Source organism: Papaver somniferum, unplaced genomic scaffold (genome assembly GCF_003573695.1).
Source record: "Papaver somniferum cultivar HN1 unplaced genomic scaffold, ASM357369v1 unplaced-scaffold_99, whole genome shotgun sequence".
NCBI lineage: Eukaryota > Viridiplantae > Streptophyta > Magnoliopsida > Ranunculales > Papaveraceae > Papaver > Papaver somniferum.
This window is the reverse complement of record NW_020653081.1, coordinates 8761467-8833555: the sequence shown is the minus strand read 5'-3', so window position 1 is coordinate 8833555 and position 72089 is coordinate 8761467. Positions and strand designations below refer to the sequence as shown.

General features: G+C 35.6%; 3 protein-coding genes across 10 annotated transcripts; all 3 read left to right on the top strand.

Annotated features, from left to right (window-relative positions):
• The first annotated feature begins 37910 nt into the window (after positions 1–37910).
• LOC113346410 lies at positions 37911–41794 on the top strand. Of its 6 annotated transcripts, none has more exons than XM_026589942.1 (4): positions 37911–38070; positions 38447–38549; positions 39312–39379; positions 40339–41794. In XM_026589942.1, exon 4 carries the CDS (start codon positions 40353–40355, stop codon positions 41445–41447), a length of 1095 nt encoding a protein of 364 aa, XP_026445727.1. In that variant the 5' UTR covers positions 37911–38070; positions 38447–38549; positions 39312–39379; positions 40339–40352; the 3' UTR covers positions 41448–41794. The 6 variants fall into 6 exon arrangements, with proteins under 6 accessions (XP_026445727.1, XP_026445728.1, XP_026445724.1 ...); XM_026589943.1 differs by having other exon boundaries at positions 37912–38070; positions 39312–39356; positions 40330–41794; XM_026589939.1 differs by having other exon boundaries at positions 37912–38070; positions 40333–41794.
• A 653-nt stretch (positions 41795–42447) lies between these two features.
• On the top strand, positions 42448–55567 carry LOC113346473 (separase-like). 3 transcript variants are annotated; one of them, XM_026590024.1, is made up of 27 exons: positions 42448–43277; positions 43410–43587; positions 43674–43781; positions 44636–44770; positions 44865–44941; positions 45689–45794; positions 45914–46039; positions 46496–46789; positions 46879–46998; positions 47261–47482; positions 47593–47700; positions 47843–47977; positions 48056–48418; positions 48523–48603; positions 48852–49115; positions 49211–49334; positions 49446–50159; positions 50376–50613; positions 50726–50828; positions 51496–51696; positions 52416–52471; positions 52557–52783; positions 52876–53119; positions 53323–53719; positions 53853–54092; positions 54266–54353; positions 54775–55567. In XM_026590024.1, exons 1-27 carry the CDS (start codon positions 42562–42564, stop codon positions 55290–55292), a joined length of 6183 nt encoding a protein of 2060 aa, XP_026445809.1. In that variant the 5' UTR covers positions 42448–42561; the 3' UTR covers positions 55293–55567. The 3 variants fall into 3 exon arrangements, 2 of the variants coding, with proteins under 2 accessions (XP_026445809.1, XP_026445808.1); XM_026590023.1 differs by having other exon boundaries at positions 44865–45367; XR_003358521.1 differs by lacking the exons at positions 53853–54092; positions 54266–54353; positions 54775–55567 and having other exon boundaries at positions 44865–45367; positions 52876–53189; positions 53323–53464.
• A 7221-nt stretch (positions 55568–62788) lies between these two features.
• LOC113346398 lies at positions 62789–63676 on the top strand. Its single transcript, XM_026589931.1, has 2 exons — positions 62789–63356; positions 63456–63676. The coding sequence occupies exons 1-2, from the start codon at positions 62789–62791 to the stop codon at positions 63674–63676; spliced, it is 789 nt and encodes a 262-aa protein (XP_026445716.1).
• The last annotated feature ends 8413 nt before the right edge of the window (positions 63677–72089 follow it).

Here is a 72089-nt window from a genome sequence, read left to right as displayed (position 1 = left end):
TTGGGATTGTGAATCCAGACGATACTACTTTTCTTATAGTTTGCGATCTGATCTTGCCATTTTCTATGGTACGAGTTCAATTGTAAGATTGGCTTGAGATTTATCTCCGATTGGGAAAGATAACAAGAAATCACAAACATATTTGTCTCATCGTTTGTGATTCCGCAACATCTCTAGTTTCACTACCATACGATTTAGATTGTTGTGACGTGATTGATAACTCTAGGATGTTCTTCGGGAATATAAGACCGGATTATCAATTGGTTCCTGCTCACCTTGATTTTATCAAAAGACGGAACAAACTTTATTAGGTTTATCTGTGGGAGACAGATTTATCTATCTGGTAGACTTGTTTGTGTGATACAAATTTATCTATTCAAGTCTTAGACTTTGGGTCGTAGCAACTCTTAGTTGTGGGTGAGATCAGCTAAGAGAATCAAGTACGTAGTATCCTGCTGGGATCAGAGATGTAAGGAGCGCAACTGTACCTTGGATCAGTGTAATATTAATTAGGGTTCAACTATAATCCAGACCAAAGTTAGTTTTTAGTAGGCTAGTGTCTGTAGCGGCTTAATACAATGTGTGTTCAATCTGGACTAGGTCCCGGGGTTTTTCTGCATTTGCGGTTTCCTCGTTAACAAAATTCTAGTGTCTGTGTTATTTCAATTTACACATTATATCATTTATCTTTATAATTGAAATAATACAGGTTCAGCGTTGAAGATCAATCAATTAGAATATCCAACCTTTGGTTGTTGATTTACATTGATTGACACTTGGATATTGGTCTTTGGTACCATCCAAGTTATTCCTTATATTTGATTGAGACTCGCTGATTTCTATTAGCTTGAGTAATATCAAATTAAGAGAAGATATATTAACTCCTTGATATACTTTTATCTAGATTGAGTCTGACTGTCTAGTTTATTCTCTAGAAAGCATATCGGAGTTAGTCCATACAGATTGCTAAGCGAAATATTGGGTGGTGTTGTTAGACCCCCGCTTTTTCACAAGCAACAATCAAGAAATAATACAAATTCTCCAGGTGATGAAACATTTTTATTTTGCTTCATGTAACTACCCTTTAAAGGAAAAAGAGAAATAACATAAACTGCATTCTAGATAGTAATGATCAGATTGTCACCAATATGGATGAAATTGAAAATTGTCAGAGCCTAGCTCGGTTGAACCACTAAGCGTTGGTATGTCAAGTTTGGTTTTCATATTTTAGTATCAAAATTCATCTAAAGTCGCTTGATTAATTACTAGAGTCAACTTCGTTTAGGTTAAACTAAAAGGTTTAGGAATGTTGATACTTACAAGCATTACTCTGAAGACCTGAAGAATGTGAAAAAGTAACGACTACAACGAAGACATCATCCTTCCACTTGATGTTAGTAATACTGACTTGACTTGTTTCCGTTCCTAATGTATCTTTCAAGTCGCTTTATATTGAAAACATAACATGTGAAGATATATATATATAATACTCTGGTGATTAAACTTGTTCATTTTATATATATATATATATATATATATATATATATATATATATATATAATACTCTGGTGATTAAACTTGTTCATTTTATTATGATCAAAGTGTAAAGGAATTATATTTGTTAGAGCACTAGTCGGTCGAACTCGCATGCGTTGCTATCTCAAGCATGTTTGTCAATGTTAGTGATCAAAACTATAAGTCTTGATTTCTAGTCTAATTATAGCTAAGTCTCGGACTAGGATAGAAAGTGTAGTTGATCTCAAGACTCCATGGGGATCATGATACAAATACGAAAAACTACTCAAGGAACTGGTGGAACTTCATCGACCAAATGGTATATGGAGACTTGAACTTATCTATCACTCAAAATTCTATCTACTCTATCTCCTATCCTGAGACAAAAGTCATTTTGCTATATAGACTTTGATTATACACATTTGCTATTCCGAGACGAGTTTATCTCACTGATCTATTTCTCAAAATATGTGTTGGTAAGCTTTCGCTTTGGCCAAGTTCATCTTTACTAGTGACGAAAGTCATATTATGTTTCAATTACTTGAAAATTGCTTTGACGAAAAATAGTATGTGAATAACAACTATATAACGTCCTCTAAGAATGTTTCAATGATTGAAATGAGAGTTTAGATTATATAACCATGGTTGGATATAAGCATTGTGTGGTAACTCATACATGTATAAGTCCTTATTCCCTGAACCAAAGTATGCGTACTTTGCTGCTCAGGAAAACCGGAACCAGAGTCCGCGTGCCAAGTCTGCGTACTGTTGGAGGTTCTCATCCCGAGAATTTCTACTGGAGTTTCTGAACTGAAAACAAACTTATTTAGGGTACTTAAGTCCGCGTACTTAAGTTGGTTATTTTCTAAAAGCGATTATTCGTGAACTTAAACTTATATAAACTAAGGAATGCAAGTTTGCAAACCGTAGCTATAAAGTTTATGAATCGATTCGAGTGAATCAGATCGTTTTTGCTTCGATTGTGTCTTGTATACTTCTATAAGATTTAAGCAATTGAACAACTCTCTAACTAGTTAATTTGAGTCATTGAACTAGTTATGGTAAAGAAGAATATGTTTGATATGAAAGTGCTCATATGGCTAACCATTTGGTTAACTACTGTTGAACCAACTAGATGTACATGTTTGGGTACGGTTACACAAACCTAGATAAACGTGCATTTCATTTGTGTGTAACAAGCTAAGTTTCGATCTAACGGTTGAAATCTAATCAGGTTTTCGTCTAACGGTGAATATTGAATGCTTTGTTACTAAGTTAACACTGATTGCAAACCCTGATTTTAAAGACTTTATAAGGGAGACCTCTAGAAACTGGGAAACTTAATCCCCACACCTCCTGTGTGATACTAGTTGTATTATCTAGAGTTGATTCTCCTGTAACCTTAGGTTTCTACCGAGACCATGTAGGTTAACGACTTGAAGACTTCATTGGGATTGTGAAGCCAGACATATACTACTTTTCTTGTAGTTGTGTGATCTGATCTTGCTGTTTCTATCTTACTAAGTAAAATCATAATATTGGCTTGAGATTGATTTCTCCGATAGGCAATATATAAAAGAAGTCACAAACATATTCATCTCATCGTTTGTGATTCTACAATATCTTCTTTCGCTAGTCGATTTAGATTATTGTGAAGTGATTGATAATACTGAGCTGTTCTTCGGGAATATAAGTATGGTTTATCAATTGGTTCATGTTCACCTTGATTTATCAAAAGACGGAACAATAACTCTTAGGTATTTCTGTGGGAGACAGATTTATCTATTACCGTAGTCTTTTGTGTGTGATTCAGATTTGTTTATTAAAGTCTTCGAGTTTGGTCGTAGCAACTCTTACTTGTGGGTGAGATCAGCTAAGGGAATCAAGTGCGTAGTATCCTACTGGGATCAGAGACGTAAGGAGCGCAACTGTACCTTGGATCAGTGTGAGATCGATTGGGGTTCAACTACAGTCCAGACCGAAGTTAGTTTTTAGTAGGATAGTGTATGTAGCGGCTTAATACAGTGTGTGTTCAATCTGGACTAGGTCCCGTGGTTTTTCTGCATTTGCGGTTTCCTCGTTAACAAAACTTCTGGTATATGTGTTGTTTCTTTTCCGCATTATATTTTGTTATATAATTGAAATATCAGGTTATGCGTTCAATCAATCAATTTGGAAATCCAACCTTTGGTTGTTGATTGAAATTGATTGATACTTGAACACTGGTCTTTGGTACCGTTCAAGTCTTGTATTCAATTAGACTCACAGATTTCTATTTTCTTGAGTAAGTATTGAATCGAGAAAGAGAGATATAACTATTTGATATACTTTTATTAAGATTGAGTCTGACTATCTAGTTGATTCTCTTAAGAGTATATTGGAGTTAGTCCATACAGATTGATAATCGAAATATTGGGTGTGGTTGTTAGACCCTCGCTTTTTCAATGGTATCAGAGCAGGCAAACACGTTTAAAGACCTTACAAGTCTGTGTTTGTAGTGATTTGACTCTATGGACAAGAGTACTATCTCTTATAAATGCATCACCAGAAATAAATTTTTTGTCTCAGTTGTATCTATTAAAGAGAAAGATTCGTCAATCTCAAATATAGATGAACCTTGTGTTCTGACGAGACAGACAAACATTGACATGTGTTGTTCCGATTACCCTTCAAAAGAGTCAATCTCTATTAATGAAAAGGAAACAACTGAAGAGAGTGAATTGATTCTAAATCTTGTTAGAAACCAAGCTGATAGATTTAATCGGTTTAAAAAACACGTAAATGTTCTTCTTGGTGTGGTAAGAGACTGCAATTCCAAAAACGATGAAGTTCAGTCTTCACGTATCCTACTTGAGGCACGCGCTGAAAAGGATGTTTTGGAAATTAAACATTGATTGAATAAACTCTCAATTCAAGGATGTTTCATAAAGTCCTTTATACCATCTACTTTGATTGAAACTAAAAGAGTTCCAGTTTCAGAGGTAAAACCGGAATCCCTTTCTATTAAAATGATGTGCCTGCAAACTACATTGATCAAGGATGTTGCACATCACATGGGAGGAAGAAATCTTCAAACGATGATGTTAAGGCAAAACTTTATAATCACCCATTTGATCAGAAAGTATGTCTCTTTTGTGATTCAAAAGAGCCTGTTATGCAAAAGAGAAACTCTAAGTTGAATAACAATTCCTTAGTCTGATTTCAACACACATTAGACTTAATTCTGAAAATTGTAACTGACATTCGTATATCAAAACCAAGTGGTTTCGGTACTCACTCTGTGTATTATACCAAGAAAGTCAGTTCAATGAGTTCCTCAAATACCCAGAAGCATAACAGACAGCTTAACAAAAAACGTCTAAGAAAATATCAGAAATTTTCCTTCTTCAAAAAGGGAGATAATGATACAGTCGATGTGAACAAGGTTGTTAGAGCATAGCTCGGTTGAACCCACCAAGCATTGGTATGTCAAGTTTGGTTATCATATTTTAGTGAATCAAAACTCATATTAAGTGTCGCTTGATTATGTACTAGAGTCAACTTCGTATAGGTTAGCTTGAAAGTATTAGGATATGAGACATTACAAGTATTGCGAAGACTTGAAGATTTGAAGAAGCAAGGATCTACAACGAAAATATCATCCTTCCACTTGGGGTTAGCGATATTTGACTTGAACTGTTTCATTCCCTAACATATCTTTCAAGTCGTGCATATCGAAAACAAAACTGCGAAGCATGATTAAACTCTAGATAGACATAGTATTAAGGAATATAATACGAGGTTTATTGCTTAAACATTAAAGTTTTTAGATAAGACATCGACATAATCGTTTAAATGCTATTGTGATTATGTATGGGTATGTAAGGATTTCATCCTACGGAACAATGTTTTACATCTGTTCTAAGGAAGTAAATCCATGAACTTGGTTTGTGAATCGAAAAGGAAATCGCCGGGTGTTATTGGTATTGTTATTCATTGCATATCTTTTGAACAACCAATACGTGTGATTCGTATAACCGTTCATGACTGGTTTATGTTCTTGGTAAAACTATTCACAAAGGCCTGACTTATGCATTCGTATGAATTAGTGAAACCGATCTTAAGTAATCATCTGAGATGGTATGATCGAGTTTGTGATTTCATGTCTGATCAAATCTGGGAAAAGGGGAACCGATCCTAGTAAGAGGTGCAATACATCACAAAGGGGAATCTATCCTTGTATGAGGTGCAGCAAGTTTATGGCAGAAACGGGAACCGATCCTATGGACATGTACAACAAGTACAAGTTAGATACCATATATATGTGGGGAACCGATCCTAGTACCTAGTCAACCGAATTTCGGAAAGCTAGTGTGACTATACACAACACTTACATGGAGGTAGAACTTAAACTTCTTTTGGTAGAACCGTTACACCCATGATTTGTGATTGAGTGTTCTTAATCAATCACATTGTTCTTGAAAGTCGGATGAACCAATTATAAACTTGTTTAGAAGTGTGGCAAATCGGTTTCAAGGTTGTAAGTATGAAAGAGGACTTACAAAGTAAGGATGTCGACATACTTTGAACACGTGTTGTGAATGTTAATCTTTAATTGTTCAAAGTTATTTCCTTAATAGATAAGGGAAGAGAATCCCAGGATCGAAACATAAATAAGTTAAGAATTTTTTAATTAAGGTTATTAATTTTATTTTTAGGAAAATAAGAATTAGTAATATGCATTTACTAATTAGAGATTTTCCAAGAGATTTTGATCATTATTTTTGGGCAGAGCATTTCCATGAATTATGGAAACCGAATTTGTGCTTTAATGAATATCTTGAGAATATTTTCGGTTTTGGAAATTCCTTGGTGTCCAAACTTCCTATTCTATAGATATTGAAGTTTGCATTTCTAGCAAACTAATCCTTCGTAACAACAAAATACCTCTTGTTGTGCTGCTACTGGTGAAGCCGCCTATTCGGAGAGGAGACTAACCTAATTAGGTGAAAGTTTCGACAGGGATCTTTAGACTGTTTGTAGTTCTAAAGACGATCTTGTGATAATCCATTGTTAACAGACTCCGTTCTGTGCGTGATTGATCACAAGAGATTCAAGTTGTTGTGTGTGGGTATTTATTAAAGATCTAAGAATATTTGAAGACAAAGAAGAGTTTGAAGATTTCTGATTTGGGGTTCATAATCTTTGGTGTGCACAATACTTGTTTCGGTAAAAAGAGGATCCAACTATAATCGGTTTTATTTTTGTGATAGAATTAGATTGATTAGTTGAGTAGATCGGCATCAACACAATTCTTTGGATTAAGAGTATTGACTGCAAAATCTTAACGATTAATTCGGTAATTGAACATAAGATAAATCCAAGGACCTGATGAAGGAGTTTATGTTAAGATAAACAGAAGAGCCTTTGTCCGACTCATATCACTTGGTTGAAGAGAGTTGATACCAAGCATATTTGTTGTTCCTTTACTGTTTGGAATACTAACCAAAGAAATTATTCCAAGTAGGTGACTTATTCATAAGTTGGAGGCATGGGAATACAGACGGAACTAGGTGAACTATAGGTTTAGTTGCTTTATCTCAACTATACGAAGTTAGGTTTAGTTTTGTTTAGCGGCTTAATCCCGAGAGTATTCAATTCTGGACAAGGTCTCGGGGTTTTTCTGCATTTGCGGTTTCCTCGTTAATAAAATCTTGTTGTGTCATTTACTTTTATTTTCCGCATTGTAATTGTTTTATTATAATTACAGTAAATCACGCAAACGTTAATTCCTATTTACTTGATGAATAATCCTATTGTGTTTGGTTAAGTACGAACCTTTTTATCAAGTAAGCATACTTCGTTGTTGTATTGTCTCGATCTCGTATCCATAGACAATCACAAGAAGTGTGAACCGATTAGTTGCATTGTCTCGACTCAGTCCATAGACAATCACTTTCGGAGAAAGAACTTATAGGTAGGAAAAGTTTTAGATTGAGGTATATTTGGGTACCCTCGTCTTTCAATTGGTATCAGAGCAGGCGAACACGAAAAGATCTAACAATCTCTGTTTGGTGCGATCCAACCTATAAGAAATTGAATCTATGTCCGATTCAGTTAACGTTATGCAAGAGTTTGAATACTCAAAAGTTGAATATGTTACTACTTCGTTGACTCATGATCCAGGAGTTACGAAAATATCTATGTCTATCTCTGATGAAAGAGAAGATGTTGATAAAGAGTTGGTAAAACTCATAAAGCCTGTACAATCTCTGTCTTCTAAAGTACTAATATTAAAGATATAGTCAAATCTTCTTAAACAGGAGATCAGAGAAAAAGACATTTAACTGAATTGTCTAGCCAAAGAGAAAATGAATCTCACTGTCAAACTAGAAGCTCTTGGTAAATCTCTCATAGATAGAGAGACACGTCCTATGATTCTGACTAATGATGTTGTTGTGATTTCTTCTGATAACGAGGAAACTAAAAGTCCTTGCTCGACTTTTACAGACTGTGATAAAACCGGTTTAATCACATCTGAAACAGATCAAGATGATGGTAGTTTTCCTAACTACATCAAGTTATAAGAGGATGAGAAACCAGCTTCTAGATCTACTGATGATGAAACGAAATCTTGTCCAAAGGAAACTTTGAACCGATTCCGTGATGGTGATCTTAAGGAATACAATTTTCAGTCACTTGACAAGAAACTTATACTTCTTCAACATACGGTGGTAAAATTTTTGAAGGAAGTTTCTTGTCTTAAAAAACTGAAAGATCATTCCTCGGTAGAAAGACAGATTATACCACATCCCGATAAGATCAAATAAAAAGAGTCAGAGGAAAGAGTTGATAATCGCTTCTGGAAAAAGGTTCCTCCTCACTCGTATCGAAACAATTCTAGTTTTGATGAAGAACGACTCCAGAATAAAGGGAAAGAGAGAATCTCTGCCAAAAGAAACAATCAGGAATTTCCGATAATTGTTTCAAACAATCACACTAATATGGATAATAAGGAAGTCCTTAGAATGAGAAAATCTTATGAAAATATCATTGAAAGAATTAAGAGAGATTTATCTATCTCCGAAAATTCTCACATTAGTACAGTTTCTCCACATGATCATGTCTCTAGAGTTAGAAAAGATCATCGTCTTGGGAGAAATTATTTTGGGCAGAAATTCCCAAAGATAAACATGAACCATGTTTCTGATATTCACTGTAAGCTGGAAAAGCTTACTCCGATTCAACTTAGTTGTATCAAAGTTGTGCACTCTCATCCTCTTTCGTGCTCATAATCTTGGATGAGAAAGGCATAATAAAACAGGAGCACATTTGTTTGTGTAGTTATTTATCAGAAAATTCTGTGACACTTTATGGATAGCTGCGAATCCATGGATGTCAGAAAAATATTCATGTTTAACATGATCTTCCAAAAAGAGGTTTTATTTAGAATTTTCGAATTTTAATAAACCTTCCAGCTTGAGAAGTTCGGACTAAGGAAACGAAATATATTCTTTAATATTTTCGGATTCCCTAAGATCTTTTGGTCCGAAAGTTATCTCTTTTAAAAGAGAAACTATCTCTTGCCTGTATTCTGAAACCCTGATCAATCCTTTATATTTATACATAACCGAGCATGTATCCAATAACTCGCAGTGTCGCAAAGGCTAATAAGGAGGAAGCTCAAAAGGTTAAGGATTGTCAAGGAATCAATACAGAAAGGAAGAAGAAAAGCATATCAAATATCATATCTGATTATGATTCTGATAGTTCAGATGGATCACAAGATGAGTCATGTCTGTTGGCTTACAAACTACAAGATCCAACCAAAACCAAGTGGATTCATTCTGATAGTATGATTGACTATATCTAAGGTTTTGAGAAACTAAGAACCAACCTTATTATAACGGTTCGAAATCAAGATTGGCTCAAAGATAAGATTGAGGAAACAAAAGATGATATTGCTGATATGAAGATTCAAGTTGAAAAACTTGAGAAACAAGAAGTGGTTGCAGACAAGTCTCTTGATACATGCTTTAAGAGTTTGAGCACTGAAGAGACCTCAGTGAACAACAAGAGCACCACTAGAGATTAAGTTATATGCTGTAATACTTAATCTAGTAAAATAGACATCAATTTTTGATTTCTTTCAATGATTGTACTAGTCTATTATGAATAAAATTATTTGATTTATAATTTTCTTGTGATAGTTTTCGGTTTACATATCCTGTGCTTGAATGCTTTTATCTTATTGCTATGTATGTTTATGGGATGTTTGATTTCAGTTTTCTAACCTTGATATTCGATCTCATAATGTTGTGAACCCTTGTGGTTTGGGTGACTTTTTGATTTAGCAGGATTAAGTTCTATCCCATGTTGGTAGGCTTTATCAAAGAATCATGAGGGGTTCTGGTAGAAACAATATGTGAAAAAGTCACAATATGTTGAATCGGTTTTGGTTTAGCATAAAAGCATATGTGTTTCAGCGGTTTTCAACCTTTGCTTGCAATTGTTAAAGCCGATTTTCAACCTTTATCTGGTAAAGGTTGGTTTTTGTTATTCTTTTGTTTTTTCATAAGGATGACAACATAATGATATTTCGATATCCATTCTCTCTGGACGAAGATGCAAACATATTGGAGAAGTGGATGCGAAATTTGAGGTAACAATGTTGTTAGTTAATTGTTTTCCTGTTTAAGAAAAACCTGATTTTTATTTCATATATATTTATTGCTTTTGCTTAACAAAATTTCGGTACAGCTGATGTTTATTCCATTATGTGTGTATGGATGTTTGTGTGATTCAATTAGTTCCGGTTAAGAAAAACTATTGTTATCTTGCTTTATTTTGTGGTATCAATTGTTTAGGCTTACAAAATTTCGGTGCAAGTGCGGTGCTTTAATGTCTATATTGTTTCAATTGCTTCCGGTTGAGGTGGATAATTATGCAAGTTGATTTATTTAGTTTGTATGAATTATTTATGGCTTAACGAAAGAAAGGTTTACGGGATGAGTTGTTTAGTCCAATTCGATTCCGGATAAGACAAACTAAGTTAATTCTGATCTTAGTTAGACTTATCGAAGTGAGGTTTCGGTTATTCAAGTCTAATCGAATACCTTAATAAGAAATGCTAGTTAACTAACCTAGTACTTGTCTTGTTTGAAATTCAAAGGACTAAGTTTATGGATAATTAGAACCTGATGAGAAAAATAGAGTTATCTTTATTTTGGTCTTATCGGATAAGCGATTGTTTTTGTACAATCGGCTTAGCAAAGAAACTAAGGTGCTTATTTGATTTTTGGTTTGCTAAACTAAAGTGGGAAAATTGTTTCGGACAATTGTTTCCTTGGTGACATATCAAAATAAAACTACTTGTAGTTTCGGTTTTGATATTGGTTATCAGAAAATGGTGTGTGGAACCCTCATGCTTAACTCTACAGGTTGCAAGTCTATTTTGAGATTTGTAAGATTCTTTTCGGTTTGTCCTTTTTTTTTTCTCGTTTCTTTGACATTTTGTTACAAAAAGGGAGAGAATTATATGGAGTAAACAAGTGATACTTGCATTGATTTATATTGATTGATATCACTATGGAAAAGAACATTGGTGCTTAAACATTTATCTAAACGAAAGAGTGAAAGCATAGACTAAGGGGGAGTAACATATCATATTAATTGGTATAACAAAGACGTGCGGATTTAAAATCAACCTATCTTCCTTTAGGGGGAGTATTGGCTTTGTTATTATAATGTCAACAGTGACATTTTTAAGGATTGAATGTATGCAGATAACTGTGCTGTTGAATTCGGGAATCAAGCGTGTGTGTAATGAATTCTTGTAATTTGTTTATCCATATGATGTAAGAGTTTCGTCACTAAAATTGACAAAGGGGGAGATTGTTTGAGCATAGCTCGGTTGAACCCACCAAGCGTTGGTATGTCAAGTTTGGTTGTCATATTTTAGTGAATCAAACTCATGTTAAGAGTCGCTTGATTATGTACTAGAGTCAACTTCGCATAGGTTAGCTTGACAGTATTTGGATATGAGACATTACAAGTATTGCGAAGACTTGAAGATGTGAAGAAGCAAGGAGATACAACGACAACATCATCCTTCCACTTGAGGTTAGTGATATTTGACTTGAACTGTTTCATTCCCTAACGTATCTTTCAAGTCGTGCATATTGAAAACAAAAATGCGAAGCATGATTGAACTCTAGATAGACATAGTATTAAGTAATACAATACGAGGTTTATTGCTTAACCATTAAACTTTATAGATAAGACATAAACATAATCGTTTAAATGCTATTGTGATTGTGTATGGGTATGTGAGGATTTCATCCCAGGGAACAATGTTTTACATCTGTTCTAAGTAAGTAAATTCATGAACTTGGTTTGTAAATCGAAAAGGAAATCGCCGGGTGTTATTGGTATTGTTATTCATTGCATATCTTTTGAACAACCAATATGTGTGATTAGTATAACCGTTCATGCCTTGTTTGTGTTCTTGGTAAAACTATTCACAAAGGCCTGACTTATGTATTGGTATGACTTTTATTAGTGAAACCGATCTTAAGTAATCACCTGAGATGGTATGATCGAGTTTGTGATTTTATGTCTGACCAAATCTGGGAAAAGGGGAACCGATCCTAGTAAGAGGTGCAGTAAATTACAAAGGGGAATCGATCCTTGTATGAGGTGCAATAAGTTTATATCAGAAAAGGGAACCGATCCTATGGACATGTGCAATACGTTTTTAGGCAAAGGGGAACCAATCCTATGGACATGTGCAACAAGTACAAGTTAGATATCATATATATGTGGGGAACCCATCCTAGTACCTAGTCAACCGAATTTTGGAAAGCCAGTGTGACTATGCACAATACTCACATGGAGGTAGAACCGAAACTTGTTTTCGTAGAACCATTACACCCATGATTTGTGATTGAGTGTTCTTAATCAATCGCATAACTCTTGAAAGTCAGATGAACCAAGTCTAAACTTGTTTAAAAGTGTGGCAAATAGGTTTCAAGGTTGTAAGTATGAAAGAGGACTTACAAAGTAAGGACGTCGACATACTTTGATCATGTGCTGTGAATGTTAATCGTTAATGGTTCAAAGTTATTTCCTTAATAGCTAAGGGAAGAGAATCTCAGGATTGAAACATAAATAAGTTAATAATCTTTTAATTAAGGTTATTAATTTCATTTTTAGGAAAATAATAATTAGTAATGTGCATTTACTAATTAGATATTTTCCAAGAGATTTCGATCATTATTTTTGGACAGAGCATTTCCAGGAATTATGGAAGCCGAATTTGTGCTTTAATGAATATCTTGAGAATATTTTTGGTTTTGGAAATTCCTTGGTGTCCAAACTTCCTAGTATATAAATATTGAAGTTTGAATTTCTAGCAAACTAATCCTTCGTAACAGCAAACTACCTCTTGCTTTGCTTCTATTGGTGAAGTCGCCTATTCGGAGAGGAGAGTAACCTAATTAGGCGAAATATCTTACGACCGCTTGTTTTAAATTCTTCTTTGGGATTGAGAAGCTCTATTAGTACCGTTGTTGGGGAAGTAGATAATTGCGGTTTATCTTTTGTTTTCGATTGATTTGATTGTCTAACGGTAGTTGAACTTTGATTGCACCTAGTTTGCTTATGCTTGAGGATCTTCTCTTATGATATAAGATTCACTCAAACTAGTTCAGAGTTTTGACATGGATCTTTAGACTTTTTGTAGTTCTAAAGACAATCTTGTGATAATCCGTTGTTTACAGACTCCGTTCTGTGCGTGATTGATCACAAGAGATTCAAGTTGTTGTGTGCAGATATTTATTGAAGATCTAAGAAGATTTGAAGACAAAGAAGAGTTTGAAGATTTCTGATCTGGGGTTCATAATATTTGGTGCGCACAATACTTGTTTCGGTAAAAAGAGGATCCAACTACAATCAGTTTTATCCTTGTGATAGAATTAGATTGATTAGTTGAATAGATCGACATCAACATAATTCTTTGGATTAAGAGTGTTGATTGCAAAATATTAACGATTACTTCGGTAATTGAACATAAGATAGATCTAAGGACCTGACGAAGGAGTTTATGTTAAGATAAACAGAAGAGCCTTTGTACGACTCATATCACTTGGTTGAAGAGAGTTGATACCAAACAGATTTGTTGTTCCTTTACTGTTTTGAATATGAACCAAAGGAATTGTTCCAAGTACGTGACTTATTCATAAGTTGGAGGTGTGGGAATACAGACAGAACTAGGTGAACTATAGGTGTAGTTGCTTGGTCGCAACTATACGAAATTAGGTTTAATTTTGTGTAGCGGCTTAATCCTGAAAGTATTCAATTCTGGACAAGGTCCCGGGGTTTTTCTGCATTTGCGGTTTCCTCGTTAACAAAATCTTGTTGTGTCATTTACTTTTATTTTTGGGTATATTTATTAAATACCCTTATTTTTGACACCCAACAAATATATCCTTATACAACAATAAATATACCCCTATCATTTAAAAAGTCTATCCATTAAAATATAGATGACCTTAATACCCTCACTTATATAATATTTTTCTTTATTTCAAAATACAAAAAATTTATTTTTCTATGAACTTCACCGCCACCATTCCAACGCCTCCATTCCACTACCACCATTCCACCACCAACAACACCGCCGCCACCACCACCTACTAACCACCGCCACAACTAATATTCCATTACTACCACCACCTCCGCCGCCGCCACAACCGCCATCGATGGTGTTTCCACCGCCGCCACTCTACCACCGCCTCTGCCCCCACCGCCACCACTTCGTTGCCACCACTCCACCACCGTCACCACTCCGCCGCCACCACCACTCCGCTACCACTACTCCACCACTCTGCCGCCTCTACCACCATCCACTACCGTCGTCGCCACCACCGCCGCCGCCAAATTTTGGTGTCAACAACTAAAGTTGATCCAAAATTAAAAGTTCAAAAAATAACTTTACTAGTACATATTCAAGTTTTTGGGTATCAACAAAGAAAGTTGATCCCAATGAATGGCGTCAACAACCAAAGTTGATCCCAAAAACTGGTGTCAATAACCAAAATTGATCAACTTTCTTTGTTTAAGAAATAACTGAAAAATACTCTCACTTTTTTTGGGTCAACAATGGAAGTTGATCTAAGTGAATTGAGTCAACAACCAAAGTTTATCAATTTCCTTTGTTGACACAATAACTGAAAAAAATACTCCAACTTTTATGGGTTAACAATGGAAGTTGATCCCAGTGAATAGGATCAACAACCAAAGTTGATCCCAAAATCTGGTGTCAACAACCAAAGTTGATCAATTTCCTTTGTTGACACAACAACTGAAAAAATACTCCAACTTTTTTGTTTCAACAATGGAAGTTGATCCCGATGAATGGGGTCAATAACTAAAGTTGATCCCAAAATATGGTGTCAACAACTATAGTTGATCCCAAAAATTGATGTACTAAAATTATGAACCTGACGTGAATCGAACACGCATCTTCTGACGTGGACTCAGGTGTGTTACCATTATACCACAAGTTTGTCAAAAAATAACTACATCAATATCTCTGCAATTCAACTCACACTATTCAAGCAAACGAAATTGTTAAATCAAACATGTAGTTGTGGTTTGAAAACTAAAACTTGGAATCAACAAATCATAGAGATATGGAGTCACGCACATTTAGGATATCTTATACATCTTTCCTCCAACCCATTTATGCATCCCCTGCACAACTGCAAACCACCAACAACATCAATCCCTAATCAAGACTCCTGCTGCTAACTCAATTTCATTATCTCAACACCACCAATTTACAGCTTCAACTCCATTTCCTGCAATACCAGACCACCAACACCACTTCATTCTCTTTCAGACATCAATAATGATACCCCATTCTTCCAAAACCAACAACTCCTTCATTCAAACTCAGAAAAGCTTCAGAACCATGGTAACGTCACATCCATCACCCATCATCACTTCATAGCTCAACCTCTAACACCATAACCTCAAATTCATCTCACCTGCAATACCAACAGTAGCACCAATTTCTTTGTTCTGTTACTGCAATCATAAAATTAGAGTATAACCCTAATAATCAACTCCAGTAGCGAGCAAAATCATTATCAAAACCAAATCAAAGATGAATTTTCATAATATAATAAAATCAAAATCAAATCAAACAAAAAATTAAAAGGAAACCAACTGAAACCATTACCGGTGAAGATTTGAAAAAAAATCTGGTAGATACTATCGAAGATTATATTGAGACTGGTTGAATCGATATCAAAATCATAAGAAACATAAACTAGTTTCCAGATCTGAAACAAAAATTGATTGTTCAAGTAGATTGTTCTTATCGATTTCATACAGAAACGATGGTGGCGATGACTAAAAGATATTTTCTAGATCTGAAATCAAATTTTTTGTTGATTTTTCACTGAATTCCTCTTCCGCAGTGGTGGTAGTTTGTAATGATGGTGGTGGCGGAGGCACTGTTGTTGGTGTTGGTTGTGATGACGACGGAGATGGTGGTGGTAGCGGTGGAGATGGTGGTGGAGGGATTCGATTTTTATTTTATTTTCTCTGAATGGAGATGGTGATGGAGATGGTGAGGAGATGTAATCGAAGATTAAAGAAGAAAGGAAGATTGAAGGAGGAAGGCTAAATGTGGAAAGAAAAAAAATGTTGATGGACCCCTGATGGGCCTGTAATTGGAGAGGGGTATTTTTATTGTCTCGGGAGGGTATTTGTATAGCCCGTCAGAATGGAGGGCATTTATATAATTCCCCCTTTATTTTCGCATTATAATTGTTTTATTATAATTAAAGTAAATTACACAAAACGTTAATTCCTATTTACTTGATAAGTAATCCTACTGTGTTTGGTTAAGTCCGAGCCTTTTTATCAAGTAAACATACTTCGTTGTTGTAGTGTCTCGATCTCGTATCCATAGACGATCACACTAAGTGTGAACCGATTAGTTGCATTGTCTCGACTCAGTCCATATATAATCACTTTCGGAGAAATGACTTATAGGTAGGAGAAGCTTTAGATTGAGGTATATTTGGGTACCCTCGTATTTTCAAAGGTATCAGGAGAAAAGATCAAAGATGATGATATAATAAATAACCTAAAGGAGTTAATTGAAGGTTATAAAAAAATCCTCAACAGGCTGTCAACTTCCTCTAGCCTAAATTCTTCAGGTAAGAATCAATACTATGAGTCATATTTTGATAACGGTAAATTTATGACAACGTTTCACATCATAATGGTTTTCCTCCAAAGTCTCGAAGGAAGAAGGATAACCGAAAATAATATTCATTTAATGAGCTAAAGTCTCGTACTTGTGTTAATTAATCACAAGGTTTAAATCTCACTTACGAAAATCCTAGTTGAGTGAGAATTGGTTAGGTATACTTATTGGCAAAGTGTCTCTGATTGTCTAGATAATTTCTTATCGTTCTTAGATGGATTGTCAGTTAACACTTTTACATTAATAATTTCTTATCATTATTAGTTGAAGAGCTAAGATGCATGGACTTTTTCAAGCAACAAGGTGCTATGTAAACTATCTTCACAAATAGCCTTTTTGGTTGGGGTTTTGTGGACCCTCTTCTTACGGGTACACGTACGGTTCGGAGTTCTCTCACAAACCGATCTTGTAAACCCTAAATCTTTCCGAACTTGTTTATATACCTTTCCTATTGAGTTGAATTATCTCACTCTAGGCTTCCTATAATCAATGACTTCTTCTTCTTGCTCTTGGGATTTACCTGAAGACTTCGTTGATAATGCGGTATATTTCGAATTCGATGAAAAGAAGGGAACCTTTGTTGAAGTTAAAGGATCTTTTCATCAATCTCCTGATTCCTACTCAGATATTGAGGAGGTTGAAGAGATTTCGGTTGAAGTGGTTCTTGACTTTCTCAAAAACTTTGAGGATGCAAAACAACAACTTGTTGATACAATGAAGTGTCTTGATGTGGTAAGAACTGAGTTGAAAAAGGTTAATTCTGACCTTTTTCTCATGAAGACACATGTTAAAGAACTTCTCAATGAGGATATCCACTCTGAAGATGTAGAGGATGCTGCCAATCGCAAGCTTAAAAATTTCAAGACTCATGAGGATACTGAACCGTCTATTTGAATTCAGTTCGTGTTCGGCTTTGGCATAGGAGTCTGTTTTTTTTTATTAGCATGTTGATTTTATTTGTCTAGTAATTCTTCTTTTCTTGTTTTTTTTAGAAGAATAACTAGAGTTTGGAATAGACATTATTGTGATTACACGTAGCTATGTCCAACGTTTTCGTCTTCATTGTTTTTAGGTTTATTTGTTTAAATTCTAAAAATTTGTTTGGAAGATGATGTTTACAGTATTAATATTTATGGTTTTTATATTACAAATTTATTATGGGATATGTATGTTTGCGTCCGTGAACTATGATTGTCCCATACCTTGTCAAAAGTTAAGTCCTTCGTATGAAGATATGCATGTATTGATAACATAATTAATGAACTTTTGACATTACAAAAGTTTTAAGCCTATTATATGTCATTATGCAAATATTTATGGAAGATGGGATGAACTTTTGTTTATAAGGATTATGTCTATTGTATGTCATTGTGCAAATAGTGATGGAAATAGAATGAATCCTTGTCTATTCCGCAGTATTGATCTTCCCTGATCCATATTTTATGTATATACTGTGCGGATCCGTAAGTTCTCTTATGTCGAGCATGAACAATTGAATTGATCACACTCTTGTGGTAATTTAGTTGTGTATTCCGATTAAATTAATCATGGGTTTTCTTGTGGCTAATTTAATTGAGTATCTTTTGGATTCAAATTCATATTCATATGTGATTTGTTATGTCCAAAGAAATCCTTCTTTTCTTGTGAAAGTAAGTTCGCTCTTGTTGTTCTTTCGAGAGTGACATTTTATGGGGGAGAGTTCTTAATTGAACTTGTGCTTAATTGCCAAATCTTTGTGGGGAGTGCGACTGTGGAATATTATAGGGGTTATCTTGTATCTTTATAAACTCCTTGATGAAAGCATTTAGCTTCGTCTATATGATCGCATCTAAAAAGTTGATATGTGCTTTCTTTTTGTCATGAAATGTCTCTATAGAAATTTCATTAGGATCCCACTAGTTTTCGTACTTTTGCCAATTTTATTGACAAAAAGGGGGAGAATTAATATGTAGTTCACACTACAAATACATATGGTTTTCGGATCATTATGTAAGGGGGAGTGGTTTCCATGTGAGATGGAGTATTGACTAAGGGGAAGTGATACATATCACTATATTGTCAATTATTGATGGAAGATAGGTTAAAATCTTTTGTTTACAAAGATTATGTCTTTTAAAAATCGTTATGCAAATAGTGATAAAAGATAGAACGAATCTTTGTATTTTCCGCAGTATTGATCTTTTCTTGATCCATATTTTATGTGTATACTGCGATACTCCATAACTTTTTCTTGTGTTGAGTATATGAACGATTGAGTTGATCTTTCCTTTATGGTTAACTTAGTCGTAGCTCCGTAAGTTTTCTTATGTCGAGCATAATCAATTAAATTCATCACTTTTGTGTTTAATTTGATTGTGTATTCCGATTAAATTAATCATGGGTTTACTTGTGATTAGTTTGATTGAGAACTTTGGATATAAAAAAAACCATTTCTTTATGGTTTTTGGTGTCCAATAAAAATCATTTCTTTTCTATTCAAAAGTAAGGTCGATCTTGTTGTTCTTTCGAGATGACATCAAATGGGGGAGAGTTCATTCAAACTTGTGCTTAATTTCATGTCTTTGTGGGCAGTGCGGCTGTAGAATTATTAGGGGTTATCTTGTATCTTCATAAACTCCTTGATGAAAGCATTTAGCTTCGGCTATATGATTGCATCTAAATTAGATGGTACGTACTTTTCTTTGGTCTTGAAGCATCTCCGTGGAAATTTCATTAGGATCCCGTTTTCGTACCTTTGCCAATTTTATTGACAAGAAGGGGGAGAATTAATATGTAGTTCACACTACAAATACATATGGTTTACGTGTTTTACGGGCCATTATGTAAGGGGGAGTAGTTTTCATGTTGAGATGAAAGTATTGACTAAGGGGGAGTGATACATATCACCATAGTACTGTTTTCGAAGTTGTGATATAAGAACTTTGATACTATGTAATAATACTATGACACCATATAACAATGATCGACAGCTTTTGTTTTCTCATTGTTATGGCTACAGAACTTCAACAACTATGATGCGGAATTGAACATCTATGGAATCATGGGAGTACTTGAAAAGACGAAGTTTTCGAGTAATGTTGAAGCACCAAGAGGATCAAGCATGTGGACGAGAAGCTACAAAGTTTATTTATTTTGTAATCCATATGTATTGATAGTTTTGCCACTAAAATTGACAAAGGGGGAGATTGTTAGAGCATAGCTCGGTCGAACTCGCATGTGTTGCTATCTCAAGCATGTTTGTCAAGTTTAGTTGTCAAAACTATATGTATTGATTTCTAGACTACTTATAGATAAGTCTCGGTTAGGACAGGTTAGTGTAGTTGAGCTCCAGACTCCAAGGCGATTATCTTGCGAAGACGAAGAACTACTCAAGGAACCAGTGGAACTTCATCCGACCAAAAAGGTATGTGAGACTTGAACTTATCTATCACTCAAATGTCTACTCTATCTCGTACTCTTAAGACAAAGTCGTATAGGTATGATAATTTTCATACATACACATTTGATATTTCGGGCCGAGTTTACTCGTCTATCTTTTATCTCGAAATACGTGTTGGTAAAGCTTTCGCTTTAGCCGTTGTTCATCTTTATCCCGTGACACAAGTCATGAAGACGTTTCGATCTTGAAAATAGCTTTGATGACGATAGTCGTGAATAACGATTATGATAACATTATAGAAGAATGTTTCAATGATTGAAATATAGAGTTGAGAATACGTAACCAACTATGGATATAAGCATATATAGTGTGTTCGCACATTAGTGTATAAATCCATGTGCCGGAAACCAAGTGTGTGCATTCGTGCATACATATTGGCGAAGGAGATAGGTTGGGTACGCGTACTGGCGGAAGTTTTCTAACCGAAAATTTCTGCCGAGTTTTGTGAACTTTACAAACTGGAAAACCGTCACCTTAGGTATGCGTACCCGTACGCGTACCCTCGGAAGTTTTCGAACCGAAAATTTCTGCTGGGTTTACAAACCCAATTCCGGTAAATCTAGAGTACACGTACCCCTACGCTTACCCAAGCTGGTTATATCTCAAATCGGTAGCTCATGAACTAAAAACAACAAATCAATAAGGAATGCAATCTTTTCAAACCGTGGATATATTGTTCATGATTGACTCAAGTGAATCAAACAGATTTTGTTTCAATTGTGTCTATTATAAAGATCTAAGCGATTAAACAATTCTTGAACTAGTTCTTTTGAAGTCATTGGAACTAGTTATTGAAGAAGATGAATATGGTTGATATGAAAGTTACTCATGTGGCTAACAATTGGTGAACCATTTGTATACCAATCAAATGTACACGTTTAGGTAGGGTTACTCAAACCTAAATGAAATACATTTCATTTGAGTGTGACGAGCTAAGTTTCGATCTAACGGTTGAAAGATATTAGCTTGGGAAAAATCAGGTTGATAATCTAACGGTGAATATTGAATGCTTTGTTACTAAGCTAACTTATATTGCAAACCCTGATTTAAAAACTATATAAGGAGGACTCTAGCATCTGTGCAAAACTAATCCCCACACCTCCTGTGTGCTACTAGTTAGTTTTGCTAGAGTCGTTTCTCCTTTAACCATAGGTTTCTTTCGAGACCATGTCGGTTAAATGACTAAAAGACTTCATTGGGATTTTGAAGCCAGACGATACTACTTCTCTTGTAGTTTGCGATCTGATCTTGCCATTTTCTGTCATACGAGTTCAATTGTAAGATTGGATTGAGATTTATCTCCGATAGGGCAAGATGAAAAGAAATCACAAACATCTTCGTCTCATCGTTTTTGATTCCGCAACATCTAGTTTCGCTACCATACGATTTAGATTGTTGTGAGGTGATTGATAACTCTAGGCTGTTCTTCGGGAATATAAGACCGGATTATCAATTGGTTCCTTCTCACCTTGATTTTATCAAAAGACAGAACAAACTTTATTAGGTTTATCTTTGGGAGACAGATTTATCTATCTGGTAGACTTGTTTGTGTGATACAAATTTGTCTATTCAAGTCTTCGACTTTGGGTCGTAGCAACTCTTAGTTGTGGGTGAGATCAGCTAAGGGAATCAAGTACGTAGTATTCTGCTGGGATCAGAGACGTAAGGAGCGCAACTGTACCTTGGATCAGTGTGATATTGATTAGGGTTCAACTACAGTCCAGACCGAAGTTAGTTTGTAGTAGGCTAGTGTATGTAGCGGCTTAATACAGTGTGTGTTCAATCTGAACTAGGTCCCGGAGTTTTTCTGCATTTGCGGTTTCCTCATTAACAAAATTCTGGTGTCTGTGTTATTTCAATTTCCGCATTATATCGTTTATCTTTATAATTGAAATAATACAGGTTGTGCGTTGAATATCAATCAATTAGAATATCCAACCTTTGGTTGTTGATTTACATTGATTGACACTTGGATATTGGTCTTTGTTACCATCCAAGTTATTCCTTGTATTTGATTAAGACTCGCGGATTTCTATTAGCTTGAGTAATATCAAATCAAGAGAAGAGATATTAACTCCTTGATGTACTTTTATCTATATTGAGTCTGACTGTCTAATTGATTATGTAGAAACCATATCGGAGTTAGTCCATACAGATTGCTAAGCGAAATATTGGGTGGTGTTATTAGACCCCCCTTTTTCACAAGCAACAATCAAGAAATAATACAAATTCTCTAGGTGAATGAAACATTTTCCTTTTGCTTCATGTAACTACCCTTTAAAGGAAAAAGAGAAATAACATAAACCGCATTCTAGATAGTAATGATCAGATTGTCACCAATATGGATAAAATTGAAAATTTTCAGAGCCTAGCTCGGTTGAACTACTAAGCGTTGGTATGTCAAGTTTGGTTTTCATATTTTAGTATCAAAACTCATCAAAAGTCGCTTGATTAATTACTAGAGTCAACTTCGTTTAGGTTAAACTAACAGGTTTAGCAATGTTGAGACTTACAAATATTATTCTAAAGACCTGAAGAATGTGAAAAATTAACGACTACAACGAAGACATCATCCTTCCACTTGATGTTAGTAATACTGACTTGACTTGTTTCCATTCCTAACGTATCTTTCAAGTCGCTTTATATTGAAAACATAACATGTGAAGATATATATATAATACTCTGGTGATTAAACTTGTTCATTATATATATATATACTCTGGAGATTAAACTTGTTCATTTTATTATGATCAAAGTGTAACAGAATTATATTTGTTAGAGCACTGGTCGGTCTAACTCGCATGCGTTGCTATCTCAAGCATGTTTGTCAATGTTAGTGATCAAAACTATAAGTCTTGATTTCTAGTCTACTTATAGCTAAGTCTCAGTCTAGATAGAAAGTGTAGTTGGTCTCAAGACTCCATGGCGATCATGATACAAAGACGAATAACTACTCAAGGAACTGGTGGAACTTCATCGACTAAAAGGTATGTGGAGACTTGAACTTATCTATCACTCAAAAGTCTATCTACTCTATCTCCTATCCTGAGATAAAAGTCGTTTTTCTATATAGACTTTGATTATGCACATTTGCTATTCCGAGCCGAGTTTACTCGCTTATCTATTTCTCGAAATATGTGTTGGTCAGCTTTCGCTTTGGCCAAGTTTATCTTTACTAGTGACGAAAGTCATATTATGTTTCAATTACTTGAAAATTGCTTTGACGAAAAATAGTGTGTGAACAACAACTATATAACGTCCTCTAAAGATGTTTCAATGATTGAAATGAGAGTTTAGATTATATAACCATGGTTGGATATAAGCATCGTGTGGTAACTCATACGTGTATAAGTTCGTATTCCTTGAACCAAAGTATGCGTACTTTGCTGCTCAGGAAAACCAGAACTAGATTTCGCGTACCAAGTCTGCGTACTGTTGGAGGTTCTCATCCCGAGAATTTTTACTGGAGTTTTTGAACTGAAAACAAACTTATTCCGGGTACTTAAGTCCGCGTACTTAAGTTGGTTATTTTCTAAAAGTGATTATTCGTGAACTTAAACTTATATAAACTAAGGAATGCAAGTTTGCAAACCGTGGCTATAAAATTCATGAATCGATTCGAGTGAATCAAATCGTTTTTGCTTCGATTGTGTCTTGTATACTTCTATAAGATCTAAGCAATTGAACAACTTTCTAACTAGTTCATTTGAGTCATTTGAACTAGTTATGGTAAAGAAGAATATGGTTGATATGAAAGTGCTCATATGGCTAACCATTTGATTAACTACTGTTGAACCAACTAAATGTACATGTTTGGGTACGGTTACACAAACCTAGATAAACGTGCATTTCATTTGTGTGTAACAAGCTATGTTTTGATCTAACGCTTGAAAGATATTATCTTGAATGTAATCAGGTTTTCGTCTAACGGTGAATATTGAATGCTTTGTTACTAAGCTAACATTGATTGCAAACCCTGATTTGAAAGACTATATAAGGGAGAACTCTAGGAACTGGGAAACCTAATCCCCACTCCTCCTGTGTGATATAAGTTGTATTAGATAGAGTCGATTCTCCTTTAACCTTAGGTTTCTACCGAGACCCTGTAGGTTAACGACTTGAAGACTTCATTGGGATTGTGAAGCCAGACCGATACTACTTTTCTTGTAGTTGTGTGATCTGATCTTGCTGTTTCTATCGTACTAAGTACAATCGTAAGATTGGTTTGAGATTGATTTCTCCGATAGGAAATATATAAAATAAGTCACAAACATCTTCGTCTCATCGTTTGTGATTCCACAATATCTTATTTCGCTATTCAATTAAGATTATTGTGAGGTGATTGATAATACTGAGCTGTTCTTCGGGAATATAAGTCTGGTTTATCAATTGGTTCCTATTCATCTTGATTTATCAAAAGACAGAACAAAAACTCGTAGGTATTTCTATGGGAGACAGATTTTATCTATTACCCTAGAATTTTATGTGTGATACAAATTTGTTTATTAAAGTCTTCGACTTTGGGTCGTAACAACTCTTAGTTATGGGTGAGATCAGCTAAGGGAATCAAGTGCGTAGCAGAGCGCCACTGTACCTTGGATCAGTGGGAGATTGATTGGGGTTCAACTACAGTTCATAACGAAGTTAGTTTGTAGTAGGCTAGTGTCTGTAGCGGCTTAATACAGTGTGTGTTTAATCTGGACTAGGTCCCGGGTTTTTTCTGCATTTGCGGTTTCCTCGTTAACAAAACTTCAGGTGTTTGTGTTGTTTCTTTTCCGCATTATATTTTGTTATATAATTGAAATATCATGTTATGCGTTAAATCAATCAATTTGGAAATCCAACCTTTGGTTGTTGATTGATACTTGAACATTGGTTTTTGGTACCGTTCAAGTCTTATATTCAATTAGACTCAGAGATTTCCATTTTCTTGAGTAAGTATTGAATCGATAAAGAGAGATATAACTCTTTGATATACTTTTATTAAGATTGAGTCTGACTGTCTAGTTGATTCTCTTAAAAGTATATTGGAGTTAGTCCATACAGATCGCTAATCGAAATATTGGGTGTGGTTGTTAGACCCCCGCTTTTAATTATAAATGTTTTTTTAATTAATTATAACATTTATTATATTAATAAGTAATTTTGATAAATAATATCAATAGACATTTTTGGGGACAATGAGTAGTAGAAGTGGTGGAGGCCGAAAGATTAGTGGTGGTTAAGGGCGGCGCCAAGCATAATTATATTTATTTTTGTTCTTTTATCATAAAATAGGATACAAAGTCCATTTTTCACATGTATCCAAATTGCCAGGAGTTTTTCTCCCTCTTTCCTCAAAATCATGGCTCCGCCCCTGGTTTGTGGTGGAAGAAGTAGTGACGGTGAGTGCTGGTGAGTAGTGATGGACAATATTAATTTTATGTTGTCGTTACAACATCGATAACATCGTAGTCTGGAAGATGTGGTTGGTTGTTTTTAACACTTTTGATAAAGGAAGGTACCATATATTTCAGGGATGATATCATACAAGATAATATTTTCATGATCGTAGTTGGATCACCCAAATGGTACCCCTGTTATGTTTGGTACTATATTGTATAAATCATGATTTTTTAATGTTAAAATAAAATTGATTGCAATACAAAAAATAATATATATACGGAAAAAAGAATAATGAAACTAATCAATTAACGACATTTTGTTCAATCTAAACCTCATACATGGCATTTGTGATTGAAAATTAGAATTGCGTCCAACAACCTACATGGGGTGGGCGGCAGTGATGGTGGCAGTGGCGGAGTCAAAAATTGACATTGAGGAGGCCTACTTTAAAAAAAAAAAAAGTAACTTTGGTGGACTAAACCATAAATATATATGGACAAAGTTCTATTTATAAAATAAAATAAAAAAATTATGTAGTTATTAAAAATTTAAGGGGTTAGAGCCAGGTTAGTCAACCTTTGGCTTTGCCACTAGGTGGTGGTGGATAAAAAAAATGGATTCATAAGGTTTTATGGTGGTGGCGGGTGTTGGTGAACAAAAACATATTATGCTAATTTCGTAACGCCACAAAATATGTAACGTTATATTATAAAGTATAAAACGTGGTTGATCATTCTAATGTTAAAATAAACTCGATAAAACACATGTCCATTTAAAAAAATTGGTGCAATCAATTGCCATGTTATGTAATAACTAAACGAACGACACAGATCAAGATCAGAACATATGAAATTATTTATCATCGATTTGTCTATGTAAAGAGTGGTCAGGATTTGTCCTTGGCAAAGATAAATTTATCGCTGGGGTTTGTTTAACTTAGCCATTTTTAAGTATTTTATTAATTAGTGTCTCATTGATTGTTCATAATGATTAATTAAATTTCTATTATCCCTTTAATAATCTACATAATTTTATTAATAAATAATTGTACTAAAAGCTATATTAATTCTAATGGTGGTAGTGTAAGTAGGGTTAGTACAAACGGTGGCGGGTGTTTATGAATGGTGGAGGAGGTAACATTACTATTGGTGGAAGAAATAGTGGCGGTGGATGGTTTTTATGGTGGTGGGTGTTGGTAATAGTAGTGGATAATAATAGTTTTTGCTTTAGTGAGTTTTATTGACCGAGTAAAAAAAAAAAACTTCACAAAACATGCAACATTGTATTGTGAAAGATGTAATTGGTTGTTTTTAGCACCATTGATAAGGACAAAAATCAAATATTTTGAGGATGATACCGGAATGTATAAGACAATACGATCATGACTGTTGGATCAGCGAAACGGTATCCATATTGTATAAAGGCAATTGGTGTACCCGCGTAAGAGAACATTATCGCTCTCTCAAGTACTATTACATTTTTTTTCCTGAAAGACCATCAATGTCGAGTTGTTTCGCGACAACTACCTACAAAGACAACAACTTTCACTCAATTCCCTATATAAAACATTATTGACCGGGAAAATGTATTTGCATTCTAAAATATTTGTTTGAAAATTATGTTTGTTCATCAAAATCATCATAAAAAACTCTAAATCATAAATCTAAATTTCGCCTCCGATGTTTATAGAATATTTTTTATATTTTACATTCTCAAATCATGCGACCTCTTGATTACAAATCAACAATATCAAATTACGGATCAATATGTATAGGTTTCATTCACTGGTTAGAAGGTAGAGTAGATACATATGGGTAGATCACACAAAGCAGAACATGACTGAGAATAATTCAATAATTTGGTCAAGAAATAAGGTCAAAATTTTAAGATTAACTTTCTATAGGACTAATTAGATCGTCTTCGATAGGAGCCGACTAAAATATGGATTAATAATAATTTTCACGTAAGACAATTTCAAAACATAGTTTGGCTAATTCTGCCCATGTAAAGAGTGGTCAAGATTTTTCCTTCCTCAATTGCTATGTTATGTGAGAAGAAGGTGATATCTAAGATTGAAGTACAATTCAAATCTATTAGATTCATACCATTTACAACTGGCCGCTTTGAAAAAATTGACGGGTTATTGTTATTATTACAGGTAAGGGATACATTGACCACACTTGCGCAAATATCTCACTTCGCAAATGATTGGTGTTGCATGTACTGTCTAGAATGCAACGATGAATTTGAGGAAACAAGGCACCGGAAGTAGTGTCCGGAGTATTTTGGATATAGTAACTTAGACCCGATGTAATACTTATGTTCTTTTTTTTTTAGTTTTTCTACAATCTATTTATTTAAGAAAAATGAACATTGCAAATACATAACATCAACAAAAATAGGACAGATTGCGTTTGATAATAATGGCTACCGATGGTCCGGAAACGGCAAAAGAAAGGAATTGTTGTAGAAGAATTGTTGGGATATATGACGGATTACTTGATACGAATGAAAGAGGTATAACTATTTCTATTCTGAAATCACATAAAGTTCACAGTAGAAAATGACATCAAGTTTAAAGTTAGTAACAAACATAATATGGCTAACTAAAATGTTAAAAACAAACAGGATATATAAACTTAGAAAGTCGTGAGACTTAAAGAGGCCAATTTTGAAAACTACAATCTTAGAAAGCAACGATCCACAGTACTATTTTTTTTTATAAATATTCAACGTAGAAGATGTAAACTTTTGGTAAAGGATCTATTGACAATCTTTAAATTTGAAATAGGATCAGGGAGTACAATATCTGTTCAAGGTTCTTTATGAGGTAAAGAGTCGCCAGATTGTATTCCAAGTGAAGGTAGGAACATATGGAAGTGACAAAATGTCCAAGACTTTTGAAGTTACCAAAGACTTCGTTAAGACGAACAGTTGGGCACAATACTTTGTTGAAGATTTAATGGCAGAGGTTTGCATATATACAATCCCTTCGAAAAGGTAATTGGTACACATTTTAAACATTGTCATCTAATGGGTGTTGAAAAATTACAGGAAAATCATGTCACATTGGAGAGTTTGTATATCCGGTCGATGCAAAAAAATATTATTCTCTGCCTATTTGGAGGATCGACAACATGACCATGATAGATGAGTCAGCTAGAGCGAAATAGGAGCATGGGGAGACTTTTATGAACGATATTGATTAGCTGATTTCACTGAGATGAGCGCTGCCGACGACATATTTCCAAAAATATTTAAAATTCCATGTTCTTGTAGAGCATTATCTCATTATAAGCAATGAACCTAAATAAAAAAGTGTCTGGAAGTTAAGATTATATTTCTTTCGTTTGATCAAATCTCCGTCGATAAAATATTAAAGGAAAAAAAAAAGAAAAAAAGAGAGGAAAATCCCGACTATTTTTATGACAAACCCATATTAAATCATAAGAAGTTGATAAGTATTCGAGACACAAAATTATACGATATATTAAAAATGAACCAACATCATGGCCCGTGCCGTTACGACACGGGTTAAGGGCTAGTATTATAATAATGTAAATACTCTTGTGCTTTAATCCTAATCACTTGATATTGATCATATAGTAAATCGGTTTCAGACCGTAATTATTATCAAGTGCATATTTTGAAGTTATACTGTCTCGACTTTTTCTATAGACGATCACTTATGATACCAGACTTGTAGGTTGAAATTAAAAGATTGTGGTGTATTTGAGTACCTTTTCAAATATTGTTTAGAAGTTTTTATTTATCTGGGTTATTCAAGGTTGAACAAGAGATGTTAAATGATGATATATTTTCTTCAATCTCTCGTTGCATTTTAGAGAAATACAATAGGAGTTTAACTGATATTCCCTCATTGGATGAAATATGAGAGGTGGCTAAATCTTTGAAGCCTAACAAAGCACCTGTGTCAGATGGATTTCCAGTAAAAAAAATTTAACGCAACTGGGAAACTATTGGCTCGCAAGTGGTGGAGGTGGTAAAAAAATTCTCTACCTCCAAAAATTTAAACAAAGATCTAAATATAACTTTTCGTTTTCTCATTCCAAAATCTCCGGTGGAGTTCAAGCCTGTTGGTTTATGTAACACACCTTAAAAAATAATTGCAAAACTTATGACAAACAGATTATTTATTTTTCAAAAAAAAATTCATACCACCGTCAAAATCTGCAGCCCTATCCTCCAGAAAAGTCTCAGACCACATTATTGTTGCTCATGACATTATGTTGTCAATGAAGAAGAGTAAAAAGAAAAAAAATAAGAAACATAGGGGTAAAAATAGATATGTCGAAGGCCTTTGACAAAGTTAGCTAGAATTTTCATAATAAAAACTCTAAAAGCTTCTGTGAGGATTGGTGCCTACTGATTTACCAATGCATCTCTATCTCTTTTATTATTGTTTTATCAAATGGATACCCTTTTGTGGAATCTAAACCTTCTTGATAGAGGGATCCATTATCTTCCTATCTATTTCTTTTATTTATGAAAGATTTTTTTCCATAATTCTAATCAAACTAGAAGTACAAAAAAAGATTATATGAATCAAATTAACAAAAAACTCCCCACTTATTTACCATTTGTTTTTTTTTTGCAGCCGACTGTATGCTTTTTACAAAAGATGAGTTTGATAGTTTTAAGAATTTGTTAGGTGATATTAATATTTTCAGCATGGGTTCTGGCCAAGTAATAAATTTCTCAAAGTCTGGCCTTTTTTTTTTAGCAAGAAAGTACATAAAAAAACATAAAGGTATTATTTAAAACCAAAAGAATCGACGTCACTTGGGAGCTCCACTTTTATTGACAGATCAAAACTAAAATCCTTTGATAGTATCATTGAAAAAAACGGCATGAAAATCACAGACTGGGCAAGGAAAACCATGTCCAAACTAAGTAGGATAGTCTTATATCAAATATTTTGACTTTCCGTGCAAACAAATAGAGATTGGTGGTTTAGGTTTTAAAGAGGAAAACAAAATGATTCAGGCAATGATAAGTAGGATTTCCTGGAGACTAGTAAATAATCTAAATGCTCCTTGGCTAGGATTTTAAAACAAAGTATCTTAGAAACTGTGGAGCTTTAGTATCAAAGAAAAAAAGCAGAACATCATGGACTTGGAAATGCATCCTTCAAGAAATCCATCATATAAATCAATACAATGTATGAGAGGTAGGGAATATAACATCAATAGGTATACAGACAAACAAGTGGTTACCAGGTAGAGACGGAGCTTTGACGGAAACTTTAACTCAAGGAAACAAAAAAAAATTAACACTTGTATCTGAGTTAATTAACCCAAACACAATGAAGCGGAACAAGTATACTCTGGATAACACATTTAGCGCAAAAATAGTCACTGAAATCATGAAGATAAACCTATATGTATCAAAGAATGGATTGCTGAAAAGGATAAACTGAGATGGTTTTTAATAACAAATGGAGAATTTACAGTAAAACCTTTATACTCAATACTTCAAAGGCATAAACTTATAGCTCCCGTATGATCTAAATATTTATTGAAGTCTCTATGAGGAATAGACACTTCACAAAGGATTAAATTGTTTATCTAGAAATGTATTCAAGATTCTTTACCAACAAGACAAACTGGTATCAATCATGAATATTGACAGTCAATGTATATTATGGGAGAATGCAATAGAGTCAACTCAACACCTTTTCTTTGAATGTTCTTTTGCTCAGTGTATATAAAATCTGTCTCAAATAGCTTCTCAGGGAGTACTCTCAAACTCAAATCCTGATAATTCTTTTATTTCTAATTATAGTGAACGAAGGGAAGATAAACCAAATTCCATCTATGTGGCTTCTGCTTCTACCAAATGTTGGTTCATTTGGAAGGAGATGTGTCTAAGAATCTTCGAAAACAAACTTAACTCTCAAGAACAAGTTGCAAATCCGGATACCAGACAATTTGGCAGAATACTAAGACCATCTCAACATAAAAAAAACTCTGACTGGGTTGATCCTATTGTTAATACATATTAGATTGATTGTGATGCTTCTTGGATTTCAGAAAACACTAATTCAGGTTTTGGTTTCCTTTTCGGAATTAGATAGATACTTTCCAAGGAGATGCAAGTGAGACCCTCAGAACTTTATCAGCAGAAGAAGTAACCCTGATGCAAGTAGTGAAAATGGGACAAATAAAATGATGTTACGAATATGGTTATTGAAAGAGATTGTCATTCAATTATCAACTACCTACAACACAAGAATGGCAATGCATAACAATTATAGATGAAACAAAGACATTGACAGAATAATTGGTCTCTTTTTTGGGTTTCCAGTTTGTTCACAGAAAAGAAAATGGAGTAGCAGATCTTTTGGCAAAAAATGAAAAAAATCAAATCCTATGACACGTCGGCAAGACTCGACACCAACTTTTTATAATTCCTGAACTTGCTTATGGTTCAATAAAATCTTTCAATGTATATAATCATAAGAATGATGTAATGCTTAACTACGGAGGAATTAATCCACAAATTCAGTCATCTTAAGGACTCATACTATAAGTGAATTCTCAAATGACACTTAATCAGAAGATTGGTTTCTCTGTGTTCTAATATATCTATGTTATTTCGAAAATAAAATTTACTCTCTCACAATGTTAAAAACAATAATAAGTCTAAAAAAAAATACATTCTTCATATTACGATACTTTTAAATTTGTTACCCCTAGTATCATTTGGAGTAATTGAGAAGCACTCATGATTGAGTTTGATCTTTTTGTGTACTCTTTTCCTTTTCCCCTTTTATATAACCTTTTCTTCGAAAAAAGAACAATCATCCAATGTTTATCTTACAACACGATGATAATAGTAGGAGACAAGCTGCATGGCAGTTTAGGGAGGCTTGAATGTCAAATAGGAATCTTTCCGACCTAATTATTGGGCGTCTAAAGAGTGATTTCTACACGATATGGATGACATATACATATATATTCTAATATCTATATTATAAGGGACAATGGTGTTTTTCTATTTGGACGGATATCTGTAATTTGGGGATATAAAGAACGGTCCAGATTGAGTTAATATGTGTTTTCACTTTCTCTCACGTTTTTCACGTCGGAGCGAGACATAAACGACGGTCCAGATAAAGCTACTAATATGTGTTTTTCTGCTGGACGGTGGCCCGAATTTGGTCTCATAAAGATCGGCAGATCGCACCAAATTTACTTAGACTTTACCGATACCGATACCCGGCTAAATTCATTTCCATGTATTTGCGCATCCGTTATCTCAAAACCGTTACTCCCATTAAACTCAGAAAGAAAGTCAGAATCAGTGTCAACATAAATCTCCAGCGGTTACTCTTAGAGTTCTTCTCTGTAGCATTCCAAATTTACTCTTTGTCTCTTTCCATTAAACCTCAAGTTACTCTGGAGTCATTTTTCAAAAATTGTTTCCAGAGATTTTCGAGGGGATGTGAACGACAACAATGAATCAAAATCCCTAAGTTCATCTCTAACCTTTTCGACAGCTTTTTGTATTTGATTTACTTCCGCAATGCTTCTAATTTGATTCTTCCTCTCACAATGTAACTTGATTCGATTGTCAAATTAGATATTCCATGTATATAAACTATTCGATTAAATGCGATAGAGAGAAGTGGAAAACCGGAAAAACACAGTGGTGCAAATCAAATGGGTAAAATGTTTTTTTTCTTTCCCTTCAACTTTTTATTCTTTTTTGGCTTTTTTATTCTTCAAATTTTGATAAATAATACCAGAAATCTTGATTCTTCCTAAAAGGTTTTTGAATGAGTAGCTGATTCTTTATGGGATTAAGTTTATGAAGATGTTTGAAACTTTGATGTCGGAAGACTTTGCAACGCTTTTACAATGGTTGAAACTATTTAAATATACGTTAATCATTCAGTCATATATGAGATACTTTTTTTTTTTTGTACGAGAGTCATTTCATTTTGTTGCTTTTTGGATAGACAGTATAATTGTGGTGGCTTCTATGTTTTCTGATGAACGTTTCTATATCATCATTGGTAGCCACAATGACTATAATTTAGTCATTATAGAAATGGTGATATAACTATTAAGTGGTTTCCCTTTTGTAAACAACCTCTAAATATCATCAGGTGCAAGGCAAGCCTTACAAAATTTCTCTGACAAGGGATGGTATTATTTATCCAGCAGAGACTGCAGTAAGACATTAGTTGGCTTCATGACTATTGTTCTACCGACTAAGAAAAAAGTTCAATCTCCTCTACCAAGGTAATCCAAACGGTCCTTACCACAGTTTACCAATATTGGCATCTATTTGGTGAATCATATTCATGGATTCTTTCCTGGATAAATAATATCTCTTTTCAATATTGGCACCTGTCACAGGTTGTAGTTCAAGATGCATCCTGACCGGCTACGTTTTTTTCTCTGACATTCAGGTCCAAAACATGCTTGGATTTTCGACTGTTGACTTACATCTGCAAAAAAAGGTAAATAAATGAACCATTTCCTGCTTTTTGCAATATTATTCTATATTGTTCTTTGTTGTAGGTGAAACATCATAAACGGCGTACTTCAAGACGATTAAACTTTGAAATTGAGTTAGTGTTGTATCAAAGAAGGCTGTCAGTGGTTAGGCTATAACGTACAGTTTTACCAGTAATTTGAATCAAGAATGATTGATCTTACTGGGATTTCCTATCTTACATTTTAACATTTTTGAATAATTAGCCAATAGATACATCTATCTTTGGCCAGGTTGCCAATCAGGGAAAGAAAGGTTTTATATCGTTTTATGGCGCCGATAACATGCTGTAATATCTTGGTAAATACGACTCTCTTATGCAAAGAGTAAGCAAGGACATCAATTCATAGTTGTCAGGATCTAATCCATAGATATTCCAAGCTGTAAGAAGCATATCATCTTCCAAATTTCAGATATAGCATCACTCTGTTTCCTTTACACAACAAATCTATCTTATGATACGTTCATCATTAAATTTACATTGGATGCACTAGTGAATAGTAAAGTACGAGTACTCTTTTTCATGGCATTTGTAAATGGCTATTGAGGAGTTGTTATTCAAACCAGAGTACCGTGTATTATTTGTTTTTATCTTCTATTAATTGTTCTTTACTGGTAGTGCACTGAAACCTTCATGTTATATATTTTGTTGCTTGCAAAACAAATTTTCCTATGAAATATGATTAAACAAGGAACACGACTCCAGATTGATGACTACCAAAGTTAGTTAATTCTGTGTCATAATTTTTAAAATTTTAGGCTTCCATCACACTGCTGTTGCTCTATCTAGAAAGAGGTATTAATGTCATAATTGTTAGTAACGAGATAACTACATTTGAGAGTTGTCCTCTATTTTATTTTTTCGGTATTTAACATGAAATTTTAGTGTGTTGGGTACCCTATATCAAGTATTTGTGAACAGTATATAGCTTACTTTATTGCTTAGCAGTCAACTAATATCTGAATGATTTGAATGTCCAGTCTGACTCTCGATATGTGAAGATACTATTATTTCGTAAATTGTTCTTTTAATTATTTTACCTTTCTAGGAGTATTTAAAGAGAAAAGATTTGCTGCCATGCAATTCACCACGGAAAAAAATTGTGGACGTCATGCAATGAAACATGTAAACCAATATGGTATACTTTTATTCTAATTTCTTCTCTATGTCTTCTGTTGAGGTAAGCTATTCACACTTCTATGAAAGAGGAACTGCAGAAAATTGGGCCTAACCGCTAGCATCGTAGGTGGGGTATCATTAACTACTTCTCAGCCGAAATGTGGGCAGCTAAGATGGTGTTCAGTTTGCTATCAACAGTTGGAACATCAATGAATTAAATTTCTGAAATAATTCAGTAACAATTTAGACGCGCATGAAATCATCTATTTAGTGTGACCTAGCAAATAATATACACTCATGGGTCAAATTTGTGCACCCCAGAAACTAGGGTGCACAGGTAAGATGTCTGCTTAGTTGATCCTATAACGCACAGTAGTAGATCAATTTTCTGGACAAATCCCACCACATCCACTGCATATAGCTAGCCGGTCACAAAAGTTCCTAGACATAACAACACTACTGGGCAACTTATCTGACATGGATTCCTTCTCAATGCAGGGTAATGACTTTCTCAAAATTTGTATCAGACTTGATACGTCAAATTATTTAATAAATTCACACTCCGCAATATCGAGAACAAACAAAAGCCCGTGCCGTTAACCTAGTATATTGGTATAGCTGGTGTGTTTAAAATAAAATATTGCAGTTTTGTTCTTCTAAACGAACAGTTTAATACTTTTAAAGGAACGCATAACCACGAAGTAGTCAAATGAACTACCAAAGTACCAATAACTGAACTACGTGAGGACGCACATCATCATCATACCACCGCACCACCCAAAAAAGCCCAAATTTGCTGCAAGTTTAAGAATATTCGTTGGGAGTAGGGTTGCACATGGGACGGGACGGTACGGGTTTTTGCCTAACTCAGTACCTGTACCTCCCTATGGTCGGTACCTTACCTGTGTACTTGTACATGTACCCGTGAAGTACGGGACGGGACCTGTACCTGTTTAACTCGGTACGGGACGGGACGGGACCGGTTCTTTACCTATAACGTATGTAAAAAAAAAAAAAATCTTGAAAGTTCTAAGTTTAACAACTTCCAACTATTAGGACCTGAATTCATACTTTAAAACACTACAATAACAACACCAATACATCCATTGTAAACAATTTGTTTCATTTGTGTCAGCTTCAGCAATTTGTTTCAGATCAACACGACTCAACATGCAACCATTCCCATTTTACGCACTCAACAACACCATCAGCCTCCTTCCATATCAACCTTACCAGCTTCATGGCTCTATCTGTTGCGGCTCAATACTACCTGCAAGTCAGGTTCAATACTAGAATTAATTGCAGCTGCATAATTCCACCAGAACCCTGCAAACCTATATATTCATCTAGTCACAATTCATTCTTTTTTCAACTATCCAGCCTTGACAGCAAATCAATCTCAAACTGATGACCAACTCATTGTTCTCATAATCATGACCCTAACTGCAATGTCATTGGCTCCATCTCCTGAACCTGCACTTTCAGCTTCACACTCAAACCACAAAATCCATTGATTCTTAATCTTCTTCTCAAACCCTCAGCAACGACAACACAGATATCGCTCTAGCTTTGCAACCGCCACCAATAGACCAATATCTCCATTCACCTGCCATATCACTCCCCTGCACTTGATCTAACACCACAAGCTGAACCCTTGATTTCAACATGAGAGATCCCCTTTTCTTCATTTCTGTCACAGTGAAACCAATCACACTCATGTTATTGAAAAAATCAGAAAACCCATCACTCAAAATAACAAACAAAATCAAACATAAATTGATTCAGCTCAGATGCATCAAAACCCTAAAATCAAAAATTAGATTCATCAACAGAACAAATCAGGACATGTGTCATGCATCAATAAATTCAATATTAATCTTTACCTGTTGTTGTTTGTTATTGACCAAACAATCATCCCATATGAATTTATGAACCCTGAACGATTAGTAATCTAAAGAAATATACAAAATTAAATAGAAATTGACAAAAACTAATTAGTTTTCAAAAACCCTAACTATTATTAGGATTACAAATATCAAATCCTGAGAAGGCCACCTTTAGGGTTTATCTGGTGACGACGACTAGAAGATGGTGGCTGAGAAGTTGGTGGTAAATCTGGTGATAACGATTAGAATATGGTGGACGATGGTGGACGTATACGTATTTCTCTTCTTTGAGTGGAGAGGAGCCTGAAAGAGGGAAGAAGAAGAAGAAGAAGGAAATGAGGAGAATGGGGGAGAGAATACGATGGATAGGGTATAACCCCTACTATCAACGGCTGGAATTAATCCCTAATATCAACGGATAAAGATTCCCGGTACTACGGGACGGGACGGGAATAGCCTAGGACCGTTACTTGTACCTACTCTAGGCCCGGTACCAGTTTTTGTTACTTATACCTATCCCATATGACAACGGTTCCGGGACGATACCGGTACGGTACCTTCGGTTCCGGTACGGTTCCATGGGACGGGACGGTTCCTGTGCAGCCCTAGTTGGGAGATTATAGCGTAACAATCACACCACTACTACCACCACCCAACCAACTGAATCGCATAAATCGTGAATCGTGATTTTCATTTCTTTAATTAAATAAATATAAAATAAAATAAAAATCCTACGTGGCTCATCTCGATACAACCTTCGTGGGTCGAAATCGAATAACCAGAAACAAGTTATTTCATCGTCTTCTCTTTCGTGCGCATCATCATCAGCAGCAACAGCCCTCGATCTTCTCGCCCCCACCTCTTCCATCCAAACCTATCTTTGGTTGCATCTAATCCATCTATCTTAGTTTCATTGACGTGTTCGATGATTCTGCAGGTACGTCAGTCATTTTCTAGGGTTTCAGTTTTTTCAACTTCATTTCTTGACCTAACACCTAAATCCATCCCCCCTTCTAATCATTTTATTTAGGTTACCAGATTTTCACGGGATGACAATAATTTTTTTTTTTTTAATTAGGTTTTTATGTTTCTTCTGATTTGTGATTTTATTTGAGTAAAGTTGGATCATTCTGACTTAGTTTTTGTTTTCTTTTTAACTTTTTCTGATTTAATTTTAACAAATTAATTTTTTATAAGAAATTTTTTTATTGAGTTTTACATCTGGGATTTTGATAAATTATTTGCCCATGTGATTGTGATTCAATTTGGATTTAAATATAAGTTTTTTTTTTCTCGATCTATTTTGTTTATAGAAATTTAGGGGTGAACAGTTTATCTCTGTGGAATTGCTGTTGGGGTTGCATGCATTTTGAGCCTCATTTGACTTAATTGGTTCTTCGTCAACTTAGCTTCTGGGTAGGTTTTGTGGTTTAGTTTTGGGAGAATTGTGATTTTCTTGTGGGAAAGTGGATTTAATTGTTAATGGGAATGTTTCGTCGACATTACGTCTCTATTCAATGTTAATCTTATATCGCCTTTATGTTTGTTTGTTTATTCAACTAACCAAGATTAGATCTGCATTGCATTTGGTAGTGTTTTGTATCCTGGAGATGTCAAATGTATGATCATGTTGGATCAGTCTTTACTAGTGTATGGATGTGCTTAATCATTGGTACATAGCTGAATTACTTATGATTATGTGTTTGATGGTGTAATATTGTGAGTCAATAATAAAACTGAGAGACCTCGAATAGAAGTTCTTCTTCTTGGGTAAAACACAAGGTGTCGTAGTGGGTTTTTAATTGCTATAGCAAATGAGTTATGAATAATTCTCAATTCCACGTTGGACTACTTGGGATCTTAATGTGGGAGTAGATAGGCTTTGTACTTTCAGAATTATATCTCTATCTCTGTATAATTCATATGACAGAGGGATTTGTATTTGATAACTGACATGAGATGGTACTTTTAATTAATAATTCTGTCAGAAGTCATTCTTGTTGTGTGCATGTAGTTAGCAAAATGTTGTCTCAGTTGAAGTGCATGATCGGCATATGGTGCTGTACGTCTATTTGAAAATTATGCTTATTTTATTGAATTTCATATGTTAGGCGTAAATATTTTGGATTTTCTGCACATTGATATTTACTTACATCCTTATTGCTTTTGTTATTTCAGCTTTTCTAGGAACAAGATTTTTGCAAATACAATTTCCTCACTCATAATACAATTTCCTCACTCATCAGGTAACTAGTTCTTATCTTCATGATTGAATGTTGTTGAACTAGTTTTCATGGAGAATCTAAGAAAGCCACTCTGGGTTATTGCTTCTTATTTCTTACACTCTCTATTTAATTGAATCAGTTTTTATGCTGTATAGTGTATCTTCTCTGCTAAATTCTATAACTGATGAGTGATTCAACTTTGTGAGTCATTAAGGTGGCTTTGATATTTGGCCGTAACCCGTAAGAGTGTCTTTTGCTTGATGTTTAAAGTTTCCATAGGTCAACTTAGTACAGTTTTGCAGCACCCCAAGATAACTTCTATTCTCATTAATTTATTGATAACATTGTTGTTGAAATCCTAAGATGCTATCCAATATTTTGAATAGAAAGCTTTCAAAAATTGTGCATTCAATCAAACTTAAACCATCATGCCCACTGTAATCTGCTCAAATGATCCATGTATACGTTTTTTGTTCTGAAATAATCAAGAAGCTATCTTCAAAAGAGTATCATAGTAGGTTAGCTACAATGCTGCTGCACAATGTGCAGAAACTTTGTAGTTTTAAATTTACATAAGAAAATTGAAAAGTAGGTGGAACCACTACCTCTTTCTGCTAGGAATATTCTTTGTGAAGGAACCTTAAAAAATGTGCAGAGATGACCATCGCCACACAATAGCTTTCCTACCTTGATGTTGTATGGTAGTTATTAGTTGACGTTCCTTCCAACCCATCGTTTCTTTTAGGCCTCTGTTCTGGGAGTAGATATTTATACAGTTTTGATATTCTGGCGTGTAAGTAACCGCCTCCTGAAGCTCTGAAGTGTTTATTACCTCATGATGACTTGTTCTAATATTTTTAACATTGGAGTCACCTGCTGATCTAGCTATTCTATTCTTCCACCTTGTCTCCTACCCTGTAATCCTTTAGCTTTTTAACTTTTATAGCTGACTTGGTAAATATTTCATGAAAAAGTTACAGGTATTATCTTGAGAATGACGACCGGTACAAGAGCAGGCACACGATTGACCAAGCGCAGGCTTCTTTCTCGTCAGGATAAGTCAACTCCATATCCATGCTGGGAGGTTTCAGATAAGGATGTGCGTCACCCAAAGAAGAAACACCATAAAGCAATTGCCCAGAAGAAAGACTGGGAAGATGCAACTTGTTCTGTTTGCCTAGAGTACCCGCATAATGCTGTCCTCCTCCTTTGTTCCTCCCATGACAAGGGCTGCCGTCCATACATGTGTGCCACGAGCTACCGCTACTCCAACTGCCTTGACCAGTTTGAGAAGGCCTACGCCAAGCTTCTGTCTGATGAAGAAAACCTGCGTAGTACTGGAGCTGAGAAGTCCGCAGCAGCGGAGCTTGCTGCATGTCCACTTTGCAGAGGGCAAGTTAAAGGTTGGACAGTTGTTGAACCGGCTCGCGAATATCTTAATGCCAAGAAGAGAAGCTGCATGCAAGAGAACTGCTCATTCGTTGGTGCATACAAAGAACTAAGGAAGCATGTCAGGAGGGAACATCCATGTGCACGTCCACGGGAAGTCGACCCTGCACTCGAACAAAAATGGAGGCGACTTGAAAATGAAAGAGAACGTGATGATGTGATGAGCACAATAAGATCATCTATGCCGGGGTCAATGGTTTTTGGTGATTATGTAATAGAAAGGAACAGCCATCACAACTTTGATGCTATGGACGAGGATGATGATGATGATGAGGAAGCAGATGATGACGACGTAGGAAGTTTCGATTTGGGACTTGAAGACAATAACTTTCTAAATGTATTTTTCCTTCTTCATGCAATTGGGCCAGCTGGAAATCACAGCCTAAACACACGTCTGAGGCGGCAAGAGAGGCACCGTAGTCTATTGGATGGAGAAAGGGTGGGTAGGGGTGGTGGAATTGGAAACCTCATAGCAGCGGGAAGTGGTGGCGAAGTTGAAGCTGCTCCTGTGTCCGAAGATGACGAAGACGACGATGATGATGTGTCCACACATGTGCAGCGCCGAGGTCGTGTGCTTCTTAATAGATCGGAGAGGAGACGGAGACGACGAAGCCAGAGGAGATCAACAGATATGACCTGACCAGTGAAAGCAGGAAGGGGAATGGAAGAAATTCAGATGTTTAGGCTTTATTTAGCAAAATTAGGCAATGTTCTTGGATTTGCCTTTGTTTATTTGATTTAAAGTGGAGGGGTCGTTTGACTGGTTGGGTATATGGAAAGGAAAAAAAGAGACCAGATATTGTAGTTTCTCTCTTTCTGCCTCTGGTTTGTCTTGTTTATCTCTGTTTTCCCATCTTTCTGGTTTCTTTGGAATGAAATAATTAAATTGGGGATTAAATCCTTGCAACTGTAGACAGCTTGTTCATGACCCTATTCATTAGATTTTGAAATTTGTAAAAATCTAGAAACTGCTGACATTATTGTAAACTCTGTTCCACAGCCGAAACAGAAAGCAGGAGATGGTGGTTGCCAACGATTTTCAGCAATCACTTGTATGACATTTTCACCAATTATACTTTCCACTCCTCTTGATCAGAGCCTGCACCGTCTCCTAACTTTTGAACTTGGCATACCAAACTTGAAAATAGCTTCAAATATGAGATCACATTCCATTTTTTTTTGTAGTGTGTGTGTGCCATTATCGGAAGAAGATCATCATGAGGCAAACTTGAAAATAGCTTCAAATATTTGAAGAAGATCATCATAAGGCCCTCGCATCACCATCTGGGAACAACTCGCGAGGGCCTTGTCAATTTTGACATCAACTGCACTGTGAGAGGATTCATGCGCATTTTGGTGTACCACATGCAGCTCCTCAATGAATACCATAATCACCCCCTAAAGCGAAAAGTCGGTTGAGGTAAAAAGATGAAGCGTTCAGGTGCCTGTTTTGCAACAGATTTTGTGGTACAAACAAAACCATTATAACTGGGCTCGTGACGGTGGCTATCAGACCGTTTTATAATGACCCGTTTTGAAGCAATGCTGCTAATAAGTCCACTTCGAAGTCCGAAGCACAACCCGAGAGACACTAAAAAAATTCAAATAGCGTCTTGAAGAAGCAGGGTTTTTTCATTTTGGTTCTAAAATTGGCGCCTTGATAGTTTTCTTCTCAAAACCCTCTTGAATTTCATGTCCGCGGACTGCTGCTACTGAGCTCTCACACTAACACCACCACCACCACTACCACCGCCATGACTACTTCTTCCACCACTGAGCAAACCCTAATAACAAGGTTAGAAACTTCAGATTACAAAAATCTTTACCAATCAGTTCTCGATTACTTACAGCCCTTTTCAGATTTCATTTCTCTAGATGAAGAACACCATGCGAAGGATATCAAGAAATCTCAAAAGAATAACGCTAAGAAGATTAATAACGACTCAACAGATCCATTATTAATTCGTCCATTAGCGAAACAATTCCTCTCATTTTTATCTCGTGCCCTAAAAATCTTACCTAATCAACTCTCTGTAAAATCAAATGGTGGTGGAGTTGATAAAGATAAAGAATTAGCTCTAGAGTTCTTTGATATTTATCGTTTATGTTTGAATTGTTTGTCTTGTGTTTCTTCATGTTTAGAAGGAAAACCATTTTCAATACAATTTCAGAGGATGAGATTGGTTCGTTGTTTAGAGGTTTGGGAACGGTATGAAGAAGCCCAATTTGAAGGGTTCTATATTCTTGAGTGTCTTAGGGGTAGTAGTAGTGGTGTAGTCAAGGGAAAAAAAATCGAGGAAAGATTTATTCCTGATTTGGGTAGTAATGAGAAGGGGGATCCTGAATTAGCTAATTTGATTTTGGAGCTTGTTGTTAGTCTTGTAAAATGTGCATATTTGAGTCAGAGCAAGAATCAAACAGTTTTTCAAAGAGTTCTTGCTGTGGTTGATCAGGCTGCGCCATGGTGCAGGTAATGGATGCAATTTCATTTTTGTTGATTGCATGAATTATTTAGCTAGTACAGTTGTTAGTTCGAAAATGTTTTTAATGATATCCTAGACAATGGCCTAATGATTTTGTGGTGCTAATGGGGATATTATAGGGTTTTGGATACAAAGTCATTTGAGAGGTTGCATAAAATACTTGTAACGTGTCTTTACAAATGCACGCGATTCATGCTTGCCGAAGATGAGTCTTTCGAAGGAGAGTTGGTACATAATTTCTGCACCATAACATTAACCCAGTGTCTGAAATCATATCCCAAAGATCAATTTCTTAAGGTGAAGTTGCAGTGACCATTTAAGATTGGATTTTATTTCTTGCACTCTATCTTATATACTTATGGGTCGTAATGGCTCATATGCAGTTTGCGCACAATATTTTTGCTTCTTTTCGCTCACAATGGGCTAGTAGACCTGCACTCATCCTTGACATATTACAACTAACGATGGACTCCATTTTGTGCGAGTGCAAGGTAATTTATCTTACGTAGAAGTTCTTCTTTTCTCCCTTTGGTCGAAGTAAATATTCTCACACATGCATGGGCTAGCAGAACTACTACAGCAGACAATGTTATTTGAACTGAATGATAAATTTACATGCCAAATAACTTAGTGCCTGTGCCTGATTTTGTCATATTTTATTTTCTGGTTCTTGTTTACTTTGATTTGTCTCCTTAACAAGAATGAATGATGGGTCAGATGAATTTTTTTTTTTTTTTTTTTGAGAATTTGAATAGCTTTAATTATAGTACTACTGGTTACAATCCAAATGCACTCTATAATAAGAATGTGTGGCTTATTCTCTAGAGGTTTATTACCAGGATGGTGGGTAACTGGTTATCAAAGCCAGGATTCACTTTGCATTATTGAATGATTTAATTTTCATGTTAGCAATAATCGCCAGTTCCACAAAAATTAAATTCTGACTTGATATTGATTCTTTGGAAATCTTGATAATCAATATCCATGGGTGGAGTATGTAGATGCAAAAACCTTTAAGATGGTGAGCATCTACCAATTTTTTATTTATTTACGTGTTATTATTATTATTAGTTTTTTTTTTTAAATTGTTTTGAAGTTTCCTTAGGTTAAGTGCAGCATTAATTAATAAAATTATTTTATTGTCAGATTGTTCTCTATCTAATCTTATTTTCTTTGGGTCTAATGCATATCTTTTGTTCCAAGTAGTTAAACGAAGGATTACAATGCATCTCTTGTTAGTCTGAACTAACCTGACAATCTGTCTGAACTTCAGTTTACAATCACTTTAAGTTGATTTAGGCATGTTCTTAAACTTGTCCCTGACATTGATTCATTCTATTGGTAGGTTGACGTGGATGACACTGTAAATGAGTTCCTTGATCTTGTACATTATTGTGTAAAAAAATGTCGAGCTGCAAATGCAGACACATGTAACGATGTTGCCAAATATCTAGACAGAATGGCAATTAAATTTGTTCAGGTTCGTAATTCAGCCACTTCCCTGATTTTGGTATAATCCGTTAGCGGGTGACACTTATCTTATGTAGTTAATTGGAATGAATATTGACTAGCAGGTTGCAGGACCTATTGATTCAATTCTGAGACTTTATGCTACCGGATCACATTTTATGGGTAGCGAGTTTCAGTCAAGGTGCAGTGACTTTTCAAATTCTGGAAATCCAGAAGTACAACCAACACTTGTTTTCTTGCATTGTAGTGGGAAGAACTTGAAACATCTTGCTAACACCCTCGATTCTTTATCAAAGTACTTCCATATTCACAGCAAAGATGACCTCTCATCAGTCGGTTGTGTAGTAAAAGACTCAAGAAATTTCCCACATGCAGCTATAATATCTGATTTGGAGTTGTCTAATGTGTGTAAACATAAACACGGAAAAATCTCTCTGCTGTCACACCTAAATGCTATGGAGTTCTTCTGTAAGCCGTTCACGGAGTTAGTTACTAAGGCACGTGTAGACATTTTTGCTGAAAAACAAGAAGCTTCGTTTTTGTCGAAAATCTGTCATATCCGGGATGCGTTCCACCAGTTCTGCACTGTGTTTTTCATCACTTACAGGTGACCCTTCAGTTTTCGCTTTTAATCTGCAACTTTGCACAATCACTTCGTTGTTTTTGCCAATGACCTCATTTTTCAAAATTTGCCGTGTTGACACTAGTACTCATGTCTGTCACACATACGCCATTATAAGCCCGGACGTAGCCTTAGTGTCTTCTTAAGAAGAATGTACAGAAGATTAACCTAGCCCTAACTCCGGTATTTTAGTGTTTTGGTGTTGCTGTGTCGGACACTGTCACTTGTACTTGTGTCGTTATTACTTGTTTTTAACCTTTTCGTTGAAATCCTTATTTATTTTTGATGTATGCGCTGGTGCTGCAGCACATTAGAGAAGGAGAAAGATAGGCTTTACGAGAGCTGCAGGACATTGCTTAGTGCAGCCATGGCGTCGTTTGTAATCTCCCTTGGCACAAATTCTGACATCCAGGTTTTTCTCGTTTAATGTTATCAAAACATCAAGCTTTTTCATAACTCAATTTCACTGCTGGAAGACAATTTTGTTCTGTTCCTCTTATCAGCTGGTTGTCTCTGTAACTTTAAATCCAGAAAAGCGTTGATTGCATTGATCGGATTGTTTCAATGGGATGGCTTCAGTATAAGGAAATGCAATTTCTCATTTCGCTTCTTTATAACACTGGTGCCTATCTGTACAATGCTAAGCAGCTTAAAGTGGTACTTCCCTGAAATAAATTTTGCAATTCATATCATTATCTCTTGGTGTGTGCTATCAAAAGTCCCTATAAACTTATAAGTATCACTTTGTTTCTTCTTGCTTCGGCATTGCTGAATTCTTTGTTTCTATATAGACTTGCAACTCTTTTTCCCAGTTTAATATTTGCTTTTTTCTGAAAGAGTCCGTGCTCTTATTACATTTCTACTTTTAGAAAGACTTTTTAATAAAAGGAGACAGGACCATCTTTGTGTGGTCATTTAATTTTTGGATACCAGCAATAACCTATTTTATGCTTGTGGGATGCCTCTGATTTTTTGTTTTGATTGAATCACTCATTTATCTGTTTGTCTAGTACGTTTCATAACAACATGCTCCAACTATTATGGTTTCATTTTCTGTCCGATTGGCAGGTTAGGCATCAATCCTATGCTGATTGTATTTATTATTTTTTACAGGCTTCTGTCTCTTTGGATGTTTGTTGTACGGCTTCATGGAGTTGTGTTTCACTTCTTTGTAGTAAGTTTACACAAAAATCAGAAGATAATTATGATGATTTGTCAGAGGAAATAATTTCTGGTTTTGTGAATGAGACTTGTGCAAAAAGCGTCGTACTTCTAGATGTTCTGCATCATTGTGGCAGTCCACATTTGCACACAACAATTGTAAATAGTCTTTCACATTGGTCTCTTGCCAGAAATATATTTGGGAGTTTGAGTGTTCCTGCAGCATTGTTGAAGAAGTGGGTTAAGGTACAACTTGACTTCCTCCAGTCTTAGATGGTTGCTACAGTCTTACTATATTCTCATTTTCTGGGGTAAGTAACTTTCTTTTTCTTCAGATAATTTACAAGGATTTTATGGATGCGAAGGTGGAGGACAATGCTCCCACTCTTTATTCTTTGTTGTCAAAATCTTCTTCACGATTGTCAAAGGAGACCCTTAGTATTATCTTGGAGCAGGTTTGATCCCCTTTTATAGTAGAATGATAAATTGAATTCCAATGATTGATATATCTAGTCAGCTTTGAAAGAAAAATTCTTATGTTTGTGTAAGAAATATACTTGAGCTACTACGTTATAGCTAATATTTAATGCAAAGACAACACCTACTTTATAAACTTGGTGCAATTCATTATCCGCTGGCTGTCAAAAGTGATCTTACTTCGACGGTAAAAAGGAGATATTATTTGTCTGTCACTAAATTCTGTTAAACTGTTCGCAGGAGTTATTAACATATGAAGAAACAGAATCACTGAGTATCAGTCTAAGTAAGAGAATGCAACTTAAAATTGTAGACATTCTCCTGCTTGATGTATATACTACAGATGATAATTGTCTTCAGCGATCAAAAATTCTTATTAAGAAAGGGAGGGTACTTAGGACTAGTGAAAACGAAGGCCTTAATGGCAGTACTAAGTGTGTATCAGAGGCTATATCTAACCTTGTAAGCTAAAGTTTCCTTGTATTATTTATTCATTTTTTGTTATTATTATTGGAAACGGGTGAAGTTTGCTTCTTCTGTTCTTTCTTAATGATAGAAATTGACTGAAACAGATCAACGTGTTCGGTGAATCTAGCAGAAATGCTCAAGTTTCTCATCAGTTAGCCCTTGCGTATTGCATTCATGCATTGTGTGTCCAGGAGTCTCAATTAGACTTTGAGGTGATAGTTCGAACAGCCTCTATCTATTAAATAAATGTGTGTCTTCTTAAAGTGATAGCTCAGTTGTTGCTAACATTAATTGCTATTAAGACACTTTATTACATTAATTGCTATTAAGACACTTTGTTTCGTTGTATTCTAGGTTATCTCGCGCGATATTCATCATGCGCTAAAGCTATGGTCGAGTATAAAATGGTCAGTAGATGTTCATGGGGAACTGTTGACTGAACAAGCTATACCTTTGTTGTGTACTGTAGCTGATCTTTTGTCACTTAAGGTAAGATTTTTTCAGCTATAAAGTGCTGTCACTATTATTGTTAATAGCTTATCCTCTAATATTGCGACAATTCTGCAGGGTTGTTTGCAGTTACAGAATGAAATGTATAAGCTGATCATTAAATTTCTGAAAAGGAACAATGTGCCAGCAGAACAATGCTTGACCTTTTTATGGGCAGACCGAAGGCTTACACATGCATTGTGCCCTTCACCAGTTCATAAAGATTTTGTCGAGGATTTTGAACTGCATTTTGGTGTTGATTCCAGCTCATTTGGTTTCTGGGTTAGTTGTTTGAAGGATTCACCAGAACTGCTAATTGGGTTTCGCCAGAGGTTCTCACTCTCTGGTTCCATTTTGGGAGATCATCACTGTGGAGTTTCTTTGGGTTCTCATGAGACCATTAGTGAAGTTAAGGAGGTCACATCAGCTCTGGTTTCTAGGGTAAGACCATTTAAACTAGGTAATTCAGATAAGAGTTATTCTTTCTTGCCGGAGGTTATTAGGGATGCACTGTCTTTTAATAGTTGATGTTAAATCTGCGACAGGGATCCAGGTCAGCATTCGTTGCTGGATATCTATACTACGACCTTTCTGAAAGATTCATTTCAAATGGACAACTATTTGAGGTAGATTGCATTGTACTCTTATCTTTAATATCAAAGGCTTGATCACATCCAGTAATCACCTTTGTCATAAACATTCAAATAGTTTTATTCAGAAAAAAAGAAGAAGAAGTAATTATGACTCGTTCATTTAAATAGATTAGTGTGCAATTTGAGTCTCATGTATCTCAGCTGTGTTTCTATCTCAACTACACCCCACCACCCCAGCCAAGCCCCCATCTTATGGCGTGTCCTAACAATCTTCTCTTCAGGCTCTTTCATATGCGATAGAGTCCTTGCATCTACGTACCAAACTCCTACAGAAGAAATTTCGTTGCACCTTGAAGCAGCAGCCTATGACTTCTTATGAATCTGGGGAGACTACAAGTCAACACGAGCGTGGCTATGTCAACGTTGAGGTACTTGAATCAGTATCTACTGAAGTTTGGCCTTTAACCACTGCTTCATGGACTATAGAAGGCTCTATCACTACTCAGTGGAATGTACTTCAATGCTATCTTGAAAGCGTACTACAGGTTTATCTTGCACTCTTCTTTTTTTTCTGGTGATGTTTCAAAAGGGCTGACTGGACTGTCAATTTTAATTTCATAGCATGTTTGTTAACAAATAGGTTGGAGCCATTCACGAGGCAACTGGAAATGTTATGGCTGCTGAAGCCCTTTTTTTGCAAGGAAAACATATCTCATGTACTGAAAGCTTGCCAATATTTACAGTTGCTTTTGCATCTGCATTAGGTATTGGAATCTATCTGATCGATTATCACCAACTGTATACCTATGGAGTTGGTTATTGTTTTATAGAAGTTAATTTGCTGTGTTTAAAATCACTTCCACATTTTTCTGTAGGGGAAATATACGGCAAGAAGCAAAATTGGGGTTTGGCAGAAAGAGAGCTTAACCAGGCAAAGCAAATTTTAGCTGATAGCAATACTTGTATTACTTGCAAGAGATGCAGATTGGCTTTGGAAGTTACTGTCTATCAGCGAATTGGAGATTTAACAAAGAACCGTATGGATGTAATTACAAGGGTTTCATCTATTAATAGCTTATACTCTGCCCTTGACTTATACAAATCAGCCCTAAAGAGGCTTAAACTTCCTGAATGGGATAACTCTCTCAGTTTCTTGGAAACAGATGATTTAGTGCATAAGGAACTAAGCTCTCTGAAGGACAAAAGTGAAGGATCACATGTGAACTTGGTGCCTAGAAAGTCCAGAAAACCAAAGACTGCTCCACAAGATTTAGCGGCTGAGCTTTTGGAACCCGTGAATGCTCGAATGATGACTCGTTCCAGAAATCGGTCCTCTCATAATAATAGTGTACAACTTGAAGAAAAGATGGACCTAGATTGTCCTAAAAATTCAAGGCGACATAACATTCTTGATGATCATGCTAAGCAGAGTTCTGATTTTGGTTGTGAAGCGTGTAAAGTACATAGAAAGAACTGCTGGAGGTGTCTTCTCTTAAAAGTATCGGAAAGTGGAAAGATGAATGATTTCATTTATATGAAATGGGAATTTTACCGCAGGAGGCTTCAACTAAAGTTATTTATTGACATAGGTAAATATTGTGAACTACTATTGTTAGACTAGGATGTTATTGCCATACTTGTTTGTCAGATCCTTCTTATTTTGTTTACTGGACACCTGAACGTCAAACAGGACATGCCTTTATTGGGTCTTTCTTCGTAGTTCACATCCTTTCTTTTTAAATATGAACTGTTAATATGCATAGCACATTGAGTTCCTCTGACTCGATTAATATTTTCTTTATCAGGATATTGCATAGGGGTTGTTGGTGAAGTTCATGAAACACATGAAATATTTTGGCAAAGCATCTCCGCACTGGCCAACAGAAATATACAGGATGGAACTTGTCCTGCTACGCTGCAAGCCAACTTGCTTGAGTTCATTGAGAAGGCGAGCCAGGGAGATGTGTTTGCCATTGAACGTGCTATTGTGCTGTACCACATCTCTTGGTTTTCTCTCAAGAATTACCATTCAGAATGTACTAGGTATTACATGATGAGTGTTGCTGGTTAGTCAAAATTTTGTTGCAAATCCATGTGGATTAAAGGTACCAATGCTTTTGTATGATGAGCTTCTTTTTGTTTGATTTTTTGCTAGGATCAACTGTTGTGGTTTATCTCGTATTCAGATTCCAAAGATAGTATCTTGGTTGATGCAAGCCTTTGTACTCTGCCGTGAGGTCCCCCTGCTTTTCCAAAAGGTCATATTCTAATTCCCCCTTTGTATTCCTTACTTAGTCTTTCAGTACCTTTTTTCAACTAATGAAAGTCAGTGAGAGCTTAAACATATCTTCCGATGTTTAAATGCCAGTTAATTTCTGTCCCTGCTGCTTGACTAGGGAGTTAGGATCTTCCTTTATTTTGTGTTTTTTTTCGAGGTCAAGTGTCTTACATTAATTGAACGTTTCATAGTGATCAATGGCTTAAGTCATAACACCCATAATGACATCGTGCAAGTGAAACCCTTAAAGGTATATGTTGGGAAGCACGGACTCGTTGAAAGTAGTCATATGTCTGCATATGATGCTTGTTCAACACATGGATGCACGCAGATCTACCATGGACACATCAGTGACCTCACTTGCATGTATTACAGTATAAATTTTGATAGTAATGCTCAAATACCAGACATAATTTTTTTTACATTACAATATACGGTTATTGCTTCACAAAATTTCTGTTTTCCAACAATTTATTAGTATTATTAAGACATCACATTCGTTTTGATATATGTTTTCATAAAAATATATCACGGATTAATAATGTGTCCGTGTCCTAGGTTTTTGAGAAATTCCCGTGTCTCTGTCACTAGATTTAACACAAGGACTGTTGATCAATAATTTACTTTATTTTTGTATGATTCTACAGGTATCTAGGTTGCTTGCGATGATATTCTTACTCTCGTCCTCCGATGGACCTTTTTGTTTGCCTCATTTTTCTGGCAAAATTCTCACTGTAAGTCATTGGGCCGCATACTTTCACCAAGCTTCTGTCGGTACTTATCTCAGTCATCAATTCCTATCAAAACCAATTGGACAGCCGAAAAACGGCAAACTTACAGATTCTGAGGTAAACATCCCCCTTTCTCCCTTGTTATGAGAATTGCATGTTGCAAGCTATAAAATGTATATTGATCTGCTGGTGCAGGTATTAAGGGTCTGTGTTTATTGGTATCTTTAGTAGTGTTTTTTCTTTTGATTGTATGCATTGTAATCGGAGTGTCTAGGTATTATTTTGCTATGAGGATAATTTTTAGAGGTATTTCTAAAGCTTTCAGGTTGAATCACGTTTTACATTTGGCTTCTTTGAATTTCATATTATCTTTGCTTGAATCACGTTGACTCAATACAGTCGTATGCTTCACGTCAATTTGGAAATAATGTTTGAATGTAGCTTAGATTGATGGTATAACCTTTTGATTCTATGCATTGTACTCGGAGTGTCTAGGTACTATTTTGCCATGAGGATAATTTGTAGAGGTATTTGTAAATCTTTTGTGCACATGTAGCTTCTATGAATTTCGTATTATCTTTACTCGAATCACATTGACTCAATAAACTCATATGTTTCTTGTCAATTTGCAAATAATATTTGAATATACCTGAGATCGGTGGTATAACCTTTAGTCTTCTCATATTATCTTTAATTTGAAGAAAAAAAAACCTTGTTCTCAGCCCTTCTCATCTGCCGTACAAGAACTCTTACACAATAGTCAGAAGTTTCAGCTTTCTTTAATAAGATGTAGCTCAGTCAGGTTACAAGTTAACCTTGGTGTCAATTTTTTTCAGAGCTCACATGCTACTGGCTCAACTAATGGAGCAACAGAAGCATGCAACTTACTCAGGTTATTTTGAACTTTCATTGTAAAAAGTAGTTGACTAAATGGATGTTGTCGTCATTTTTAATCTTTTTTCTTTCTCCTGTTTCAGAGTTGCACCAGAAAGGATAGAGGACCTTGAAAATTTTGTAACTGATTTTTTTCAACAGCTTCCAAGCATCACTGTTATCTGTTTAAGTTTGCTTGGTGATGAATTTGATCAGCTCTTGCGAGATATTTTCCCCTCCCCGTCCTTTCTAGCTTGGATTCTAGTCTCACGGTTAACTTCATCTGCACAACCTGTTGTCATGATTCTTCCTGCAGATTTGATTCTTGAAGGTCTCTCTATTTGTCAAATATCTGTGCATGGGACTTTAAGTTTCGTTTAGATATGTTTGACACAGCTGAAGTATTATCATTAATCTTATCAGATGCACTGGATGATGATGCAAGTTCTGGAATGGTATACATGTCCGAGACAAAAGACTCGAGTAAAAAGTGGCGATGTCCTTGGGGCAACACTGTTGTGGATGACGTAGCTCCACAATTCAAGTTGATTCTGGAGGAAAATTTTGTGTCATCTTCAATGTCTCCCTCTGATGATACACAAGAGAACAGGGTGCTCTGGTGGTCATGGAGGAGAAAGCTCAATGACCGTCTTGAAAAATTCTTGAGGTCTCTCATTTAGTCATTGTTTCTGCCTCATAGTTATGAAAATGGTCAATTGAAACAACTAAAAGGACTGGTAGGTCCTAGATGGAACACACAATGACTGTTCTGTTTGTGCATGGACCCATTAACCACCATGATGGTGTACCTGGTGATTCTACTTACAATTTAATTATTATTATTTTTTTTAATGTTTTTCATGGATTCAGGAATCTTGAAGAGTCATGGTTGGGTCCGTGGAAATGCTTGCTGTTGGGTGAACCATCAGACTGCAGAAGCTTGAATTCGGTACTACAAAAGTTGCTGACAGATCTGAAACGTAAATGTGGACATGATGCAAATAAGACTCTTCTGAGGGTTATGCTTGGAGGTGCTGGATCAATCCCTGAAACAGAAGCGTGTGTATCTCAGTTCCTCCTCAACAAGAATTACATAGGTAGAGGTGGGTGTTGGGATAAAATCTGTGGTTTGTCAGATACTGCTCGGGATGTAGATGAAACTTTATTTTCGTTACCCCGAAAGTTGATATTAGAAGCATTTAGCAAACTTGGAAATGAAAGCATAGGGAGACAACCAATAGTTCTGGTGCTGGATTCTGAAATACAGGTGAATTTTGAACCTCCTCTAGAATTTCTTATTTCCAGACCCAATCTGCTGCCGAAAGAGTGCTTTAGTTATTGCTCTTGCTCGTTTGTTTGGTCATTGACCATCTTGCATTATTTGGTAACTGAATAAACAGATGCTTCCTTGGGAAAACCTACCTGTATTGAGGAAACACGAAATTTATCGGATGCCATCAGTGGGAAGTGTCTCTGCAATACTCAACATAAGTTGGCACCTTGAAGAACCAATTGGGAGGATCTCCGACACTTTTCCAGCAATAGACCCCTTAGATGGGTTCTATTTATTAAATCCTGGTGGTGACCTTGAGCGTACTCAGGTTGAATTTGAGGATTGGTTCAGAGACCAAAAGTTTGAGGTAGTAACGTCGTAATCTCTCTAAGCCATTAACCAAACAGAACTAATGCGCAGCTAAAGGCACAAATGAATATTAGGTTCTTTGTGCTGTGTAAAGATTATTATGTATTACCAAATTTTCTTATTAGATTTTCTTGGTGAAAGTGTTTTTGTTTATTTTTTAATGTGGCACAGGGAAAAGCTGGAACTGCCCCACCAGCGGAAGAGTTGGTTGTAGCATTGGAAAACCATGATCTCTTTATATACATTGGTCATGGAAGTGGTATGTTTCAACCCAGTCTAGTAAATGTAACAATATTGTTCTCTGTCGCCAGGTCCAACTAACCTGTTATTCCAGTTTGTTTGGATCTCCTAGGTATATCAACTGTTGCTGCATTTTATTATCGATGTACTTGTAGTAGTTTTTATTACAGCAGTGACCTTTGACGTGGCAACCTCTCACATAGCAAGGCACTCTTTTGATGGTTTTGCGTTCTTTTGTCTGTCTGGAGGAACGAACTCTAGTATAAGTATATGAAATATCACTATTAAAATATCACTTGTCACGAGGAATCAAGATGCTTCATACACTACAGACACACACACTAGATACCAACATTTCTGAATATTAGATAATTTTATATTTGCCAAGAATTACGAAATACTACTGGTTGCTAAAGTTCTGCATTTTTTTATGGCTCCAGGGGCACAATATATACCTAGTTATGAGATACAAAAGCTGGACAAATGTGCTGCAACCCTTTTGATGGGATGCAGTAGTGGATGTCTCTCGCTGAAGGGCTGTTATAATCCACAGGGTGCTGTTCTCTCCTACTTGTTAGCCGGTTCCCCAGCCATCATCGCCAATCTGTGGGAAGTGACTGACAAGGATATTGACAGATTCGGCAAGGCGATGTTAAATGCTTGGTTGCAAGAGAGATCAAAATATTCCGTTGATACTTCCCCATGCGATTTGGTGATACAAGACTTGGCTTCCATGAACATTACTACCAAGGGAAATTCAAAGAAAAAAGTCTCTAAAGGGAAGAAATTGAAGGATGATTGTACTATCAGTTCATCAAAAATTTCTTGTAGCCATGAACCGATGATTGGGTCATTTATTAGTCAAGCCCGAGAAGCTTGTACTCTCCCTGTTTTAATTGGTGCATCTCCCGTATGTTATGGTGTTCCAACAAGTATAAGGAAAAAGAAGGATTTGTAAGTAGAAACTCACTCTTCACCAGATAGGAAATCACCCACTATTTAACACCTGCTCCCGTGTAAATATAGCATCACCGTGAAGCTGGAAAACTGAAGTGTATAGTAGTTAGTGCAAGGTTACTCCAATATCCAGACCCGTATGGGTTTGTTTGAAATGCCATTGTTTGTTTTTTTCTAACATTCATGTAAGATTATAGTGGAACATATATCAGCCAGCGCTGAATTGTGTAAATCATATCTCAGGAATTTATATTGTATTTGAGTATTTATAAAGATTGCTGCAAAATTCTCTTTCAGAAAATCATGAATGGGGGAACCTAATCTATAGCAAAATTATAAAAATATCCTTCGACAATCACCTTAATCTAATTAAATAAAAATAAAAAATTTATCGTAAAAGCAAAAATACAAAAAGATCCTAAGAGCTTCTCCAATGGGGAATGCGAATATTTCATATGTGGCATCACTTCTAAGACATCCTTTGAGTAAAATTATAAAAATATCCTTCGACAATTACCTTAATCTAATTAAAATAAAAATAAAAAAATAATCGTAAAAGCAAAAATACAAAAAATTCCTAAGAGCTTCTCCAATGGTGAATGTGAATATTTCATATGTGGCATCACTTCTAAGACATCATTTGAGTATAAAATCCTAAATATTAGGGGGAAAAAAAGTTTTATCTCCAACCCATAAAGTTTTCTATTATTTGTTTACTTATTTGTAGGCATGTAATTGGTTAAAATCCTTACTATTTTTATTTTCCATTGACTTTTATTAACAAAAGTGTGACTAGGATGGGAAGACATCCTCTAAGTGAATGTCTAAAACTAGAGGTTCACTTAGAGGATGTCTAACTTTTTTTTTTGCCACATTATCTTCACATCAATGAGTTGGAGATGATTTTTTATAAATATTGTTGTGGATCCTACGTGGATTATGACTTTTTCCTTCATACACATTCCATTGGAGCCGCTCTAACCATAGGTTCAATTTTCAAAATAAAATATTTTGATTTTTGATTTTCAAATACTAATTATGACTCAAAATATTTATCTAATCTAATCACTAACAATATTTAGTTTTTTTTTTAATTTATAGCAATAAATAATCGAGGACATTTTTTCTATTAACAAAATTAGTAGGATAAAAGGTTTTGTTGATTGTGATGACCCGACTTTGTCATCTTGTGAGCCCTCAAAACCAAATGTTTGAAACCCCTATAATAGGATTCTAAATCTATGAAATTCTCTTGTAAAGGTCAATAGTTGCTGAAAACTAGGAATGAATGAACCAACAATACACCGCTCCAAATTAGTTACTGAAGCTTCAGGAAATAGACAACTAGTTAAAACTAGAAAAATAATTATAACATCCTACCTAGTTCCAGATTTTATGGACTAATTCCTTTTGAGTTTTTTAAAGTCGCCTTTTACTATGGACAAGTGGAGTTCGCGACCATCGACATAACAACACAAAAGTATGCAAAATAGAAGAAAATTATTATGCAGCTTATAAAATAAATAGATATGAAGTTTTATCAAGGAAAATTCCATAATGTAGAATAATATATGCATTGGATATGTCAATACAGTGCAGGGTGCAAACCTCTATGCCTCTAACCATATATTTCAGATAAAGACAAGGAATTATTCTACTGATAAATAAGACCTCTTTGATTTTTCATAAAAAGAGAAACTTAATAATGTTTATTACCTAGGTCACTTTCAGCATATATGTAAGGTATACGAATAGAAAGTTCAAGAAGCGCGACTTCTTTCGGAAGAGACTCAACTGCTTTCTGATAAACTTAGAAACTTCACATGGGTTCAAGAACACAAGTCTAACAAAGATATCTCTGTTACACCTGATTGTTTAAAAGAGCTACATGAACAATTTTTCAGTAGTCTAAGGACAATTAAAAATTATATGGGTACCTTCGCCTTCAAATCTACATCTCCCTTTCAGTGGTTTCTGGACAGTGGATGGAGTAGACACACAACTAAGGATTTTTCATGGTTTGTAAAAACTGATGAGTACATAGGAGGATTTGTGACCTTTGTAGATGGTAGGGCCGTCTCACAAGAAAAAAGGGGATTAAATCACCTGGTAATCCTATAATACATGATGTTGTGTATGTCTAAGGAATGAAGGAAAATCGATTTTCTATAAGTCAAATTTGTGACAGAGATCATAAAGTTATCTTCAATATTTTAGGATGTGATATTGAAGACAAGTCTAGAATAACTTTTGTTTCCTTGATATTCAGTTAAATATATACATTCACTTGACCAAAGTAGAATCAACCCATTTATGGTATGAGCTTTTCGGTCACATAAACTATCAAATGCTTGGAAAGATTATCAATCGATATCTTGTCAGAGTTGCACCGATAATTAGTCCAAATGTTGAAGGGGTATGTGTTTCCCGTCAAAAAGGTAAATGAGTAAAAGTTCCACATAAGTCATCCCGTGATATTACTATTAAATCACCTCTCAATCTTATCCATATGGATTTGTTTGGTCTTATTCAATATGCTACTGTTGGAGGAAAAAGATATGCGTTAGCAATAGTAGATGAGTATACCAGATTCACCTGGTTTGCCTTTCTGAAACACAAAAATGACACTCTTGAGAAGTTTAAAAATTATTGTGAGTAGAATCTAGAATGAACAAGGTTGCAAATTAAAGAAATAAGAAACGATCGTGATACATAATTTGAAGGTACTTTTGTCTATGAATATTGTAATAAACTTGGAATAACGTTAACTCAACAATTCTCTTACAATAACTTCTCAATCTAATGGAGTTGCTGAAATTAAGAATATAAATATTTAGGAAATGACTAGAGTGATGCTTCACAATAAAAAGTTACCACGTTTCTGGGGAGAAGCCATTTTCACTACATCTTATGTCATTAATAGACTTTATTTAAAATAAAAAAAAACTCTAAACACCCCATATGAGATATTGTATGAAAGAAAACCTAACCAAGGATATCCTAAAGGAAAAAACATTCAGGAAAATTTGATTCTAAAATAGGTGAGTGATTTTGTCTAGGCCATGCCTTTTAGGCTCGTATATTCCGAGTTTATAATCTTCGTATTAAAGTCATGATGAAATCTATCAATATGACTATTGATGATGTTAATGATTTTTTTCAAGACAAACATATACCTCTAAGATACCTCTTACTGAGTTGGTCTCAAAACCCAAGGACGCATCCACAATAAAAGAATGAGAAATTATTCCAATCGATAAAGATTCAGACAACAACAATGACAGTGACAATGTTGCTGGAACCGAAAATAATACAAAATAGGAAAAACCAAAGTCTTCATTTTGGATTAATACTTAAAACTCTAGGGATCATATTATCAATGATTTAATTACCAAGGTAATGACTCGAAGCAAACTTCACACCATATGTCACCATTCATGTTTTCTATCCTTAATTGAGTCTAGAAACATTGATGAAGTACTCAAAGATCCTGCTTGGGTTAATACAATTAATGCATGAGGAACCGAATCAATTCGAAAGACATGGGATTTGGTGGAAATAGGTTTCCTTCGGCAGGTTTGGTTACCCAGATCCCTAGAATCACGTTTTCCATGGGAATCATTTTTTCATCAAATCCTCCATATGGAGTCCGACCCCTCCCCCTAAGATTTGCTGGGAAACTTATCAAAGGATTTATAGACCCATTTTTTTTTAACTTTAAATCTCATATATATACAATTTTAAGATTCCGAAGGTAATACCAAACAGTATATAGACTTTAAAACAAGACAATTTTATGAATCTTAGGAATTTTAAATGAGTTACCAAACACAAAAAGGGATTTACTGTCATGAGCCCATGAACTGGCGCGGACAAAAGTGTGCCTTGCTTCCTTGGAAGCCTTTTTAACAGTTTGAAATTATACTTGTCTTTTAATTCAGTTAGCTGGGGTTTTTAGGAAACTCTTGTTTTAATTCTAGATTAGGTTAACTCTAATCCAACGGCTCTGTGTAGCTTTTGAGGATTGGGTAATTGAAACTATTTATGGCCAATCATTTTGTAAGAAGAGGCAAGTAATGAATGAAGGAAATTTAGGCTCATCCAAATTGGAGAGTAGGTTAATGTGAGTGTTCTTCATCAGTAATTGTTGTTGATTCACAATATTTGGTATCAGCTTGTCGATCTTGTGTACCTGAATCATGACCGGAACTGAGAAAACACCAACTGTGACCAACAAAAGCTGGATGGTGATAGAATTTCAGCACTAGAAACACAAGTTTCAGAGCTCAATATCAAGATGACATCGGTTCAATCTTCTTTAGATCAAATCCTTGCCCGTCTTCCAGTTGTCGCTACCACAATCGACCCAAATCCACACTCATCAAATCAGAACAATCCGTTTGATAAAGAAAGTCATCAATCTGGATTTCATCTTACAGCAGGTAACTTTATTCGTTATCCGAAAATTGATTTTCCTAGATTTGAAGGTTCCAATCCTAGAGGTTGGGTTAGAAAGTGTGAACGCTATTTCCTTCTTAATTCTGTGGATCCATTGAAAAAGTAGATTTAGCTTCAATCCACTTAGAGGGTAAAATTCATGCTTGGTTCTTAGATTATTTAGAAGGGAAATCGTTTATCGAATGGGATACTTTTTCTATGGATGTGTGTTGTTGTTTTGAAGATGTTGCTTATGATAATTATGTTGGTAGTTTTAACAAACTTGCTCAAACATATACTGTGGAAGAATACTGTGAACGCTATGAATCCTTGAAAGCTATTATGAAATCTAAGAATAAGAATATTTCTGAGGATTACTTTACCATGAGCTTTCTTAGTGGGTTGAAATAGGAAATTCGCAATCCAGTACAAATGTTTAAGCCAGCTAGTGATACTGATGCATTCTACTTAGCTCGCGTTCAACAAGCTTCAGTGGAAAATTCAACCCGAAAGTATAAACAATTTCCTAGACAATTTCATTCTTCCACTAGCTCATTTTCACCTTCCACCAGTTTCAAACAATCTCTTCCACCTCTTACCAACTTACCAAAGCCATCATTTTCTTCGGACAAACCTATCATCACACATCCCATCACACCTACTAATCCCGAGCCACCAATACCTCCTATCAAATGCCTTACCCCTGCACAAATGCAAGCCAGGTGTGACAAAGGTCTATGTTACAATTGGGATGCCTTTTATCGACCAGGTCACCGTTGTAAAGCTCAGCAATTATTCATGCTTATAGCCTCTGATGAGGATACTTACTCTCCGTCAATGGATGAATCTGAAGAAGAAGAAATCTCTCATACAACATCAGTAGACACCACTATGGAAATTTCTCTACATGCCTTAACTCGGGTGGTTACCCAAAATACCATTAGAGTTCCAGGTAAACTGAATAAGAAAGATATTCTGGTTCTTATAGACACTGGAAGTACCCACAGTTTTGTGGATTCTTCTCTGGCTGCCAACTTACATCTGCATATTGCACCTACTAGTCAAATGCTGGTGACAGTAGATAATGGTGACACCACTGTGAGTCAGGGAATTTGTGAAGGCTTAACATGGTCCATGCAGGGCTATGCTTTTACTGGTGATTTAAGGGTTCTTCCATTAGGGGGCTGTGATATGGTCTTAGGGGTCGACTGGTTGAGACAACTAGGAGATGTCTTATTCAATCTAGCCGAACTGAAGATTTCCTTCTTACATCAGGGGAGACAAATAACATTACAAGGCAGCTCTTCCACTCCTTCTTGCAGCATGATTAGTGGTGAGTCCTTATTGAAGTTTATTAAAAACAATACCCCTGCCATTATTGGCCAATTTTATCCTTAACTTCCACTCCTATTTCCTCCATACCCATTGAAATTTCCACTCTCCTAGAAAATTTTCAGGATGTATTTTCTACCCCTACATCTCTACCTCCTTTTAGAGATTTAGACCACAAAATACCCTTAAAGCCTAATTCAGTTCCTACATCTCAAAGACCCTATAAATGCCCATATATTCAAAAAGTTGTTGTCGAAAAACTGGTTCAAGAGATGTTAGATTCTGGTCTCATTCAGGACAGTCACAATCCATTTGCTGCACCAATCTTGTTGGTTAAGAAAAAGGATGGCTCTTGGAGGTTTTGTGTAGATTATAGGAAACTTAATGAAATGACAGTCAAGGATAAGTTTCCTATTCCACTGATTGAAGAGCTTCTTGATGAACTAAATGGAGATATTATATTCACTAAGCTAGATTTAAGAGCAGGGTATCATCAAATCAGAATGCATTTGGATGACATTTACAAGACTGCATTCAAGACACACCATGGCCACTATGAATTTAAAGTAACGCCATTTGGTCTTACTAATGCACCTGCAACATTCCAGGCTCTCATGAACAAAGTTTTTCAGCCATTTTTAAGAAAAATTATTCTTGTGTTTTTGATGATATATTGATCTATAGTCATTCCTTGGAGGAGCACATGGATCATCTCTCTTAAGTGCTTACATTGCTCAGACAACACTCTCTTTATGCTAACTTCAAGAAGTGATGTTTGCTCAATCACAATTGGATTACTTGGGCCATCTCATTACTTCTGATGGAGTTGCAGCTGACCCAGAAAATATCTCTGCAATGCAGCATTGGCCTCAACCTACAAATCTGAAACACTTGAGAGGATTTTTAGGTCTCACTGGGTACTATAGAAGATTCATTAAGGGATATGGTACCATTAGTAAACCACTCGCAGATATGCTTAAGAAAGATGCATTCCAATGGTCTCCATCTGCATTACAAGCCTTCTTGGACCTCAAATCTGCAATGACTACTACTCCAGTGTTGGCCCTACCAAATTTTTCTATTCCATTTGAATTGTAAACTGATGCTTTCTCTAGAGGAGTTGGTGCTGTGCTGATGCAGTTAGGCAAGCCCATAGCTTTCTTTAGTAAACCTCTTGGACCCAAAGCTCTTGCTCTATCTACTTATGAAAAAGAACTTTTATCCATAGTCATGGAAGTGCAAAAGTGGAAACATTATCTCTCTCATAATCAGTTCATTATACATACTGATCACCAGAGTTTGAAGTTTTTCATGGTGACATATGTACTCCAACAAAAGTGGCTCATGAAACTTTTGGGTTTAGATTATGTGATACAATACAAGAAAGGGAAGGATAACACAACTGCAGATACTTTGTCAAGATTGCCTTCTGCCTCTACTTGTTGTTTCATTTCTGTGACACAATCTCTTTGGGCTCAGGATAATCTCTTCAGCTATGAGGATGGCTCCACTGTGCAATAACTTCTTGCTCAACTGCTCATTCATCCTGACCACAAATCCTTATCCCTCACTGGTGGCATCTTGAGATACAAGTCTAGATTGTATATTGGTTCTGGTAAGAAGATTAGAACTTCAATCATGCATTCAGTGTATGCTTCATCTGTGGGTGGCCATTCAGGTATGTGGGACACTTAGACTAGGGCCAAATCATATTTTTATTGGCCAAAAATGAAGCAGGATATCATCCACTTTGTTGCCACCTGTGATACATGCCAATGCAACAAACATGAGCACTCTGCCCCTGCTGGTCTTCTGCAGCCATTACCTATTCCTGACACTGCTTGGCAGCATATATCAATGGACTTTATTGAAGGTTTACTACTCTCCAACAAGAAATCAGTGATACTGGTGGTAGTGGACAGATTCACCAAGTATATTCACTTTATTGCCCTCAGTTACCCATTTACGGCATTATCTGTAGCTAAGGAATCCCTTCATCACATCTTCAAGATTCATGGATTGCCTTCTTCCATTGTGTCAGACAGGGATAAAAAATTTATCAACCACTTTTGGCAGGAGTTGTTCAAGTCACTTGTCACCATTTCAAGCCTTATATGGCTACACACCACCTTATCTGGTCTTTCCAGTCCACACCACTACTTTTGTGGCCTCTGTTCAAGAGTATCTTCAAGAGAGGATCACTTGTTGCAGCTTCTCAAGGATGACCTAGCAAAGGATCGAGATAGGATGAAATACTTTGCTGATAAACACATGAGTGACAGATCATTTGTTACAGGTGACATGGTTTTCTTAAAATTATAGGCTTGCAGACAGTCATATGTGGCCTTGAGAAAGAATTTTAAACTCTCTTCCAAGTACTATGGTCCATTTGAAGTGTTGCAGAAAATTGGGTTTGTGGCTTACAAATTGAAGCTGCCAATTGGGTCACGCATACATCCAGTTTTTCATGTGTCTCAGTTAAAGAAGAAGATTGGTGTGCACAAAACCATCACCCCTTCATTGCCATTGGTGGATACTTCAGGCTCCTTCATTGTCACACCTCTTGCAGTCTTGGCCTCCAGAGTGACCTTGCGTGGTGGTGCTACTATTCCTTAACTTCTCATTCACTGGTCCAACGTAACGCCAGAAGAAGCCACATGGGAAGACATCTCCCACATTCAAGCTCAGTTCCTTAATTTCATCCTTGAGGACAAGGATGCTTAAATGGGGACGATATTGTCATGAGCCCGTGAACTGGCGTGGACAACAGTGGGCCTTGCTTCCTTGCAATCCTTTTTAACAATTTGAAATTGTACTTTTCTTTTAATTCGGTTAACTGGGGTTTTTAGGAAACTCTTGTTTTAATTCTATATTAGGTTAACTCTAATCCAACGACTCTGTGTAGCTTTTGAGGATTGGGTAATTGAAATTATTTATGGCCAATCATTTTGTAAGAAGAGGCAAGTAATGAATGAAGGAAATTTAGACTCATCCAAATTGGAGAGTAGGTTACTGTGAGTGTTCTTCATCAGTAATTGTTGTTGATTCACAACATTTACATGAATCCCAGAATTTGTAATCCCATGGGATAATAAATCCTTAAAATCGTGAATTCTGTGAACAAACCCACCGTTAGTTTAAGCGACTCAATCTTCTATTTCCTGCCTTTGCGGATTAAGAAAAATAAGAACAAACTGCATTAAGATTGCCAATTAGACAGTTTTCTCCGTTGCGTTATATGGGTATTTGGTATGGTTTGCGTTTTTATATTTAAGCAGAAAATATCATGAGCGTATAGGTTCCTGGGCCTAAAACAGAAAAAAAAAGCATCATTTCTCACTGGTTAAGTGAAAAAGCGGGGGTCACCCAATATTTCGCTTAGCAATCTGTATGGACTAACTCCGAAATACTTTCTAGAGAATCAACTAGACAGTCAGACTCAATCTGGGTAAAAGTATCTCAAGGAGTTAATATCTCTATCTTGTTTTGATTTACTCGAGCTAATAGAAATCAGCGAGTCTTTAATCAAACACAAGGAATAACTTGGATGGTACCAAAGACCAATATCCAAGGATCAATCAATGACAATCAACAACCAAAGGTTGGATTACTCTAATTGATAATCTAATGCACAACATGTATTATTTCAATTATAAAGATAAAACAATATAATGCGGAAATTGAAATAACACAGACACCAGAAATTTTGTTAACGAGGAAACCGCAAATGCAGAAAAACCCCGGGACCTAGTCCAGATTGAACACACATTGTATTAAGCCGCTACAGATACTAGCCTATTCCAAGCTAACTTCAGACTGGACTGTAGTTGAACCCCAATCAATCTACCACTGATCCAAGGTACAGTTATGCTCCTACGCCTCTGATCCTAGCAGGATACTGCGCACTTGATTCCCTTAGCTGATCTCACCCATAACTAAGAGTTGCTACGACCCAAAATCGCAGGCTCTGATAATAAACAAATATGCCTCCCACAGACAAGTCTATCAAATGATCAATCTGTCTCCCACAGATAAACCCTAAAGGTTTTGTTCCGTCTTTTGATAATAATCAAGGTGAACAGGAACCAATTGATAATCTGGTCTTATATTCCTGAAGAACAACCTAGAGTTATCAATCACCTCACAATAATCTTAATCGTATGGTAGCGAAACAAGATGTTGCGGAATCACAAACAATGAGACGAAGATGTTTGTGATTACTTTTTATATCTTTCCTATCGGAGATATCATTCTCAAGCCAATCAATCTGATTGTACTCGTACGATAGAAGATGCAAGATCAGATCACATAACTACGATAAAAGTAGTATCGGTCTGGCTTCAAAATCCAAATGAAGTATTTAAGTCGTTAACCTGGTTTTAGAAGAAGAAAACCAAAGGTTAAAAGAGAATCGACTCTAGTATGAAAACTAGTATCACATGTGAGGTGTGGGGATTAGTTTTGCACAATACTAGATGTCTCCTTTATATAGTCTTTCAAATCAGGGTTTGCAATCAATGTTAGCTTATTGATAAAGCATTCAATATTCACCGTTAGATGAAAACCCGATTTAGATTCAAGCTAATATTTCTCAATCGTTAGGTCGAAAACTTAGCTTGTCATACACACTTGACAATGCACGCTTCTAGGTTTGTTAACTGTACCCAAATGTATGCACTTGTTGGTTCAACAATAGTTAGCCAAAAGGTTAGCCATATGAGCATTTCTTAACAACCATGTTCTTCTTCACCATAACTAGTTCAAGTGACTTCAAGATGAACTAGTTAGAGAGTTGTTCAATTGCAAGGAAATCTTATGTATTACACAAAACACAATTGAAGCAAAGATGATTTGATTCATTTGATTCGGTTCATGAACTTTTATAGCCACGTTTTGCAAACTGCATTCCTTAGTCCTTTTAAGTTTAAGTTCACATATCATCTTCAGATATATAACCTTCTCAAGTTTGCAAACAAGGTTCGCGGACTTAAGTTACCGGGCAGAGTTTACAAACTCCAGCAGAAATTCTCGGGAATGAGAACTTCGCCAGTTCGTGGACTGGGCTCGCGGACTTAGCTTCACGCACATAGTCTGTCAACTCCAGCAGAAATTCTCGGGTTTGAGAACTTCGACAGTTCGTGGACTGAGTTCGCGGACTTGGCTCACGCCATTCTTCCGGTTCTCTTGATCAAAAAAGTTCGCAAACTTTGGTTCAAGGAATAAGACTTATACATAAATGTGTTTCCACAACAATGCTTATGTCCACCATTGGTTATGTAATCTAAACTCTCATTTCAATCATTGAAACATTATTAGAGGACGTTATATAGTTGTTACACCATTTCTCATCAAAGCAATTTTCAAGATGATTTAAACATATCATGACTTTCGTCACATGGTAAAGATAAACTTGATGGAAGCGAAAAGCTTACCAACATATATTTCGAGATAGAGATAGGCGAGGTATACTCGGCTCGAAATAACAAATGTGTATAATCCAAGTCTATATATATAGCATACGACTTCTTGTCTCAAAGAGTAGAAGATATAGTAGATAGACTTTTGAGTGACAGATAAATTCAAGTCTTCACATACCTTTTTGTCAAGAAGTTCCACTGGTTCCAGTTCTTCTACTTGTATGTTGAAGCTCCATGAAGTCCTTGAGCTCAACTACACTTTCTACTATACTAGAAATCAAGACTTATAGTTTTGATCACTAACATTGACAAACATGCTTGAGATAGCAATGCTTGCGATTTCGACCGAGCAATGCTCTAACAATCTCCACCTTTGTCAATTTTATTGGCAAAACATCAATACATATGGAATACAAAAAAGATAAAGAAACTTTAGTAGCTCCTATTCCACATGTCTAATCTTCAACATTCCTCGAAATCTTCGTCACTTCCAAGTACTCCAATGATCCCAAAGGTTGTAAGTTTAGCATCAGTTGAAGATCCGTAGCTATAACAATGAGAAAGCATCGGTCTCGATCATTGTTTTACAATGTCATAGTATTATTACACAACGTCAAAGTTCAACTGTATCACAACTTTAACAATAATACTATGGTGATATGTATCACTCCTCCTTAGTCAATCCATCATCTCACATGGAAACCACTCCCCCTTTCATAATGATCCGAAAACCATATGTATTTGCAGTGTGAACTACATATTAATTCTCCCCCTTTTTGTCAATAAAATTCACAAAGGTACAAAAACGGCACCATAATGAAATTTCCTAAAGTGACATTTCATGACTAAAAGAAAAAAATTCATACCAACTAATTTAGATGCAATCATAAAGCCGAAGCTAAATGCATTCATCATGGAGTTTAAAGATACAAGATAACCCCTCTAAAATTCCACAGGCGCACACTCCTCAAGATATGACCATTAAGCACAAGTTCAAAAGAACTCTCCCCCATTTGATGTCATTCCCGAAAGAACAACTAGAGCGACCATAATTTCAAAAGAAAAGAAGGATTTTATTGGACACCAAAAACCATGAAAATAATTTTCTATATCCAAAAACTCAATAGAATTAATCACAAGTAAACCCATGATTAATTTAATCGGAATACTCAACCAAATTAAACACAAAAAAGTGATCAATTCAATTGATTGTGCTCAACATAAGAGAACTTATGGAGACACGAAAATACTCAACTAGATTAATTACAGGAGAACCCATAATTAATCTAATTGAAATACACAACCAAACTAATTACAAAAGTAATCAATTTAATTGTCATTTGTTTTGCTCGACATAATAATACTTACGGAGCAATAACTAAATAACCAAACAAGATGATTAATTTAGTTCAATATGCTCGACATAACATATCTCACGGAACAACAACTAAGCTAATAAAATCAACTTGGTTGTATAATGCTCAACATAAGATACATTACGGAGCCTCACAGTAATACATAAAATATGGATCAGGAATGATCAATACTGCGGCATACACAAGGATTCATTCTATCTTCAATCACTATTTGCATAATGACAAATAATAGACATAATCCTTGAAAGCAAAAGATTTTAACCTATCTTCCATCAAGATAATTGACAATATAGGCTTAACTTTTGTATTTGTCAAAAGTCCATTCATTCTTTTACCAGTACATGAATACCGAACACGAACGACTTTACTTTTGACAAAGTATGGGACAAATATAGTTCACGGACGTAAACACCAATATCCCATAACCAATTGCAATATAACAAATCATAAAGATTAATACTGCAAAAACATCATCCTCCAAATATTTTTAGAATTTAAACCAATAAACCTAAAAAAGAACAAGAAGATGAAACATAATAGCTATGTGTAGTCACAATCATTGCTATTCAAGCACTAGTTATTCTTCCAACTAAACCAAAAAGAACACTTACTAGGCAGCTAATAAAACTCAGTTTTCCTTAATGATTTCATACCTCTGGAATGGTCCATCGAATTAGGAGTCACTGATATCCTTCATTTTGTTGACCGTAGAGACACCATGTTCATGAGTCAGAACGTTAGTTTTTCAATCAACAATGTGAAAAAAGTGTCGAGCCTTAGCGCAGTCAAGAATAACTTTCTTCTGATTCTTGATCAAGATGTTCTGAGTACCAAGGATTTTTGCATGTCCATCAATAAGCTGGTTTATCTGCATTTGAAGGTTAGCAAGTTCGTTGTTTACTTCATTCTGAACGAGAATTAAATCCTTGACATATTCTCCAATCCAAGAGTTATACTCTTTCCTTTCAATCATCTTCTTCATAATAAACTCTTGAGCAGGATCACGTCCTTTGAGATCATCCTCTACAGTAGGGTTAACTTCTTCCTTGGGAACAGTTTCCATCGAGTTCCTTTCTGAAGATTAATGAACGCATATATGATATATATATATATATATATGTTCAAGCGTACACCCTAGATATAAACCCTAGAGTTCCTTGAGGAGATATGGACGTCCGTGGGCTAACCCGAATGTATGAACAAAAAGGATAGACTAAATAGGGAAAACTGCATATTGTGACATTTTCAATGCTTATGAACAGGTTAGAAGAGTCACAATGAAGAAATACTAAAAACTCACAAAGAAGCTATCAATCAGACAGATGAAAAATCAACTAAATACTTGAGCGTCTCTCAATCATCATCCTTGTATCTCTCAAGTTAGATACAAGAATGGAACTTTTTACTACTAGGTAGCAGAGGGAGACATAGTCTCACCATAGGTATTGAGAGAATAGTTTTGTTTTTCACCCGGATGTCTGACCTCAGCATTTCTTGTCTTTCCTTGGCTGTTTTCAAATTTAGAGAAATTTCTCACAGCCCTTCCTAAAAGCTCAAGAGAAGAAGCTTTCTGATTACTGAGTCCAGGACCTCTAGAGATCGGTTCTATAGGATTTTCCGAAATGGATCTCCATACTCTAGACATAGATTCACCAGAGTTGTTCTTATAAGCACATGTCATTCTTTCATTAGCAGCATAAGACTTTATACCACTAGAATGCACAGAAGTCCTGTAATGATTCCTAGGAAAGAGATCATTTTTATAATATGTCTGGTTTCTTGTGAGCATCGGATTCACTGCAGTAGTTGATGTGATTTGTAGATAGTGGTAAAAGTGGTTCGATTCTCAGACTTGTGAAGGATATTAATTAGACTTAAATTCTAATATTAAAATAGAAAACTCATTAAAAATTATAGCAAACTCAATCAAAGATGATATCAATACTAAAAGAAACACTGAGGCTAAGATTCCTCTATTTTCCAAGTTCAAAGTGATTAAACCAATACTTATATTTATGCAATTTTCTTGTTTATTTTGATTCTAAAATATTGCAACAAGTAGATTTTCAAAAGTAATAATTGTAAATACCAAGTATGAAGCATCAAAAGTCTTAAAACTAAGCATACTCCATCAAAATAGATCACAATCATTCAAATAAAAAATCATATTCAATAATAGTTCAAGGCAAATAATCATATAATTATTGCAAATAAAAAGATAAAATAGAATATACCACTTTTTGTTGGAAAAATAACTTCCTCTATCGCCTCAGCAATGGGGTTTAGCTCCTCATATTAATCATGATCTCAAAATATGTGTTTGTTGCTCAAAAGATGATTAAAAGAGTGAAAAGTAATAACACATACTGTTTGCAACAGTGTATTGGTGTTGCAAAACAGCTGTTACAATGGAACTGTTATAGAAAAACTGTTGCTTTGTCGCTGATTTTAAGTTCCTAGAATACGACTGCCCTGCACATCTTAATGTTCTTCAGTTGTTAAACAACGACAATGTTCTGCGTCTGTTTACCGTGCGTCAATGTTCTTCGCGTTCTTCTTCTTCAGCAGCAGCAGCAGCAGAAACAGAGTTTGGTAAATCTCTGATTTCTTCTTCTCTGGCTCTCCTTAGGTTCCCAAACTCTCGACACCTCTTCTATACGACCCAAGACATCTATTTATATGAAATGTTGAAGATGGTCGCCTCTTATCCAGAATAGGGGTGCGATTAACAACTGCCTGGAAATGGGATGCCCCTTAGTAATTAGGTTACCCCTTATCCAAAGTGAGAGTCCGAATAGCAAATGTCCTCCGGGTGCTTTCCGACAATTTTTCGAGCCAATTTTTTCCAAAAATGTTTATTGGCCAAAAATACCTACAATTAAATAAAACACCATAATAAGTACAAAAATGAGCCCTAACAATATATAGAATCGAGACAAATCGGACACAAAACGTGTCTATCAAATACCCCCAAACCTATTATTTGCTAGTCCTCGAGCAAAAATAAAATAGAAATAAAATCTTAACTCACTGTCGCGGGCATCGTCGATTGCATTTAGCGTATGCAATAAGCCTTTAAACCCCTAGGTGTCCCTAGTGGCGGAGTGTTGTCTCCAGAGGGCTTACCAGAGGTATACCCACAAAACCTTTATACTTCAGACCCTAACTATCTACACAGAAACTTGGAAGGCACTAAAGAATCTCCTTGATTGACATACTTATTGACTACAGGAGGAAGTACCCTGATGCGAAATTCCAATTGTTGTACACGAGTTTGCACTCAAGCATACTAAAATTCATATGAAGTGACAGAGCTCTACTCAGATAGTCGCACTATGGACATCAATATCCGGAGTCAAAACTAATCACATGGATAGATCAAGAAGATGGATTTAGAAAAACATAGATGGTTTTGATGTTTACTAGGTGAACGGTGTTTCTCATATCTGTCAGAAGGCCTCCGCCAAAATGAACCTATCCTAATGGACTGAGATACCGGTCTGACTAATATCAGCACACTGGCATATACAAGGGTACCAGTGGTCGATAATCCTAACTCTAGGTCAACACAACTGGCATATACAAGGGTTCCAGTGGTCGACTTTATTGAATTTATTCCAGTTGGTCTGATGGTCTGGTCTCTTTTTTTTTTTTTTGTATCTCAATCACTCTAATTCACCCTAGCATTGGTAACAACTTGAATCGTGTGCCCCACCTAATCACTTAGAGAAACATAGTTTAAAAACAAAACAAAATAAAAACAGAAGTGAAAAGGACTCAACGAGATATGGTGAAACTATCATGTTATTTCTAACACCTGAGCTCTGTGCTTTTATGAATAGATTCTTTAGATGTTGCCATCTAGTCAGATTGGTTCCTCAACTCCTACAACCAAAATGCTTCCATCCACTTAGATTGGTTAGTGCCATCCTTAATAGGGATAAATTTCTAGGCTCTGGAGTTTATTTATTGCAACGAAAAGGTAACAAAAAGTTCTACCCCACCCCCAAACTTAAATCTAACATTGTCCTCAATTTTTCTAATCAAAGAACAGTACCAAAAATATAAGTAACATGAGGAAATAGTAAAGAGAGAAGTCGGAAAGATAGTACCTGGGTGAAGTGTAACCAAAAACCTACAAAAATATTATACAACATACAAAATCGCCTCGATGGTCAATCAAGGTAAACAGGGTCCTCCAGAGGGACCTCCTCAACATCACCTGTAGGAAAAGGC

What these genes read in the sequence shown, in the direction of transcription:
- LOC113346410 (XM_026589942.1), top strand. Translation starts at nt 40,353, where the DNA reads ATGACGACCGGTACAAGAGCAGGCACACGATTGACCAAGCGCAGGCTT.
- LOC113346473 (XM_026590023.1), top strand. Translation starts at nt 42,562, where the DNA reads ATGACTACTTCTTCCACCACTGAGCAAACCCTAATAACAAGGTTAGAA. An exon ending in CATCAGCTCTGGTTTCTAGG is followed by an intron (nt 48,419 to 48,522) that starts GTAAGACCATTT and finishes AATCTGCGACAG; the next exon opens with GGATCCAGGTCAGCATTCGT. An exon ending in TACCATTCAGAATGTACTAG is followed by an intron (nt 50,614 to 50,725) that starts GTATTACATGAT and finishes ATTTTTTGCTAG; the next exon opens with GATCAACTGTTGTGGTTTAT.
- LOC113346398 (XM_026589931.1), top strand. Translation starts at nt 62,789, where the DNA reads ATGAAGCAGGATATCATCCACTTTGTTGCCACCTGTGATACATGCCAA. An exon ending in TGACAGATCATTTGTTACAG is followed by an intron (nt 63,357 to 63,455) that starts GTGACATGGTTT and finishes GTCCATTTGAAG; the next exon opens with TGTTGCAGAAAATTGGGTTT.